Source organism: Pan paniscus, chromosome 10 (assembly GCF_029289425.2).
Source record: "Pan paniscus chromosome 10, NHGRI_mPanPan1-v2.0_pri, whole genome shotgun sequence".
NCBI classification, from domain to species: domain Eukaryota; kingdom Metazoa; phylum Chordata; class Mammalia; order Primates; family Hominidae; genus Pan; species Pan paniscus.
The window spans coordinates 21,777,167-21,847,034 of record NC_073259.2 but is presented as its reverse complement, the minus strand read 5'-3'; the positions used below and the strand labels follow the sequence as shown (position 1 = coordinate 21,847,034).

The window sequence follows — 69,868 nt, the reverse complement described above, 5'->3', positions numbered from 1 at the left end:
AAGAACAGGAATGAAATGACTGCAGAAGAGAAGTGAAGAGCACATCAAAAAGAACTAGCGGCTCAACTCAATGAAGAAGCAAAGAGGCGATTGACTGAACAAAAGGGAGAACAGGAGATTCAGAAAGCTCACAAATCTAATGTGTCCTATAAACACCCATCTCTGATGCCTAAGGAACCACATATTGGGGAAATGAAGATCTACATCGATAAGAAATATGAGACTGTGATAATGCCTGTGTTTGGCATTGCAACACCTTTTCACATTGCCACAATCAAGAATATAAGTATGTCCGTGGAAGGAGATTATACTTACTTGCAAATCAACTTTTATTGCCCAGGCAGTGCTCTGGGCAGGAATGAAGGCAACATCTTTCCTAACCCTGAAGCGACTTTTGTCGAAGAAATTACATACCAAGCGTCATACGATGACCGGGGAACAGACAGTACCAGCCTTGAACCTTGAGAATGCTTTCCAAATTATTAAAGAAGTACAGAAACGTTATAAAACTCGAGAAGCTGAAGAGAAAGAGAAGGAGGGCATTGTAAAACAAGACTCACTGGTGATCAATCTAAACTGGAGTAATTCCAAACTGAAAGATCTATACATTCGCCCAAATATTGCCCAAAAGAGGCTGCAAGGCTCACTGGAGGCCCGTGTCAATGGCTTCCACTTCATATCTGTTCGAGGAGACAAAGTGGATATTTTGTACAATAATATTAAGCATGCTTCATTCCAGCTCTGTGACGGAGTAATGATTATTGTCTTGCATTTTCACCTCAAGAATGCCATCATGTTTGGGAAGAAGTGGCACATGGATGTGCAGTTCTACACAGAAGTGGAAGAGATAACCACGGAATTAGGGAAACATCAACATATGCATGACCGAGATGACCTCTATGCTGAGCAGATGGAACGAGAAATGAGGCACAAACTGAAAACAGCCTTTTAGAATTTCATGGAGAAAGTAGACATTCTAACTAAGGAGGAACTGGAATTTGAAGTACCTTTTAGGGACTTGGGATTTAACGGAGCTCCCTACAGGAGTACCTGCCTCCTTCAGCCCACTAGTAGTGTGCTGGTAAATGCTATGGAATGGCCACCTTTTGTGGTGACATTGGATGAAGTAGAGCTGATTTACTTTGAGCGGTCCAGTTTCACCTGAAGAACTTTGATAGGGTAATTGTCTACAAGGACTACAGCAAGAAAGTGACCATGATCAATGCCATTCTTGTAGCCTCTCTTGATCCATCAAGGAATGGTTGAATTCCTGCAACCTGAAGTACACAGAAGGAGTACAGTCCCTCAACTGGACTAAAGTAATAAAGACCATGTTGATGACCCTGAGGGCTTTTTCGAACAAGGTGTCTTGCTTTTCTGGAGCCTGAGGATGAGAGGAGTGATGCTGAAGAAGGGGATTCAGAGTCTGAAATTGAAGATGAGACTTTTAATCCTTCAGAAGATGACTATGAAGAGGAAGAGGAGGACAGTGATGAAGATTATTCATCAGAAGCAGAAGAGTCAGACTCTTCTAAGGAGTCGTTGGGTAGTGAAGAAGAGAGTGGAAAGGATTGGGATGAACTGGAGGAAGAAGCCCGAAAAGCGGACCAAGAAAGTTCTTATAAGGAAGAAGAAGAACAAAGTCGAAGTATGAGCCGGAAGAGGAAGGCATCTGTGCACAGTTTGGGCCGTGGCTCTAACCGTGGTTCCAACCGTGGTTCCACACACAGCTCTGCACCCCCCAAGAAAAAGAGGAAGTAACTTCTGAACTTTGGCCCTGAGCTCCATTCTTCCTTTAGCCAAACCCTGAAAATTTTACATGACATAGAAACTGTATTTTTCCTTTTGTTTTCATTTGAAGTTTTGCCATTTGTGTTTATGGGTTTCGGGGGCCATTTATGTGGACCAATCTACTCGGAGAATTCCAGGCCCACCAGGACACGTGCCAATGGCCCCATTCAGATGGCAAGGGAGGAGGTGTTCCTGAGGACAGGAGGAGGCTCTTGCTGTTAATAAATATTGTTTCATTCTTCTTTCTTCCTGTCACCTTGTGCCAGGACATCGATGGCTTCTGACATCTTGTTATTTGGTGTCTCAAAGCTGTATTTCCAAGACAGTGGTACAAGGTGACCCTTAATAACCCATATCATGGTTCTTGACCAGCATATTCAATCCTCCAACCTACCCTATTGCCATGACCTTCCTCACATCTCTTTAAGTTTTATCTTTGCAATACTCAAGGTTCTTGGAAATTTGCTGATTGTTGTGATAAACCATACAACTTAAGCCAGTGAGGCAGATTGGGCTGGTGCCTTTGTCCGAGTTTTCCTGCTTTCTTGCCTCATGCAGATTCTGAGGTATATCTGCTGCCTTAGAAGACACAAAAAGCAGTGATATTCCCTGGCTCGGTTATTTTCTCCATACAAATGCACACATGGTACAATGATAGAAAGCAAAATTGCCACTGTCTTCTTTTTTTTCTGATATATCTAAGGAAGAATGGTTGTGCCTCATGTACTGCTTCTAGTGAAATCTAGAGGAAGGCTCAAAGAAGTCAACATTTAGATCTGGAAGGGACAAGTCATGCCTTGGACCTAGAATACCCTGAGGAGTAAAGAGAAGAGGAAGGGAGGCCATATCTACAACACAGCCTCTCAGCACTGCTGCTCCTTATTTTAACTTTGTCTTGCATTGTCCTGTATTTATCACAGTTTCTGTTGAACAGCTTTTCAAGTATTTGGGGAGTTTATCTTGCCATCCTCCCCTTCTGGTTCTCCGCAGCCACCTGTCCCACTGCAGTTCCTTCCATGCTCTGTGACTTTAAGAGAAGTGGGGAGGGGTCCCGGATTTTATGTTTGTTTGTTTTTTCTCCTTAGCAGTAAGACTTGATGTTTTCAATTCTGGAAGAACTAAAAGATGAATAAACTGTGGGATCTCATAAAAAAAAAAAAATCTAACCAAGAATGGAAAAAAAACTCTATAAGAAAAGTAAAATATATGTGAAAGATGTCAGTGCACATGTAAGTAAATGGAGAAATAATTGTGATCATGAATTAGAAGACTCAGCATGTAAAGATATTGACCTATTTATATTTATTGTAATCCTAATCAAAATCTTAATGAGTGTGTATGTTTGGAACTAAATATATACATATTTAGTTTAGTTGACACTAAAATATATATTAAATATTTATTATTAAATTTATATTAAATATTTTAGTTGACACTTAAATATATATAGCGATACAAAAAAAAAAGATACTCTTGATTAAGAAGTTCAGGGTAAAGGAAAATGCCCAAATATATATAAAGACATTTCCCTGATCATTACTGATCATTAGTGATGTTGAGCATTTTTTCAGATGTGTGTTGGCCATTCGTGTATCTTTTATTGAGAATTGTCTATTCATGTCCTTAGCCCACTTTTTGATGGGACTCTTTGTTGTTTGTTTTTTTTTTTGCTATTTTGTTTGAGTTCCTTGTAGACTCTGGATATTAGTTCTTTGTTGGATGGATAGATTGTAAAGGTTTTCTCCCACCCTCTGTGTTGTCTGTTTACTCTGCTGACTGTTCCTTTAGCTGTGCAGAAGTTCTTTAGTTTAATTAAGTCTCACCTATTTATCTTCGCGTGTTGCATTTGCTTTTGGGTTCTTGGTCATAAAGTGTTTGCCTAAGCCAATGTCTAAAGGGGTTTTCCCGATGTTATCTTCTAGAATTTTTATACTTTCAGGTCTTAGATTTAGGTCCTTGATCCATCTTGAGTTGATTTTTCTGTAAGGTGAGAGATGAGGATCCATTTTCATTCTCCTACATGTGGCTTGCCAATTATCCCAGCACCATTTGCTGAATAGGATGTCCTTTCCCCACTTTATGTTTTTGTTTCTTTTGTCAAAGAGCAGTTGGCTTTAAGTATTTGGGTTTACTGGTGGGTTTTCTGTTCCATTCCATTGGTGTATGTGTCTATTTTTATACCAATACCATGCTGTTTTGGTGACTATGGCCTTATAGTATAGTTTGAAATCAGGTAATGTGATGCCTCTAGATTTGTTCTTTTTGCTTAGTCTTGCTTTGGCTAAAATTAATTAATCCTATTAATTTTAGGATTTTTTTTCTAGTTCTGTGAAGAATAATGGTGGTATTTTGATGGGAATTGCATTAAATTTTTAGACTGCTTTTGGCAGTATGGTCATTTTCACAATATTGATTCTACCCATCCAAGAACATGGGATGTATTTCCATTTGTTTGTGTTAGCTATGAATTCTTTCAGCGTTGTTTTGTAGTTTTCCTTGTAGAGGTCTTTCAGTTCCTTGCTTAGATATATTCCTAAGTATTTTTTATTTTTTTGCAGCTATTTTAAGAGGAGTTGAGTTCTTTATTTGATCTCAGCTTGGTTGCTGTTGGTGTGTAGAAGAGCTACTGATTTATGTATATTAATTTTGTGTCCTGAAACTTTGCTGAATTTGTGTATTAGTTCTAGGAGCTGTTTGGAGGAGTCTTTAGGATTTTCTAGGTATACAATCATATCATCAGCAAACAGCTACAGTTTGACTTCCTCTTTACCGATTTGGATACCCTTTATTTCTTTCTCTTGTCTCATTGTTCTGACTAAGACTTCCAGTAATACATTGAATAGAAGTGTTGAGAGTGGGCATCTTTGACTTGTTCCAGTTCTCAGAGGGAATGCTTTCAACTTTTCCCCATTCAGCATTATGTTAGCTGTGGGTTTGTCGTAGATGACTTTTACTACATTGAGGTATGTTCCTTGTATGCCAATTTTGCTGAGGGTTTTAATCATAGAGGGATGCTGGATTTTGTCAAATGCTTTTTCTGCATCTATTGAGATGATCAGGGAAATGCAAATCAAAACCACAATGCAATACCACCCTACTCCTGCAAGGATGGCCATAATAAAAAAATAATAGATGTTGGCGTGGATGCAGTGAAAAGGGAACACTTCTACACTGTGGGTGGGAATATAAACTAGTACAAACACTATGGAAAACAGTGTGGAGATTCCTTAAAGAACTGAAAGTAGAACTACCATTTGATCTAGCAGTTCCACTACTGGGTATCTACCCAGAGGAAAAGAAGTAATTATATGAAAAAAGATACTTGCATGTACATGTTTATAGCAGCACAATTCTCAAGTGCAAAAATATGTAACCAGCCCAGATGCTCATCAATTACTGACTGAATAAAGAAATTGTGGTATATATATATGTATATATATATATATATGTATATATATATATATATGTATATATATATATATATGTATATATGATGGAATACTACTCAGCCATTAAAGGAACAAATTAATGGCATTCACAGAAACCTAGATGGAACTGGAGACTATTATTCTAAGTGAAGTAACTCGGGAATGGAAAACCAAATATTTTATGTTCTCACTCATAAGTAGAAGCTAAGCTGTGGGGATTCAAAGTCATAAAAATGATACAATGGACTTTGGGGACTTGGCGGAAAGTGGGGGAGGGGGTTGATAGATAAAAGACTACAAACTGGGTTCAGTGTATACTGCTCAGGTGATGGGTACACCAAAATCTCACAAATCACCACTAAAGAACTTACTCATGTAACCAAATACCACCTGTTCCCCAAAAACCTATGGAAATAAATTTTTTTAAAAGAAGACTTATCATATAGCTATTTTAATTAAGATACTGCATTACTATGCTGGGTTAACGCATAGATCAATGTAACTAAATGTAGAGAGGTCAGAAAAGTACATGGACATATATGGATACTTCATATATGGCAGAGGTTTATTGCAACTAAGTGAAAAATAATGGACTTTTAAATAAATGGTGATGAGAAAATTGGATCCCTACCTTCTAATATATATATAAAAAATCCTTCCCCAGCATTATGACCTATAGGTGAAAAATAAAATTATAAATACTTTAGAAATTAATGTAAATATTGTTATAAACTAGGAGTATTATTATAAAATTTATTCAGAAAGCACCAACCCAAATATAAAATATATTAAAATTAATTACATTAAAATGAAAACCTTATCAAAAAAATTGTAAAGCACGTGAAAAAACAAGCTGTCCATTGAGAGAATATATTTGCTATACATAAAATTGATAGAGGCTAGTTTTCAGTATATAAAAAAACTATGAATCCATAAGAAAATCATGAATAAGGCCAGGTGCAGTTGTTCACACCTGTAATCCCAGCACTGTGGGAGGCCGAGACAGGTGGATCACATGAGGCTAAGACTTGGAGACCAGCCTGGCTAACATGGTGAAACTATGTCTCTACTAAAAATACAAAAATTAGCCAGGCATGGTGGCAGGCACCTATAGTCCCAGCTACTTGGAGCCTGAGGCACAAGAATTGCTTGAACCCAGGAGGTGGAGGTTGCAGCGCAGTGAGCCAAGATCATGCCACTGCACTCCAGCCTGGGTGACAGAGCAAGACTCTGTTTCAAAAGAAAAGAAAAGAAAAAAGAGAGAGAGAGAGGAGAAAGAAAGAAAGAAAGAAAGAAAGAAAGAAAGAAAGAAAGAAAGAGAAAGAAGGAAAGAAAGAAAGAGAAAGAAAGAAAGAAAGAAAGAAAGAAACAGAAAGAAAGGAAGGAAGGAAGGAAGGGAGGGAAGAAGAGTGAGAAAGAAAGAAAGAGGGAGGGAGGAAGAGAGTGAGAAAGAAAGAAAGAGAGAGAAAGAAAGAAAGAAAGAAAGAGAAAGAAAGAAAATGATTAATAACTAAATAGAAAAAATTGGCAAACAAACTAAATGAACATTTCCAAAAGGCAAAACTCCAATGGCAGAAAAAAAAGAAAAGATACTTGCCACAATAAAAAAATTAATTAATTAAAACTACAATGGGATACTATTAATCATTCACTAATTTGAGAAATATGAAAAGTTCTAACAGCATCAAGTGTTGATAAAGATACGGAGCAACAGGAACTCTCACACTTCTGTGGAAGTGTTCTTTAATGCCATCACTTTGGAAAATAGTTTGTAATTACCTAGTGTAATTGGAAATGTGCATATTCTACAGTCCAGTAGTTAGGCCATATAGGCCAGAGAATAGATTTTATGTTAGCATAAGGACACATGTACCTGAATGTTCGTGCCAGCATTATTTAAATAGCAAAAACTAAAAGCAGCCTAAATGTTCATAAACTGGATAAAGAAATTGTGGTCTAGCAATATAGTAGATTACTAAACAAAATGACAATAAAAGACTATACCATTTGATTCAGATTGGGTTTGAATGGAGTTTAACTGATAGAATATCCTGGTAGTTTAAATACATTCCTGGTGTTTAAGTGTAGCAGATACCTCTGGGCCACTGGTCTAAGGAAGGAAAATCAAAACAGTGTGGGTAACATAATGAGCGCAACAGGCTTAGTGCACTGTTAGAATAATATCTGTGTACTTTCTTTCCTCAAACCCATGTCCCTCAAGATCAGAGGGCATCAAAGGTTTATAACCGTTTTAATTACATCCATCAACTCTGTTACCTGCTGTTTCTCTAGGCCTTGAGTTTGATGAAACAATGTTCCAAATCTGTGGTTTTTCCCTTGCACCTTTGCTGCTACTACTGTCACCACAGTGGCAGTGATCCCAGACTCACTGCTGTTGTGTGAGCAGCCTCTCGTTGCAGGTTTTGCCTGCCCTGAAAGGCTCTGAGAGTGTGGCTATTCCTCCCATAACCTCCTCTTTCACTTTACTCTTTTGGAAATGAGGAAGGAAACTGCAGGAAGCTAAAGCTGCTTCTCTTTCATATGACAGGGTAGGTTTTTCTACTCTTGACATTTTTGGGGAAAACTTTCCTACCACTGTCACCATTCACAGATTTACTGTGAAGCTAAGGAAGCAAAAATATCAGGGTCCCCTTATTTGCACAGGCATCTTCCAAAGGCCTGGCAGGGGCTCTGGCAATGTGTTTATGTGGTCATATGTCTCTAAACAATTTACAAAACTAAAAACAGGAAAGAGTTAAGACCACTGTCTATTTTCATTTTAACTTCCCCCTTATAAAACTTCAACTCATCATGGGTGACATTAGAATGGCCAAGAGCATTTTCTATATATTGTTAAGGGGAACTTGAGCTGGGAGTACATTTCTAAGGTGTTTTAGTGGGATATACATAAATATCTATACCTATCTACCTACTATCTCTCTAGGTCACTCTAGATAGATACAGATACAAGTAATTATATAATAGATATAGACAGTTATATATATACAAAAATGTATATTTCAATCTATCTATATATCTATCATATGTATACAGATATATCTTTGTATATATCCATATAGATATATCTTTGTATATATCCATATAGATATATCTTTGTATATATCTAGATAGATATAGAGACATACAGAGATATAGAGACAGGAAAATAACTTGGCCGTATTCCAAAATGACTAGAAGACTATAAAGCCATATCCCAAAATGACTATAAGACTATAAACAATATCTGTTTTTCTTATTTCTGGAACAAAAGTGAAGGACTGGAGTTGAGATTATGACTTGAACATATATTATTGTGTCAGGCATTCAAACTATGTACATACTGGGAGAAAAATGAAACTGAAATGTATGGAACTACCAGTTAGCCTGGGGAACATTCTTCCAGAAAGTTTACAGATAAAGAAATTTGATAGAAATCTTTCTAAATTTGTCAACAGTCCTAAAAGTTTGCATGATATTACTGAGAAAGTAATAAAACGAAACTTTCTGAAAGTGTCAATGAAATTAACCATGCTAGAGGCTAGTGGAAAGAATTATCTTGTTCTTACTATAGGAAATCAAATTACACAATCATTGTCATGTGAAGAGGCAATCAAAGAAGATGCAACGCAAATATGCAAAAAAGAATTCTAGAGATAAGATTGACAAGTAAAAATATTGCTCTTCAAAGCTGGAAGCTTCACATCACCTGACTTCAAATGATATTACAGGGCTACAGTAATCAAAACAGCATGGTAATGGTACAAAAGAGGCACATAGACCAATGGAACAGAATAGAGAGCCCAGAAGAAAGGCCACACACTTACAACCATTTGGTCTTTGACAAAGCTGACAAAAACTAGCAATGGGAAATAACTCCCTATTTGGTAAATGGGGCTAAGATAACTGGCTATCCATATAAAAAAGATTGAAGCTGGACCCCTTCCTTATGCCATATACAAAAATCAACTCAAGATGGATTAAACACTTAAATGTAAAACCCAAAACTATGAGAACTTTGGAAGACAACCTAGGCAATACCTGTCTGGACATAGGAATGAGCAAAAATTTCATGATGAAGATGCCAAAAGCAATTGCAACAAAAGCAAAAATTGACAAATTGGATCTAATTAAACTTAAGAGCTTCTGCACAGCAAAATAAACTATCAACTGAGTAAACAGACAATGTGCAGAATGGGAGAAAATATTTGCAAACTATGCATCTGACAAAGGTCTAATATCCAGCATCTATAAGTAACTTAAATTTACAAGAGAAAAACAGACAACCCCATTAAGAAGTGGGAAAAGGCATCAATAATACACTGGATAAAGAAAATGTGGCACATATACACTGTGGAATACTATGCAGCCATAAAAAAATGAGTTCAAGTCCTTTGCAGGAACATGGGTGAAGCTGGAAACCATCATTCTCAGCAAACTAACACAGGAACAGAAAACCAAACACTGCATGTTCTCATTCGAAAGTGGGAGTTGAACAATGAGAACACATGGACACAGGGAGGGAAACATCACACACCAGGGCCTGTCGCGGGGTGGGGGGAAAGGGAAAGGGGAGGGAGAGCATTAAGACAAATACATAATGTATGTGGGGCTTAAAACCTAGATGATGGGTTGATAGCTGCAGCAAACCACCATGGTACATGTATACCTACATAACAAACCTGCACGTTCTGCACATGTATCCCAGAACTTAAAGTAAAATTAAAAAAAAAAAAAAGAAGTGGGCAAAGGACATAGACATTTTCCAAAAGAAGACATACATCTGGCCAAGAAGCATATGAAAAAAGTTCGATATCACTGATCATTACAGAAATGCAAATCAAAACCACAATGAGATTTCACCTCACACCAGTCATAATGGCTATTACTAAAAAGTCAAAAAATAAAAGATGCTGGAGAGGTTGTGGAGAAAAGCGAACACTTATGCACTCTTGGTGGGAGTGTAAATAAATTCAACCATTGTGGAAAGAAGTGTGGCGCTTCCTCAAAGAGCTAAAAACAGAAATACCATTTGACCCAGCAATCCTATTATTGGGTCTATACCCAGAACTATATAAATAATTCTACTATAAAGACATACATGTGAATGTTCATTGCAGCACTCTTTACAATAGCAATGACAGGGAATCAACCTAAATGCTCATCAATGACAGATTGGATAAAGAAAATGTGTACAAATACACCATGGAATGATGTACATTATGTAGCCATAAAAAGGAATAAGAACAAGATTGTGTCTTTTATTGGAACATGGATGGAGCTGGAAGCTATTATTCTTAGCAAACTAGCACAGAAACAGAAAACCAAATACTGCATATCCTCACTTATAAGTGGAAGCTAAATGATGAGAACACATGGACACAAAGAAGGGAACGACAGACACTGGGGCCTACTTGAGGGTGGAGGGTGGCAGGAGGGAGAGGAGCAGAAAAGAATAACTATTAGATACCAGGCTTAGTGCCTGGGTGACAAAATAATCTGGACAACAAACCCCCAAGACATGAGTTTGCCTATATAGCAAATATGCATGTTTAGAGTTTAAACAAATACTGTTTTTTTCTATAATTTGTAGCATGTGTTAGCTTTCTAAAGTGGATAATTTTTTAAAAAAATTCTCTACCCAGTTTAATATTTTAAATTGTTCTCTTTTTTTTTTCCCCTGAGGTGCCCTCAAATTACGTAAGGTTTAGGCCCCATAAAACCTGTATATGCCCCTGCCTCTATTACATTTCCCAACCAGAGAAATATGCAAATGTCAGTCTTTGCTAGAGTTATTCTGACAAGATGTATTTAGGGCCTCCCTTTTGGAGCCCTTGCCACATAAATGTGAACATATCAAAATGAGCCTTCGTGTGTGAAATTTCAACCCTGTGACGGATGAAGCTGCAGTCTGTATTGCACTTCAACTCCCTTTTCACAAGAGCATTGCTCTCTTTTTCTCTTTTTCTGCTTACGCAATCCTGCCTCACTCTTCATTACAACTTCCCCTTGGGAGCACCTGATCCAGTGCTTCTGGCTCTCATCACTCTATTTTGCCTCTACCGAGAGATCTCATGCCTCACTCCCAGCCACCTCTGCAAGCTCTTACTATGAAAACTCCAATATTGCTCACTAAACACGTGTTCATACTTCAAACCCCAATGAGTCAGCATCAGCTAATAACACCCTTCTTTCACATTCCAAACTCTCCCTCCATCTGGAATCCTTGCTTCTCTGTAGTCCCCCCTATGAGGTACTCATGTCATATTGCTGCACCTACCAGACCAAGGAAATCCAGGGAAACCCCATTTTTCTACTGGCTGTCCTAAGAAGGGCAGGGAAAACTCAATATTTTAAATTGAAATTTCAAGAGTTTGGAATTTCAAGAGTAAGCAATGTTCCGTGCCGTCAATTTGACCCGACCCATGGAATCACAAAAAAGACAAAAAGAGAGCTTACTTATTTTAGTTCAACTACAGTCTGGTTTAAATGGTCTTCTATAAGCATAACAGGACACTTAACCACTATTCTCAACATTATTTTTAGGCAAGTTGTGCTCTTGCATTACAAATAACTGGCTCAATAAATGACTGTTGAGATACAAACTGTTGATGCATTGAGTAAACAAACTATTTCTTTTCAGTTTGTGAAGCTAAAATTTCCTTCTGTTATTTCTGTAATTGGAGCTGGTTGCTGGGTAAGCCATCACATTATCTATCACCTAGGTGTCACTATGGCTAATTATTAAAACGAATCCAAGTGCAAGGTATTTACCATCCCTATGCCACCTTTATTTGTCTTCAGATACGCAAAGTGGCACTTTACAAGATTAACTTAATTTCCCCAAGAAGGTTCAGAAGCTGAACTTCAAGAAGCATTCCTTCTCTATTGCTGTTGCTTCCTGGGATCATCCATTGTTTTCTGTTTTAAAGTGGCCTTCATCTGAGATTCAGTGTAGTTGCTCAGTGGAAGGTCCAGGCCTGGCCTAGAGCAGGAGTTCTGGAAGGACAGAGTACAGCTCCTGCCACATTACAAGAGTCTCCACTCAAGTCTCCTAAAACTGCCTTAAGCCTCTCCAGCTCCTCGAGGTCCATTAGTTTTAATTTAAGGATGTAGAACTCAGCCTGTGATAATGCCTAGGCTAGTGTCGCTCGAAGGGTAATTAATCCTCAAACCAGTGCTACTCCACTAAGTGTTTCCAGTGTGTCACAAAATAAATACAGAAATTGAGAGTAAGCATTAAAAGGACACTTATAGCCAGCTGACATTGCTGTGACAACCAAGCATATAGTTAATTAACTGGTTTTAATAAACAGGGAATACAGTAGACACCAGTTATCTGCAAGTGTATATTTCAAGAGTCCAGTTGATGCCTGAAACTGTCAATAGTATCAAATCCTACTGGTAACAACTGGCCCCTGCCAGCTAGTGTGAGCCACCTTCAGCTCCGTGACGATGCTGGTGTAAACCAAACCACTGGGTTGCAAGTCATAGAAAAGCAAACAAGTAATATCCTAGGCCTCCACGTTCACTCCCCACTCACTCACTGACACCCACAGCAACTTCCAATCCTGCAAGCTCCATTCGTGATAAATGCCCTATACAAGTATGCCATTTTTAATGTTTTCTACTGTATTTCACTGTACCTTTTCTGTTTAGCTACACAAATACTTACCATTGTGTTACAATTGCCTACAGTATTCAGTACAGTAACATGGTTGGTGCAAAAGTAATTGCGGTTTTTGTCATCACTTTTATGGCAAAAACCGCAATTACTTTTGCACCAACTTAATATGCCTATATACAGTCATGTATTGCTTAACAACAGAGATACATTCTAAGGAATGGATTGGCAGGTGATTTTATCTTTGTGAAAACATCATGGTGTGTACTTCCACAAACCTAGATGGTATGGCCTACCACATACCTAGGCTATATGGTGTAGACTATTGCTCTTAGGCTACAAATCTATGTAGCATGTTACTGTACTGAATACTGTAGACAAATTATAGCACAATGGTAAGTATTTGTGTATCTAAACATAGAAAATGTACGGTGAAATACAGTAGAAAACGGCGGGGCGCGGTGGCTCACGCCTGTAATCCAGCACTTCGGGAGGCCAAGGCGGGCGGATCATGAGGTCAGGAGATCGAGACCATCCTGGTTAACACGGTGAAAACCCGTCTCTACTAAAAATACAAAAAATTAGCCAGGCGTGGTGGCGGACGCCTGTAGTCCCAGCTACTCGGGAGGCTGAGGCAGGAGAATGGCGTGAAGCAGGGAGGCGGAGCTTGCAGTGAGCCAAGATCGCCCCACTGCACTCCAGCCTGGGCAACAGAGCGAGACTCCATCTCAAAAAAAAAAAATGGTATACCTGTATAGGGCATTTATCATGAATGGAGCTTGCAGGATTGGAAGTCACTGTGGGTAAGTCAGTGAGTGAGTGGGCAGTGAATGCGAAGGCCTAGGACATTACTTGTTCGCTTTTCTATGACTTGCAACCCAGTAGGTTGGTTTGCACCAGCATCACCATAAAGAGGGGAGTAATGCTTTGCACTATAATGTTAGGACAGCTATGACATCACTAGGTGATAGAAATTTTCCAGCTGTATTATTATCTTATGGGTCCACAGCCATATATATGCTCCATCATTGACCAAAATGTCATTATGCAATGCATGACTGTGCTGTTTTTTTTCCCATTTATACATGTATGTCATGCACTATGATAAAGTTTAATTTATAAATTAGGCACAATAAAATAAAGATTATAAAGTTTGTAAAGTTTAATTTATAAATTAGGCACAGTAAAAGATTTAACAGCAATAACTAGTAACTAATAATAAAATAGAACAATTATAATATGCCAGCATTACTACTCTTGGAATTTGGGGCCATTATTAAGTAAAATACATGAACACAAACACTGCAATGCCACTACAATCGATCTGATCACCAAGCTGGCTGCTAAGTGACTGATGGGGTGGACAGTGTATATTGTGCAGAGACGCTTGATAAAAAGATAATTCACATCCCAGGCCGGATGGAGTTGGAAGTAGATTTCATCACTCTACTTAGAGTGGCACACAATTTAAAACTTACGAGTTGCTTATTTCTGGAAATTTCCGTTTAATATTTTTGAACTGCAAGTGACCATAGGTAACTGAAATTGCAGAAAGCAAAACTGAGACAAAGGGGGCCTACTGTACGCAGTTTGGGTGTTCGCAAACTCACACAGTGCACGGCATACTCGTCATATACAGTAACATCAGGCATTGGCCTGCAAAAGATCAGAAGTAAAAACATATTTTTTAAAAGCTAGCTCGTAATTCCTCATGACAGATTGTTTTAGAAGCTTTGGTCTCAGTATTGAGAGTAGGCTGGGAGGCAGGAAAAGTTTAATGATGCAAGTTGGAAAGACCCCAGGACCTCTATAGAGATAATCCTGATTTCTGCACAGTCTGAGTAATTTTCGGCATTGCCATACCCTTGCACTCTAAATCCATGTGCTAGGGCTAAGTTGTGCCGAGTCCTAGCTTGGGTGACATGCCGCTATAAACTGCTTCTTCAGAGCCTGCGGAGCACTTTCCTTCTATCCAGCAGAGTAGAAATAACTTGCCGCGTGTACAGCACTGATGTCCAAAAGAAAAGCCACACAGGGACATCTAGTGGCAATGGGAAATCACCGATCTTCTCCAAAAGAGCTCAAGAATTTCCAAACCACAAACTGCTTGGATACGTTGGACTGGTTTATTGACCAGTGCAAACCTCGCAACCTAGCAAATTTGTCACTGCCTCCGAAGGCAAACAGGCATACAGGGAACTGAAATAGAGCTGGGTATCCCTGGCCGAAAGGAGCCCACACCTAACGAGCCACTGTAAGACCAAATGAAGCAAAGAGTGAAGGCAGTAGGCAGATTCTTTAGGCAAGTGTGCTGAGAAGAGGGTAGATAGGAGACTCTCATTTTATGGGCAATTACTTCAATACTCTCTTTCTAGTTGGCTGTCAAATAGACTTGACTCTTGAGAGGTAGAAAAGATGCAAAACTCCAAAAGAAACTGTATGTATTAAAAGCAGCCCTCCAAACTTGCTGATCTATCAATCAGCATTTGCAGAACTCTTAATGAGAGTTACTTGTGAGCTCCACAGTATCGTGCCAAAGACAAATCAAAGTTAGCCACCCAGATTGAGGAAAAAAAAAAAGAAAGCCCTTTGAAAAGAGACGGGCTTCTCCTGGGCTTTGATGGTAGGTCTGAAACTAAAAGAGACACAGTTGCATCAGATTTTCATTGTTTGAAACAGACTCTTTCCCAGGCAGATGTGCAAATAAATTGTTAATAAAATAAGTATAAAATAGCCGGTAAAAATTATAGTGGATTTTACTTGAGAAAAATATTGAAAGCATATAACCACTGATTTTTGCCATTTCTATGTGTAATAAGATCATATATTATATACAATTCATGCACACAAATGTAGTTTTAAAGAAATCATGTGATTGATGTAACCTCAGAGTTCTTCCTTCACTTCCAACCTCCCTCCACCTAATGACAAAAGAAATTTTAGACTTGCCCCATTCACACTGATTACAATGGTCCATTGCAGCAGAATTCATATTGCAGTTCAAACTATTTCTTATTAAAATTTCTCTTTTCAAGATTCTCCTCCTCTCCAAAATAAAATTTGGGCACAATAAGAACTTTATACTGGGGAGGCGATCTTTAGTTCCAAATTATATTTCTTCCCTGGCTTCTGCTTCTCTGAGTTGCAAATAGTTTCTTCTGATCTGTCCTATCTAAATCCATTCCAGCAAGTCCACGGTGGGTGAAATCCATGGGCTGTTTTCTCAGCATATCTAGCACCTGATACTATTTCCCCTTTCCCACCTAACTCCTGTTCCTTCTTTGGCCTCTACCGTTACTCTACAACTCCACCTATAGTCTCTGCTGTAACCCCAGCTAGAGTTATCCCTCACTACAGGGATCCCCGTGATAGGCCTACTGCTTCGCAGCCATCAGCTGCCTTCTGCATCCCACAAGGAGCATGTCAGAACTCCAGGAAGCTGCGTACAAAAGTACGTCAAGAGATACTTAGGGGGTTTCTCTGGAACTCACCCCTGCAAACTACCTGACCAATATTACTATGCTTTTGGGCATCTCCTATTGCACTTAGGTGCCCCGTGACTGGGATTCTTCCCAGAGTTTGGTATAATAAGTGAGATATATTGGTTTTCTAGAGCAATTCATACCAAATTACCACAAACTTAGCGGCTTAAAACATAAATTTATTATCTCCCAGTTCAGGAGGTCAGAAACCTGAAATCAAGTTGTTGGCAGGGTTGGTTCTGTCTGGATTCTCCAGGGCGTCTGTTCCTTGCCTCTCTCCTACCTTCTGGTTGCTTGCAACCCTTGGCATTCCTTGGCATGGGGCTGTGTAACCCCACTCTCTGCGTCTGTCCTCACGTGGACTTCTCTCTGTGTCTCTGCATCTGTTTCCCCTTATCTTCTAATAATTTGCCATTGGATTTAGAGCCCAATCTAATCCAGAATAATCTCATCGAGATAACCTTAACTTAATTATGTCTGCCCAAACCCTTTTTTCCACAAAAGGTCACATTTATAGGTTCCAAGGATTAGAAGTTGGATACATTTTGGGGGGCAGGAGGGCACATTTAAATCAATTACATGGGGCATATCCTTCAATAGGGTGCCTATCTTCTCACAAAGGCCAGAGATGGGTAAGTTCCCTCAGGGGACCCCAGCAGTATCCCAACCCAAGATCCATTCTCTCTGAACGCCCTCTTTTTGTACCAGAGGAATTTCTACTTTTTGTCCCTTTTCAATGAAGAATTCCCCCTGTTGCACCTGTGTTAATTCCTATTTGTGGGCTTCTTGAATAGAAAATGCCTCCTCTCCTCTTCCCTTTGGTAATAAAGTCTCAGGGCATAGTGTTAATGAAAAAAAACGCAACAAAAACCTGTATGGTTTAAGAAAGAGATTATACCATTTGTAATCATATTTTAAAATAATATCTGTATTATACATGTGCAGACACACACAGAATAGTATGTTATATTATGATATTGTCCCCACATGGCAACATCTTAACACAAGCTTTAAGAAAGAAACTCAGGTCCGGGTATGGTGGCTCACGCCTGCAATCCCAGCACTTTGGGAGGCCAAGGCGGATGGATCACCTGAGGTCAGAAGTTTGAGACCAGCCTGACCAGCATTGAGAAACCCCATCTCTACTAAAAATACAAAATTAACCAGGCGTAGTGGCACATACCTGTAATCCCAGCTACTCAAGAGGCTGAGGCAGGAGAATCACTTGAATCCGGGAGGCAGAGGTTGCGGTGAGCTGAGATCATGCCATTGCACTCCATCCTGGACAACAAGAACAAAACTCCGTCTCAAAAAGAAAAAGAAAAAAGAAAAGAAAAGAAAAAGAAAAAGACTTGGAAAAATATATATAAATTTTTACCATGTATAAAAATGTAATCACATGGACCAACTGAAAACAACTCAGAAAAACAAAACTCAGACTTACATATAAAACCTTCCTCTGTGGAGTGCAAAATATTTTAAAAGTATTAGCTCAGAGAGAAGCCAAGATGGCTGAATAGGAACAGCTCCGGTCTACAGCTCCCAGCGTGAGTGAGGCAGAAAACGGGTGATTTCTGCATTTCCAACTGAGGTACCAGGTTCATCTCGCTGGGGAGTGCCAGACAGTAGGCGCAGGTCAGTGGGTGCAGTGCACCGCGCACGAGCCAAAGCAGGGCGAGGCATCGCCTCACCCAGGAAGTGCAAGGCGTCAGGGAATTCCCTTTCCTAGTCAAAGAAAGGGGTGAGAGACGGCACCTGGAAAATCAGGTCTCTCCCACTCTAATACTGTGCTTTTCCAATGGGCTTAAAACAAGGCACACCAGGAGATTATATCTAGCACCTGGCTCGGAGGGTCCTACGCCCACGGAGTCTCGCTCCTTGCTAGCACAGCTGTCCAAGATCAAACTGCAAGGCAGCAGCGAGGCTGGGGGAGGGGCACCCACCATTGCTGAGTTAGTTGTTTGATTAGGTAAACAAAGCGGCTGGGAAGCTGGAACTGGGTGGAGCCCACCACAGCTCAAGGATGCCTGCCTGCCTCTGTAGGCTCCACTTCTGGGGGCAGGGCACAGACAAACAAAAAGACCGCAGTAACCTCTGCAGACTTAAAAGTCCCTGTCTGACAGCTTTGAAGAGAGTAGTGGTTCTCCCAGCACACAGCTTGAGATCTGAGAACGGGCAGACTGCCTCCTCAAGTGGGTCCCTGATCCCCGAGTAGTCTAACTGGGAGGCACCCCCCAGTAGGGGCGGACTGACACCTCACACGGCCAGGTACTCCTCTGAGACAAAACCTCCAGAGGAACGATCAGGCAGCAGCATTTGCGGTTCACCAATACACACTGTTCTACAGCCACTGCTGCTGATACCCGGGCAAACAGTGTCTGGAGTGGACCTCCAGCAAACTCCAACAGACCTGCAGCCGAGGGTCCTGTCTGTTAGAAGGAAAACTAACAAACAGAAAGGACATCCATACCAAAAACCCATCTGTATGTCACCATCATCAAAGACCAAAGGTAGATAAAACCACAAAGATGGGAAAAAAACAGAGCAGAAAAACTGGAAACTCTAAAAATCAGAGCGCCTCTCCTCCTCAAAAGGAATGCAGTTCTTCACCAGCAACGGAACAAAGCTGGACAGAGAATGACTTTGATGAGTTGAGAGAAGAAGGCTTCAGACGATCAAACTACTCCGAGCTACAGGAGGAAATTCGAACCAATGGCAAAGAAGTTAAAAGCTTTGAAAAAAAATTAGATGAATGGATAACTAGAATAACCAATGCAGAGAAGTGCTTAAAGGACCTGATGGAGCTGAAAACCAAGGCACGAGAGCTATGTGAAGAATGCAGAAGCCTCAGTAGCTGATATGATCAACTGGAAGAAAGGGTATCAGTGATGGAAGATGAAATAAATGAAACGAAGCGAGAAGAGAAGTTTAGAGAAAAAAGAATAAAAGAAATGAACAAAGCCTCCAAGAAATATGGGACTATGTGAAAAGACCAAATCTACGTCTGATTGGTGTACCTGAAAGTGATGGGGAGAATGGAACCAAGTTGGAAAACACTCTGCCGGATATTATCCAGGAGAACTTCCCCAATCTAGCAAGGCAGGCCAACATTCAAATTCAGGAAATACAGAGAACGCCACAAAGATACTCCTCGAGAGCAACCCCAAGACACATAATTGTGAGATTCACCAAAGTTGAAATGAAGGAAAAAATGTTAAGAGCAGCCAGAGAGAAAGGTCGGGTTACCCACAAAGGGAAGCCCATCAGACTAATAGCTGATCTCTCGGCAGAAACCCTACAAGCCAGAAGAGAGTGGGGACCAATATTCAACATTCTTAAAGAAAAGAATTTTCAACCCAGAATTTCATATCCAGCCAAACTAAGCTTCATAAGTGAAAGAGAAATAAAATACTTTACAGACAAGCAAATGCTGAGAGATTTTGTCACCACCAGGCCTGCCCTAAAAGAGCTCCTGAAGGAAGCACTAAACGTGGAAAGGAAGAACCGGTACCAGCCACTGCAAAAACATGCCAAATTGTAAAGACTGTCAATGCTAGGAAGAAACTGCATCAACTAACGAGCAAAATAACCAGCTAACATCATAATGACAGGAAAAAATTCACACATAACAATATTAACTTTAAATGTAAATGGGCTAAATGCTCCAATTAAAAGACACAGACCGGCAAATTGGATAAAGAGTCAAGACACATCAGTGTGCTGTATTCAGGTGCATCTCACATGCAGAGACACACATAGGCTCAAAATAAAGGGATGGAGGAAGAGCTACCAAGCGAATGGAAAAGAAAAAAGGCAGGGATTGCAATCCTAGTCTCAGATAAAACAGACTTTAAACCAACAAAGATCAAAAGAGACAAAGAAGGCCATTACATAATGGTAAAGGGATCAATTCAACAAGAAGAGCTAACTATCCTAAATATATATGCACCCAATACAGGAGCACCCAGATTCATAAAGCAAGTCGTTAGTGACCTACAAAGAGACTTAGACTCCCACACAATAATAATGGGAGACTTTAACACCCCACTGTCAACATTAGACAGATCAACAAGACAGAAAGTTAACAAGGATACCCAGGAATTGAACTCAGCTCTGCACCAAGCAGACCTAATAGACATCTACAGAACTCTCCACCCCAAATCAACAGAATATACACTCTTTTCAGCACCACACCCACACCTACTCCAAAATCGACCACATAGTTGGAAGTAAAGCACCCCTCAGCAAATGTAAAAGAACAGAAATTATAACAAACTGTCTCTCAGACCACAGTGCAATCAAACTAGAACTCAGGATTAAAAAAACTCACTCAAAACCGCTCAACCACATGGAAACTGAACAATCTGCTCCTGAATGACTACTGGATAAATAATGAAATGAAGGCAGAAATAAAGATGTTCTTTGAAACCAATGAGAACAAACACACAACATACCAGAATCTCTGGGACACATTCAAAGCAGTGTGTAGAGGGAAATTTAAAGCACTAAATGCCCACAAGAGAAAGCAGGAAAGACCTAAAATGGACACCCTAACATCACAATTAAAAGAACTAGAAAAGCAAGAGCAAACACATTCAAAAGCTAGCAGAAGGCAAGAAATAACTAAGATCAGAGCAGAACTGAAGGAAATAGAGACACAAAAAACCCTTCAAAAATTAATGAATCCAGGAGCTGGTTTTTTGAAAAGATCAACAAAATCGATAGACCGCTAGCAAGACTAATAAAGAAGAAAAAGGAATCAAATAGATGCAATAAAAAATGATAAAGGGGATATCACCACCGATCCCACAGAAATACAAACTACCATCAGAGAATACTACAAACACCTCTATGCAAATAAACTAGACAATCTAGAAGAAATGGATAAATTCCTCTACACATACATCCTCCCAAGACTAAACCAGGAAGAAGTTGAATCTCTGAACAGACCAATAACAGGCTCTGAAATTGAGGCAATAATCAATAGCTTACCAACCAAAAACAGTCCAGGACCAGATGGATTCACAGCCGAATTCTACCAGAGGTACAAAGAGGAGCTGGTACCATTCCTTCTGAAACTATTCCAATCAATAGCAAAAGAGGGAATCCTCCCTAACTCATTTTATGAGGCCAGCATCATCCTGATACCAAAGCCAGGCAGAGACACAACCAAAAAAGAGAATTTTAGACCAGTATCCTTGGTGAACATTGATGCCAAAATCCTCAATAAAATACTGGCAAACAGAATCCAGCAGCACATCAAAAACTTATCCACCATGATCAAGTGGGCTTCATCCCTGGGATGCAAGGCTGGTTCAATATATGCAAATCAATAAATGTAATCCAGCATATAAACAGAACCAAAGACAAAAACCACATGATTATCTCAATAGATGTAGAAAAGGCCTTTGACAAAATTCGACAACTCTTCATGCTAAAAACTCTCAATAAATTAGGTATTGATGGGATGTATCTCAAAATAATAAGAGCTATCTATGATAAACCCACAGCCAATATCATACTGAATGGACAAAAACTGGAAGCATTCCCTTTGAAAACTGGCACAAGACAAGGATGACTTCTCTCACCACTCCTATTCAACATAGTGTTGGAAGTTCTGGCCAGGGCAATCAGGCAGGAAAAGGAAATAAAGGGTATTCAATTAGGAAAAGAGGAAGTCAAATTGTCCCTGTTTGCAGATGACATGATTGTATATCTAGAAAACCCCATTGTCTCAGCCCAAAATTTCCTTAAGCTGATAAGCAACTTCAGCAAAGTCTCAGGATACAAAATCAATGTGCAAAAATCACAAGCATTCTTATACACCAATAACAGACAGAGAGCCAAATCATGAGTGAACTCCCATTCACAATTGCTTCAAAGAGAATAAAACACCTAGGAATCCAACTTACAAGGGATGTGAAGGACCTCTTCAAGGAGAACTACAAACCACTGCTCAAGGAAATAAAAGAGGAGACAAACAAAGGGAAGAACATTCCATGCTCATGGGTAGGAAGAATCAATATCGTGAAAATGGCCATACTGCCCAAGGTAATTTATAGATTCAATGCCATCCCCATCAAGCTACCAATGACTTTCTTCACAGAATTGGAAAAAACTACTTGAAAGTTCATATGGAACCAAAAAAGAGCCTGCATCGCCAAGTCAATCCTAAGCCAAAAGAACAAAGCTGGAGGCATCACGCTACCTGACTTCAAACTATACTACAAGGCTACAGTAACCAAAACAGCATGGTACTGGTACCAAAACAGAAATATAGACCAATGGAACAGAACAGAGCCCTCAGAAATAATGCCACATATCTACAACTATCTGATCTTTGACAAACCTGACAAAAACAAGAAATTGGGAAAGGATTCCCTATTTAATAAATGGTGCTGGGAAAACTGGCTAGCCATATGTAGAAAGCTGAAACTGGATCCCTTCCTTACACCTTATACAAAAATTAATTCAAGATGGATTAAAGACTTACATGTTAGACCTAAAACCATAAAAACCCTAGAAGAAAACCTAGGCAATACCATTCAGGACATAGGCATGGGCAAGGACTTCATGTCTAAAACACCAAAAGCAATGGCAACAAAAGCCAAAATTGACAAATGGGATCTAATTAAATGAAAGAGCTTCTGCACAGCAAAAGAAAATACCATCAGAGTGAACAGGCAACCTACAGAATGGGAGAAAATTTTTGCAACCTACTCATCTGACAAAGGGCTAATATCCAGAATCTACAATGAACTCAAACAAATTTACAAGAAAAAAACAAACAACCCCATCAAAAAGTGGGCGAAGGATATGAACAGACACTTCTCAAAAGAAGACATTTATGCAGCCAAAAAACACATGAAAAAATGCTCATCATCACTGGCCATCAGAGAAATGCAAATCAAAACCACAATGAGATACCATCTCACACCAGTTAGAATGGCGATCATTAAAAAGTCAGGAAACAACAGGTGCTGGAGAGGATGTGGAGAAATAGGAACACTTTTACACTGCTAGTGGGACTGTAAACTAGTTCAACCACTGTGGAAGTCGGTGTGGCGATTCCTCAGGGATCTAGAACTAGAAATGCCATTTGACCCAGCCATCCCATTACTGGGTATATACCCAAAGGATTATAAATCATGCTGCTATAAAGACACATGCACACGTATGTATATAGCAGCACTATTCACAATAGCAAAGACTTGGAACCAACCTAAATGTCCAACAACAATAGACTGGATTAAGAAAATGTGGCACATATACACCGTGGAATACTATGCAGCCATAAAAAATGATGAGTTCACGTCCTTTGTAGGGACATGGATGAAACTGGAAACCATCATTCTCAGCAAACTATTGCAAGGACAAAAAACGAAACACCGTATGTTCTCACTCATAGGTGGGAATTGAACAAGGAGAACACATGGACACAGGAAGGGGAACATCACACACCGGGGACTGTTGAGGGGTGGGGGGAGGGGGGAGGGATAGCACTAGGAGATATACCTAGTGCTAAATGACGAGTTAATGGGTGCAGCACACCAACATGGCACATGTATACATATGTAACAAACCTGCACGTTGTGTACATGTACCCTAAAACTTTAATAATAATAAAATTAAAAAAACACACGCACACAAAAAACTGGAGTATTTGAAAAGTGCAATAAACTGAAGCACACATCATTAAAAAAAAAGTATTAGCTCAACAGTCAGCATCTAATTAATGTAAGTTTTGATAAGCTATATTTAGGTCTTGGAGGAATTTGCTCAACTTTACACTCTATGCTTTAACTTTTAATTTTAGAACATTTCAAACATAAATAAAAGGAATGAGAACAGTATAGTAATTATCCACGTACCTATTGCACAGTGTCAACAATTAACAATTCATGCTAACCTTACTTTATTCTGATGATACTGATATATATAATATCATCTAATATACAGATGATATTATATCATCTGTATTTCAGAGGTATTTCTTTAAAAACAGGCTCTTTTTTACATACTCAATGCCATTATCATATCTGAAAATATTTAACATATTTCATTAATATTAAATATTCTATCATTGTTCACATTTCCCCAATTGTTTACCACTTTCTACTTTGGTTTTTAAATTAGAATTCAAATCACATCCATACATTGCAACTGAGTGCTGACAAATCGCTCAAGTTTCTTTTAATCTCTAGGTTCTCTCTATGTCTCTGTTCTCTCGGTCAGTCAATCTCTACCTGGAAGCTTTTGCGGAAGAAATGGGTTTCTGGTCCTGGAGCATTTTTCTCTGTCTGAATTTTTCTGACTTCATCATGGTCTATTTTAATCCTTTGCATTTTCTTTAAATTTGTATTCAAAATTAGAGATTCGTGGAGATTTTTGTCAGTGTTTTTGTCCACACAGTTTCAAAGATGGTATTGGGTACTTCCCGCAGTAATAACTAATTTCCGATTGTCTTTTTGTGTTGTTAACAGCCGTGGATAATCTTTGCTTGAATCCATTAACTCATTAGATGTTGAAAAGATAAATTGTTTCTTCAATTATTCACTGGTTTGCTTCTACAAGGAAACATTTCTTCTTCATCAGCAATTGGTTATGCCGAGTTAAACTTTATATAGAAGAGGCAAGATAAATGCTCAGGGTTTGTTTGATTCTAAACAATTAAAAAATATAAGATTCTTAATATCCTTCAAAGACTATATACACACACGTGAATACATAAAATACATTTATATATATGTATAAAATCTGTGTGTGTACATATAGGTGTGTGGGTGTTGTGTGTGTATATATCTTATGAGCTCATAGATTTAAACATCTTTCACATCTTGAAATTTATTGGCATGGGAGCGTATTCATTTAGTCTAGAGTCCTTTTGACACAATGCTAGTTGTATTGAATAGCATCATTATTTTCTAACATGGTAAGTCATATTCCAGGTTCATCTCACATTGCCTGCATCTGCTTGCTAATTCCTTTCAGTAGATGTAGATAAAAATAATTATCTTTGTTTTGTTTTAGATAAAACACATCATCAGTTAAAACTAATACTTCTAATTCAAATTCAGTAGTACAGAGTTTCTACTTATTTGATTTTGTATGTGTATCTTCTTTCTGCCATGCCCCAAATCCTAGTTTTCAGTGATGCTGATATAATTACTCATTTGTTTCATGCCACACTATGCAGATTGCAGTCTCAGAATAGTATCAACACTACTACCAATAATAATACTATTACTGAAAAGATTGTTTTCATATTCTGTTGTCCTACCATTTATGTTTAATCAAATTGTTACATTTTAAGACCACTTCGGATAGTTCCTTTGTGGAAGGTTATGCCATCAATAGGATACGCATTGAGGTTTCTTTGTTTCTTTTTACTTTCAATGTTTAGGAACTGCTCTTTGTGTTTAATTAATTTAATCATTATGTAAAATATTTATGTTTTCAAAGTCACATCTTTAAAACAAGATACTTTTAAAAATAGTTTCTATCTCTTTTCATTTTATTCTATTGCCTCCTTCCCTCTATAGTTAACTATTTTTTTCCAAACTTTATGGTTTGTCTTTTCATTGATTTTAAAACATAAGAACAGTCAGGGTGTAGTGGCTCACTCCTTCAATCCCGGCACTTTGGGAGGCCAAGGCAGGAGGAACACTTGAAGCCAAGATTTTGAGACCAGCCTGGGTAACATAGCAAGACCCTATCTCTACAAAAAATTTAAAAATTATCCAGGCATGGTGGTGCATGCCTGTTGTCTAAGCTACTCAAGAGGCTGCAGAGGGAGGATCGCTTGAGCCCAGGAGTTTGAGCTTACAGTGAGCTGTGATTGTCCCACTGCACTTCAGCATGGGCAACAGAGTGAGACTTGTCTCTAAAACAAACCAATACTAAATTAAATAAAACATAAGCACAAATACACACTCACACACATACAAGAGTATATATATATCCTAAAGTTTATTCCACAGTAACCATAGTAACATATAGAGATTTTTCTAATTCTGTTTACAGCTGCATAATAATCTATTGTGTTAATCTTCATAGTTTATTTAACCATTCTCTGTTAGTGAATATTTGAATTATTTGCAATCGCTTGCTATTAAAAATGGTGCTTCAATAAATAACCTGGTTTTCAAGTACTTTCATACATTTATCTAGTGTAACTTTGGGGTAGGTTCCTAAAAATAGTAATCTATGACATTTTTCTTCTTCATATTTTAAAATATAGTTTAAAATGCTAATCAGTATCCTAAACATAATGGCTATTGTTTTTGTTCTGGATAAAGGGATTTGGGGTGATTTTTGGATTTGGGTGGGTTTAAATTTTGTTTGTGTGGCAGAGCAATGAGACACTGTGATGCTCCTGGTGGAACAATATGCTATCTCTCCATAAAACAGCAATAAATTTAAATCCATCAAAGAAACTAGGAGCAATTTTAAAAGCAATAACCATGACTATATTATATGTGTGCAATATAAAATCACCACCGTGAGCATAAATGTCCCAGGAAAAAACAAAGATGTTAAATTAGACATCATCAGCTGTTTCTGAGTTTTCCATTTAGTTTCATTTGGCCATAGCATATTCTGCTCCCTGTTAATGTAAACTACTTGGCATTGGCTATGAAGTGATTAAACATTAATGGTTTTAGCTACCGTTTCTGAGAAGTGAGTGATTTAATGGTGTTACACTGGATGTATCGTGATTTCTGCATATCTACTCCAAACAAAAATACACTTTTCCAACCAAAGGGACTTTAAAACCTCAATTTCCAACACAGTAATGTCAAGAGAACTGATCTCATGGAAAAAAATTCAGCTACCAGGGAAAGCACATACAAGCTCAAAACATGCTGATAAGAAGCTATGTTTTCATAGAAGACAATTAACAATATTTCAATCCTTTAACAACTGAGAAAATTCTTGAAAAATTACTGAGTATCCCATATATACCAAGCCATATAGAATGTAATAATTGTAATAATTTGAAACAAAAATGGATAATTTGGGGCAAATATAAGAGGACCAATGTTGAAATAAAGTGGTGTTCTTAGTCACTTTGATTAAACTCTGGCACCAGTTAGTCAGTGAAAAATAATGAGAGAAATTTCAGTATCCATTTATATGCTTTTTATTCAATTGCATAGATCAGGAGTTGACAAACTTTGTAAAAGGCCAGAGTAAATACTTTATTTTATTTTTCTTTTTAAAAATTTTTATTTATTTTTATTCTTATGGATACGGATACATAACAGTTATCACATGGGATACATATAATATTTTGATACAATCATATTATAATCAAGTTAATTGGGGTATTCATCACCTCAAGTATTTATCATTTCTTTGTGTTAGGAACACTCCAATTGCATTCTTCTAGTTATTTTGAAATATACAATAAATTATTATTAACTATAGTCACCTTATTGTGCTGCCAAACACTAGATCGATTCCTTCCATCCAACCATATTTTCAAACTCATTCCTCAACCCCTCTTTATCCCCCACATCCCTACTATCCTTCCCAACCTCTCTAGTAACCACCATTTTACTCCCTATCTCCAAGAGGTTATTTTTTTAAGCTCCCACATATGAGTGAGAACATGAGATATTTGTCTTTCTGTGCTTGGATTATTTCACTAACATAAAAGCCTCCAGTTCTATCCATGTTGTTTCAAATGACAGAATTTTTTTTATGGCCAAATAATATTTTGTTTTGTATAATATTCCATTATGTAACACATAGTATGTATAATATATGATCATATATTATATAATATATAATATATTATATAATATGTAATATGTAATATATTATATAATATGTAATATGTAATATATAATGTGTAATATATAATATATAATATGTAATTTATAATATAAAATATGTAATATATAATATACTACATAATATGTAATATATAATCTAATACATAATATATGTAACATATATAATGGAATATTATATTATACACACACACATCCCATCTTCTTTATCCATCCACCTGTTGATGGGCACTTAGGCTGATCTTGGCCATTGGTAATAGTGCTGTAATACACGTGAGAGTACAGATATCTCTTTAATATACTGATTTCCGTTCTTTCGAATATACACCCAGCAGTGAGATTGCTGAATCATATGGTAATTCTATTTTTAATTCTTTGAGAAATCTTCATACTGTTTTCCACAAGTGGCTGCACTAATTTACATCCCCACCAACAGTGTAAGAGGGCTCCCCTCTTGCCACATTCTCACTAGAATCTGTTATTCTCTGTCTTGGGTAAAAGCCATTTTAACTGGAGTGAGATGATACTACATTGTGGTTTTGATTTGTATTTTCCTGATGATTAGTGCTGTAGTGTGTTTTTTCATATAATAGTTGGCCATTTGTATGTATTCTTTTGAGAACGTCTATTCAGATCTTTTACCCATTTTTAAGTGGATTACTTGACTTTTGGCTACTGAGTTTTTTGAGCTTCTAATATGTTCTTGTTATTAATCTCTTATCATATGGATATTTGCAAATATTTTCTCTCCCATTTTGTAGGTTGTCTCTTTGCTGATTGTTTCCTCGGCTGTGGAGAAGCTTTTTAACTTGATGTGATACCATTTGTCCATTTCTGCTTTGGTCGCCTGTGTTTTTGAGGCTTTAGTCAAGAAATCTTTGCCAGACCAAAATCCTGGAGTGTTTCCTTAATGTTTTCTTCTTATAATTTCATAGTCTCAGGTCTTAGATTTAAGCTTTTAATCCATTTTGGTTTGATTTTTGTATATGGCAAGAGATAGAGTTCTAGTTTCCTTTTTCTGCACGTGGAGATCCAATTTTCCCAGTAGCATTTATTGAAGAGACTGTTCTTTCCCTAATGCATGTTCTTGGTACCTTTGTTAAAAATGAGTTGACTAAATTCATGGATTTATTTCTGGGTTCTCTATTCTGTCCCATTGATCTATGTGTCTGTTTTTATGCCAGAGTAAATATTTTAGACTTTGTGAGCTAAGAGGCAAAATCAAGTATGTTACATAGGTACTTATAAAACAGGAAGGAAAACAAATTTCCATATTTTTTAACTGATGATCTTCAAAAGATAACAATAATGATGAAGTACCTTTTTTTGTAACAAAGATCTACTAATGAGAAGAATGGAATTTTTATTCAGGGGATTAACATTTTGCTTAATTGGAGTTCAAGGTTAGTGTTTCTAGTCATCAAATTGATTGCAAATGTTCATTAGTAAAAACCATTGATCATTGTTAGCTTCTGGGCCACACAAAAAAAGGTGGCAGGTCAGATTTGGCCCGCAGACCATAGTTGACTGACTTCTGGTATAATATGAGTTCAGTCGTTTCACCATCTTTCTTTCTTTACAAGCCCTAAGTTAAAGAATTTCCTTTGGAATGCAAACTTTTTCACTTTTTCAGTGGTCCTTGTTGTATACCAAGCATCTAGAATAGTGCTGGGCACTATATGAGTCCTTCAATAAATATTTCTTTATGAAGAAATGAATAAACATTTTTCTTTCATTTTACGTGTACACATTTGGACTAGGTAGAACCTAACTAATCTATAGAGTCAAGATTCTGGGAACCCAGAATAATGATTAGACCAAGGAACCCTGTTTCATTTACTTCCAAGCATTCTATTTGTCCCACCATCAACTACTAGCACAAGTTACTGGTCTATTCAAGTGATAGTATGTTCAATGTCTGAAGAAGAATTAATAGAAGAAAATTATTAAATGGAGGTAATTCAATGCATTTATTGAATTTTTTGGAAAACTAACAATCATTTCATTTTGGTGACATCACATTGGTGATTCAGAGAAAATTAAAGATTATTATTCTGAGACATTAAACCCACAAAATGCTATTTAACTCAAATTGAGCTTGATCTCATTAATAAAGGCTATAAGCTTTCTGCTATAATTATTTCCACATCTTGATATTCATATTTTATCACTGGAGAAAGAGTAGACCAACACCTGCCTCCAGAGTAAATAGAATTTTTAGAGTCACAGAATATTTCAAAAATTGTTCTAGTTCAATGTATTCATTTTAAATGTGAAGAAATGAATAGAGCATAAGTAGGTGACTTGCCTGGGTTTCTCATGTGTGTCAGTGGCAAAACTATTATTAGAATCAATTCTAGGATCCAGCCTCTAACTGTATTGTCATGAAAGATGAGTTACAAAGAAAATTATATTCCTTTCACTATCAAGTTATAAATTGGGTAGCTCAAACAAGAACTTAGCACAGCTTTATTTTCATGATTAATATACAACCCATAGAAGATAATATACAATTATTTCAGCAAACACTAACACAAAAATTTTACATTTGGGCCAGCAATATTCTCTGGTCTACATTTAATATGTGAATAATCAGAAACTGATTAAATTTGATGAAACACTTGGTTGGGAGCAGGGTGCATATTATAATTTCAAGAGAACAGACTGGGCACAGTTTGGGAACCAACTTGGTTATAGAGGCGATAAGGCTGTCCAAATATTTGTTCCTTGTCCCATCTGTCTTCCTAAGGCAGCACATTGCAAATGAGAGGGAGAAGGCCAAGTTCACAAACCCTGTATTGTGTTTTTTACTTAGTTTGTAACTATTGCTCTCATACTGAGCATATCACAGATTACCACTAATCTGATAAAATTATGACACATTAGAATAAATGCTGTTTTAATTGCATAATGTCATAAAGTTTATAAAATGCTTTTACATGTGTCTGAATTGAAACTCATACTAGCATAACAAAGCGGACAAGTGCAATAGATTGACTGTATAAGTGGCCTAAATTTTCATCCCTCTGTGCATCCGTGCCCCTGTGCCATGTGACTTTGCAGTTCATCTCCCTGAGGGAGTTGAGTCCATTTCCCAGCACTTTAATTCTGAGGCCAGCCCTGTGACTTTCTCTGGCCAAGGGCATGTTGGTGGATGTAATGACTGCAAACTCTTGAAAGGAGATTTATACAGTTCCATTTCCTGTCTTGCTCCTATGCTGTGATAGCACAGTCAGGCTAACCTACTGGAGCAAGAATCAGAAAACTTTCTGTAAAACACCAGAGAGTAAATATTTTTGGTTTTGTGAGCCGTGTGGTCTCCACTGCAACAATTCAACTACGCCACTCTGCCATTGTGACACAAAAGCAGTTGCAGGAAATATAAAAATAAGTAAGTACTGCTGTGTTCCAATAAAACATTATTTATAAAAACAGCCCATGGGCTGGATTTGGCCCACAGTCCATAGTTTGCTGAGCACTGTAGTACAGGATAAGACACATGGGATAGAGTTGAGTTGCCCAAGTAACCCTAGTTGAGATCTTTCTGAATCAGCCAAGTTTCAGCCAATTTCCAGATTCCTTAGAGAACCCAGACACATATTCAGCAGGACCGCCTGGCTACCCTGTAACTTACAGCAAACACATGAGCAAACCCAGTCAAGATCAGCCCAACCCTACAGAATCATTAGCAAAGCCACTGAGTCATAGGATGACTTATCATGCAGAATTATTGTGGCTATTAATACAGTAGGTAAAGTATTAATTTTGCCACTTTAGAATTAAGGATGGGGCATAAAGCCTCAGTTACTATCTCAGGCAGCCAGAAAGCCTCGAGACTCAAGACATAGATATAGGTGTTTTTCAAATCCAGTATCTATTCACTATACCACACTGCTTCAGTCCTTCACTATTCTCTTTGTTTTGGGTGGTTTTGCTTCTATAAAGATATAGGTATAGATACGAATGACTTAGGCTAAAAGACTAAGAACTTTAGGCAACCTCTAACTCTCCACTGATGTCCCTCTTAGTTTTGGGTCATTAAAAATTATGTCTGGCTTAAAGTTTGGATTATTTGGATTATTTTCTTGAAGTTACTAATACAGATCTCTTCGTGGTATATCAGAGTCTATATTGTCCTGGTTCATGTTTTCCTAAACTTCAGTAAAAGGCAATAACTTAAATGGTCTACTCTTGCACACAGCTCCTATCTCTCCATTTTACGGCTCACATTTTATGCAGGGCTGTCAGGGCTTTCTGAATTAAATGTGACTTAGGGCCTGCGCTTGCTGACTGAGGAGGCTCATAGGTCCTATAGCTCATCCACAATCTTGTACATGAGCTGTCAAGTATGAGAGATTGGTGCCAAATTCAACCCAACACGGCCCCTTCCCAGTAGTCTGCCTTTGACAACTCCTCCTTGTCAAATCCAACAGTTTACATAGAATATATAGTGAATAAAGCACCCTGAAAGGTATGAATGTAGAGGTGCCGCTTTGGCTGATGGCAGGAACACCTATCAGCTTCCCACAGGGCTGACATTTCAGGCTGGCAAAGGGGAGATGATCATAGGATTTTTGTGCTGCTGTTTCTAAATGGATTGTAAAGACTCCCAAGGCAAATTGCCTCACTTCTCACCATCTGCCTCCGTGAAGAATCAGTGTGATGCAACTATGCAACTCAGAAAACTTTCTTTTTGGTTTCTTTATTTATAAAGTAGAGCTCTCAGGTGAATGGTTTATAGAACCCATCAGGATTCCCTAGGACTGGGCCTTACTGCATTAAAATTTAACACTTTGGTTGTCCGAAAATCCATGCCCTTCTCCTCACTGCCTAGCAAAATTTCTGGCCTTAGCATCATTGAATATTAGATCAGGAAGGTGGCAGTCAGCAGTGCTTAGGGGTTTTGAGAGGTCTCCCTAATAACTAGGGATCAGAGATTGTACAATTACCTTTTGATCGTTAACCTCCTAGCTAAACTCAGCATAGACATGCCAAGTCACTTCCTGATTGGTTACATCCAAGAAGTAGCTTCTTTGTGTTTTAATGTAGTGAAAGGGAGAATGTATCAGTCAGAAGAATGATTGGATAGCCCAAGAAACAGGAAAAAGAATACAAAGATAAGCATTGACTATACCTATCCAAGCACCCACAGTGGTGAGGGTCCTGTGTCATCAGACTTGGCCTTGCCAGTCCCAATTGCAGAGTCATTCCAAGTGTAAAGGTGAATTGAATGTGGGGCGCTGTGGCCAATAGACTGTGAGGTTTTAAGTTTCACTGAAGAGAGATCATCTCCATCTTGAAGTGAATGATGGATGTGTCAGATTATCTTAGTCTTAAGCCATTTAATATTTGATTCCTCTAACTCTGTTTGGTTTAAACCCACACTCACCAAACATGCTGTTTGGCCACACAAGCCAACATACAGCAATGTGCAGAACACTGGGACATGGAGTGACTCTGGGATCTTTAGCAGTGATCCCGCAGAGAGAACCAACAGCAGCCTAAGAGAGGCTTCCAGGGCAGCTTGACCAAAGCAGGAGAATGGACTAACCTCTGGGATTCGGACGACCAGGCCATGAGACAGTTACAAGTCTGTTTCCATGCATTTCCTGCCATTCTCATTTCCACTCCAGTCTCATTTACATGTAGGTTCTTCTGAATCTGCCTTTCTGGGCCTAAGATCTCCTGTGCCCTGAAAGAATCATTTTTTCAGTCTTCAAAATAGAAAGACTCGTCTATTCGACATTAATTCAACAAGGATCTCTCAGCCTTGTTTAAACCACAGAGGCTTTCAGTGTACATAAAAATCTCATGACCTACCCCCATCCATCAACATGCCCAAGATGGAGAAAGAGTAGACCAACACCTGCCTCCAGAGTAAATAGAATTTTTAGAGTCACAGAATATTTCAAAAATTGTTCTAATTCAATGTATTCATTTCCATCTTACAGATGTCCCACCTATTAAGAAGATTCTACATCATGTAGTATTATATAAAAATATAAACTTTTGTCCAATATAATACAGATTCAATATCTATATAAATGTACGTTTGCCCTTGCTACAGTAATTCTGGTAAAATCTACCCCTCTCCAATTTCATTTGAGAGTCGCTGAACCCTGCCCCCAAAACTCCCATCATTGCCCTAGATGATGACTCTATAATAGATACAGATAAATGTCTTCCAGTTTCAGTGGACCTTGAACTGCTTGTGATGGAGTTGCCTTAGGACAGGTGAGGACAGAACAAGGCCCGAATGAAGGGAGATGGTGGTGTTTGAAAAAGTAACAATGTTATCTAATTACTAAGCATCCATAATGGTTAGAACCGATGATGGTAGTATGTGTGTGTGTGTGTGTGTGTGTGTGTGTGTGTGTACACAGATATGCATGCAGATACAAAGATAACCACAATCTTTGTTTTCAAATTAAGTAGCAGAAACATGAAAACAAACCCATCCTATTCCTCATAAGTAATAGTGTTAAGGCAAGCTGTACCATTCCACCTGAGTCCTATCACAAGTTAAAGTCACTTAGCACACAGACTTCACTCTAGAGCCAATTCTGTCTTGTAGTCAGGTGGGGAATCCTTGTTGCAGGAGAGACTAGACCAGTAAATAGCTTTCCCCTTCATCCACCTTCCTTCATAAAAGCAGTTTCACTAATAAATCCCCCTGTATCTAAAGCGTCTCTTGGGAGTAAAAGTATAGTTAGAAACTATTCTAAATTGTTTTTACAACTTATACTTAAATTTAGAAACTGAACTGGGTAATCCCTAGACTTTTGCACTTTTCCTTAAGTGTGTTCTGCTCATATACATAGTTCCTATACCTCTGAGAATATAAAATATAAACGTCCTTTTCCCCTAATAATTATCTACTAATGAATATCAAATATTAGTAGCTAAATGGATAACTGCTACAATAACCACAATCCATTCTGCTTCTACTCAGAGAAGCATTACCAAGTGAGAAGAAAATTTGAGAAAACAATGAAAGACGTGATAATGGTTCAACAAAGACCTGACCCAAAACCAGGAGGAACTCGGTTATCTGAATCTTTATGATTGAGAGATGACTGAGATAATTCACACATGGGAAACACTTAATGGCTTAGAATACACTTTTTTCAAATTGCTCCACATACAGAAAAGCATATGACCTTCAAAAAATCTTGTAAAGTTTGAGGAAACTGCAGATCAGACAGCATGAGTCAGTTGCCCAACTCCAGAGGAGGGTGTGTGTGTGTGTGTGTATGTGTGTGTGCGAGCACGTGTGCGTGTTCATGCACGCAGAGCCAACTCATGGGTTTCGGACTTTTCCCTCCTGAGCTCGTGGTCTTTTCTGTCAATTATACCACAAAGAGTTCCTAAGGCCAAGATCCACAGCATGCAAAGCTGCTTTTTAACATTAGGAAAAGAAGTAAAAGGAAACTTGTATGGAATTCTACGTAGTCAATTGTCTAATAGGTTTTGTTTATGGACTTCAGAGTTGCTCAAACTATGAAACCTAAAATACAACACAGTGACTTTTCTCTTGAGTGGCACATCTAAATGAACAATTCACAAATGTCATTAAAAGTACTGTTTGAGAAATACATATTTAAAATTAAAATGCATCAAAAGATATGAAAATCAAAAACTAATATAAATTAGATGGATGGCATATACAAGAAAAAATTGATATTTTAAAAGCTTACCCTTTATTATAGAGACTTAAGTACACATTCCATTTAAGACCAAAAAAAATCTAAATTTGTGATTTACGTGCTACATAGTTATATGTAGAAACCATAGAGCACATCTGGGTGCTAAATCTATTAAGTGAAAGTTTGTGGGGAGACAGGATATGCATACAGTCTCAAATGATCACCCCACATATGATTATAAAAATAAAAGGATCCCTTTAAAATGGACAGATTTGGTTGACACTACCTTACTAAATTCATCAAATTTAATATCACCAGTAACAGGGCAAACTGATATCATATGCCTGTTGATGTTTTATAGTGTGAAGGACACACCACCAAAAATGTTTAATCTGAATCTAAGAATGAGAAAATCATAGATAAAACAAATCCAGATTAAGGGTCATTCTGTAAAACAACTTGTCTATACTCTTCAAAAAATGTCAAGGTTATACAAAAGAGAAAGAAAGTGAAAGAACTCTCTCATTTAAGTGAAACCTAAATAGAAATGATAACAGAAGGCAATGTTTGATCTTTGATTCCTGGATCAAAAATAAAGCAGTTATGAAGACTATTAACTGGGGAAACATGAAAAAATTGGAATAAGGACTCTATATATGAAATATCAGTATATTAATACTAAGTGTCTTGGGTGTAATAATGGTATTGTAGTTATTTGGAGAATGTCTTGTTCATAGGAAAAACATGCTGAAGTATTAAAGAGTGACATGTCATGATATCTGCCACTTACTCTCAGATGTTTCAGAGAAAAAGAAAACAGAGAGAGAAGGAAAGCAAATATGCAAAATGTTAACAACTGGCGAGTCTAAGCAGGGTACAGAGTGGTTCTCTGTACTATTTTTCAACTTTACCCTAGGTTTGAAACTTTTGAAAACAAAATGTTGGGAAAAATAAAACCAAACAAAATCATTCTTTAAATTCTTTATTTCATGTCTGTTTCAGCAGTATTGAAATATAGGTTTCTCATACGTGCAATTCTTTTATAGATTCAAAAGTAAGGTGTTGTGTGAATGTTACAAATCATAACATGATCCAAATTTATAAGAAAGTACTTTAAAAATCAGACAAAAGACTTAAGAATTACTATGTTAAATTTCTAATCCAAATGTAAAACAAGAATACAGGATATTGGCAATGCTAATATTCAAAATGGGTTTACCCCAGTTCATAATTCCTCTGCTCCCCTCCTACCTAAAATCTAAGAAAGTATTCATTATAAATTGGAAGTATAGAATTCTTAAAAAACCAACTGGATGCTGAGTTGTATGATTTTCTTTACAGGTACAATTTACTTTTCAGCAACCTGTAAGCCATGGAAAGAGTAACTCCATATCCAACAAAAAAACTCAAAGCTCTATTTGGCTGGGGAAGGGGTGTCAAATATGCAATGGTGTGGTAGATCCGTGCTCCGACAAATAGTCTGAAGTGCAGGATGGCTGTAGAGGGGTCGGGACCACTCAAGGAATACAGGAGGCCAATTCCAAGAAATGGAATAATATTTTCAAGGTCATTCAGGTGGGCTCTGTGGAAAAAGATAACTATTAAAGACACTAATTTCAAAATACTAGATATGTATCCTTTTTTCTCTCTCTTCTAAAAACTAAATCTGAGTACTAATGGATCCTTAAATTTCAAAGTAAGATTTATTTTTTTTCTCTCAAATTGTCTTGCTTCCTTACCCACTTGACTTTTATTTAGAATCTCTCATTATTTCTGTTTCTTTTTATTTTTAGTGTATCTTTAAATATCACAGAAGGCATTTTGTAGTTCCTAGAATACCAAAACGACATCTATCTAATAGAACTCATTTCATTTTTGTAAATAAAAATACTTTTTTCTTATGAGGTTCATAACAATTAGCAATTCAAGATTCTTTTTATAAAAATTCTTTCTCCCGAAGGAAGAAAACCCTTTTGGTGTTGATTTTTCTTAAGACGCCTCCTTTGCTTCTGCTACTCTACCAAATGATTATTGAGAGAATCTTTGCCAACCCAAACCACTAGGTTGCCAATAATTAATTTACCAATTTAATATCAAGACTCTCATGCTCTTATATCTAAATAACAGAATACATAACTAGCCTTTCAAATATAGTAAAATTTTTGCTAACCTATCTTCCAACTGCCAAATAAATTCGTTAGGAATGATGGTGCAAAACTACAAAGGACACACAAAAAGTAGGATAGGTGAAAGAGAGAAAGAGAGAATTTCCTAAATGTTTTCTTTATAACAGAGCTAGAAGAAAACAAAAAGCATGTTTTAGCCACAGTTTTGCTCCAAACCATGGCACCTTGGGTTTCTCTGGCTAAGACCGAATACAAAACACATCTACTATGGACTTGACATTTTTATTATTATTGTTGTCATTGCTATTGTTGTTTTTAGAGAGGGGGTCTTGCTCTGTTGCTCAGGCTGAAGTGCAGTGGTACAATCATAGCTCACTGCAGCCTCAAACTCCTGAGTCTCAGCCTCATGAGTAGCTGGGACTACAGGCCTCACCACCATGCCTGGCTAATTTTTTAAATTTTCTTTTTAGAGATGGGGTCTTGCTATGTTGCCCAGGCTGGTCTTGAACACCTGGTCTCAAGCAGCCCTCCAGCCTCAGCCTCCCAAAACACTGGGTTTATAGGTGCAAGCCATCATGCCCAGCAACATTTTTAAAAATACTTAATTTTAAAATGTCACGTCCCTTAAGTCTACAGAATTAGAAATTGCTTTAGAATCTAGGCTAGAAATGGAGAATTTGATAGTTTGTCAGCTATTGATGTGTATTTCAAAATGAAAACTATTTCTGCTTTACGTTACTCTCTTCTATAGCAATAAGCATATAATTATTACATATTGCCTGCTCGACGATCGTCACTCTCCTCCTCTCCTTTCCTTTCTCTTGTCTTCCCTAGATTATCTCTAAGCTTGTCTCACAAAGAGGATGACTACATAGAGACATGAAGAGGACAGCAGCAGCCCAGCTAAGCAATGATTTGAAAAGGCTTCAATACAGAATAAAAGCAAAGAGAGGAAGGTGTGAGTGTTCCTGTGCCCTCTCTTTCATGGAGCAATACAAGTACTACTGAGAATGAGATGGGAAAGAAAAGACAGGAATACCATTTTCTATTAAAGAAGGGCCCACTTTGTCAATGACACCTAGAGTATTTGTTTTGCCCCTGTGATTTCTCCCGCAGCATCACGGAGATATCGTCACCTCCAATCTTAGGCACGTTAGTGTTCTCCTTCACAACATGCCAAAAGGACAGACATTTTAAGGTTGAGGAAGAAACTATAAAAAGGAGACTCTCTGGAAAACAATGTCCACTTCTATGCCTGTGTTACGCAGTTGACAAATAGAATGGAATGTTAAAGCAGAGAAGAAAGTCAAGGACAGTAAGAGGACCATGAGGGTAGAGGGAAGGAAGGTCAAGGGGCAGGGGTTCCTTTACCTTTCTAGCTCCTGCATGTTTTTCTAGCCTCATTTTCTCTTTATCTTATTCTCCCTTTTGAGTTCTCTTTCTCTTTCGTCAGCCCTCAAAATGTTCTCAAAGATAACACTCCTCATTATGCTAGTAAGGCCTGTTTTCCACAGACCCTCATACTTATGCCAATTTATGCTGTATTTTGTACTTCTTTTGAGACTCTGTTCCAGGCAAACAGTTCCCCAGCTTTCCCTGTGAGCACCTGCTGCAGTGCGCTATCACCCTTCCGTCCTAACCCTCCCCTCTTCTCCAACGACAGACTCCTTCCTGGAGCGGCAGCTTCCTTCACGTTAGTGCCATTTATGGACAGCTGCCAAAATCTATCACCAGGTGGACATCAGTCTTCCTAAGAGTCCACTTTCTACCTGGGTCTATTACCCTTCTTCCCCATGATTACATTTTCCCATTCTTCTTTCTCCTTTGGACACACATGCCCTGGCATATATTTGCTCTGTGACGGACCTTCCCACCATCTCTGTGCTCTTGAGGCCAGAGCCGCGCCTCCTTCCCTCAGATCAGAATTACTTGGATCCCAGCATCCACCTGACCTGGACTGCCATTGCTACATGCTTCTGGGGATTGTCAGGCTGTGAACAACTGCAAAAGGAGCTGCATAGCAGGCTTTTCCTGATGCCCTCATCTCAGCCAAAGCTCTTCACCCTCAGCACATAGCCAGCCGTGTGTTCACATTCTCACAAAGGAATTTTCCCAAATTGATGAGACTTCTCTCCTCTTCCTCCTTTCAAATCCTAATACTCTTCAAGGTCTTCCTTTATGAAATATTCCATGGAACTAATGGAACATGGCTTCATATCATTCTCCCATTCCTATATGCATGTGGGTCTTTTGGGGGCGGGGAGGGGGGAACACTATAAACCCCTGAGGGTCAGGAACCCAGTTTTAAAGCTCTTTGATAGCATCCCAATACAAGAAATGACAGTGATACATACACAATAATCTCTCCATATATGTGTGTTCATACACTGGGGCCACGAGGGACATCATCCAGTTCAACCCCTAGCCTATGCTCCAGTCTCATGACAGAGTCCCCAGCAACTGTCACTTAGACTCCATGGAACACTCTCAGTGAAGGGTTATTCTCTACCTTTAAAGGGAATATATTCTAAATGTCTCTCCTGTCCCTAAATACCAACTCAAGCCTTTATTTTGTCTTTCGAATGACTCCCTGTATTTCACCAGCTGGCCCGTTTGCCTTTCAACTTTCCTTTTATCTGTTTGTGTTGAATGTATATGGTCTTGAATGCTTCCTAGACAAGCTAAGATGGTATTAAATAAATAAATAAATCTGTCAAGTGCTTTCTAACCATCACTGGTTTCTGTCTGTCCAGAACTCAAATAACTGACTTTAAGTCACATATCTTGGTATTTCAACACATATTACCTCAAGTTTTTAGTTAATTGTTCCTATTAAAGGATGTATTGTATGTGTATGTATTAACTTTCACAATTGTTGCACACGGTAAAGCATACGTTTCACTTCATTTGTAGCCCCATTCTGGCTCTGTCGTTCAAATATGCTAATAGTAACAGCTTTACAATGACTGAAGTAACGAGAGAGGTGAAAAAAAAAAGTCTAACTTAAAAATGGAAAGGGAAGATGCTGGAAACGCTCTCTCTGAAAAGTATCTCCAAAAGTGTGTTATTAGGCACTTTTTCGATGAAACAGGTACTATCTCAAAAAGCATTATACAACTGGAAACTCCGCTCTGTTGGAGACGCTCTTCTCTTAGTATGCGGAAAAGCCAGTGTCTCATCACCAGGGGGCGCTGTGCACACAGTCGCTGCACCTCCTCCAGGACTCGGAACCTTTACAGAACTGGGGTCAATTGTTCTTTCTAACATTCATTTGCAACCTGACTAGCGGATCAATTTAGATAACGTCGTTTTCCTCTAAAAGTACAATCCCATGGGCAGGGAGTAAGGGTGGAAGGTCGGAAAGAATAGTAGGGAGGAATCTAAAATCCCCAAATAAAATACCTTTTGTTACGCTTTCACACAGGAGACTTACTTGGATTTTCATTTCAATCTTACTAATATTACTGAGGGTCTAATTGCTTCTGATCACTTTCCAGTTCTGGGCAATTTTATAAATACAGGGCCATGACTAGCATCATGCAGGTGGCTGCCTGCTCTAAAAGGGGAAGTGCATAAAGGACCAGACAAGGCTTTAGAAGTTTTCATGTCTCTTCAGTGGTTTTGAAAACTTAAGCTTCACTCGCTTTTTTTTATTTTTTTCGTCTAACACATAATTTTTCCTTGATATTGTTCTGCTGTTTGAAATTTCCACAGTGATTCTTTGTCCTGAAACTATTTTATATCCATATTCTTGATACAACCCATTTTCAAGACTCACTGATTTACTCAGCAGGGCTGCTGAATTAAGAAGTATATAACTAAGTGAGATAGAAGGTGAAATTTTGTGCTAAGTATCTGCACAGACTTTTTCTTAGAAGAGAAACATTCTTGCTTGATGAATAGCTTGGGGGTAGAATTGTTTTGCATGAGCAAGAAGGTACTTTTAATTTTAGTGCTGAAAAGGTTGAAGAGTCTGTGGGGCTAGAGGAGAGCCTCAAAAATGGTGTAACACTGGGCATTGCTTGCGTGAAGGAGGTACAGGTATGGGGCATATTCCCCAAAGAGAGGATGCTGAAGGCCATTGTCTGACAGAGAAATAACATACAACTTAAAATGTTTGTGTTGCCACAGTGTAAACGCCTCTGCACTTCCACTTACTCAAGTCTATTTTTAGCTACATTTTTTTTAGTTCATTTTTGAAGGGAACTGATGAAAGGGCTGGATTAACATCCAGCATAACCAACTGCAGAATATGAAAACATGCATAGAGGCAGGAACCCAGATCCAGAGTTAACCTGGAGATGATATGTCATAAGGGAATCTGCAGAAATCTTGGGAGGGGCTTCAGACTTTCACAGAGAATCAAAAAAGGGCTAATGCAACCTAGGTGTCCATCAATATGAATTGGATAAAGACGATGTGGTACGTATACACCGTGGAATACTACACAGCTGTAAAAAAAAAAAAAAAAAAAAAAAAAAAAGAATGAAATTGGGCCAGGTCCGGTGGCTCATGCCTGTAATCCCAGCACTTTGGGAGGCCAAGGTGGGTGGATCACCTGAGGTCAGGAGTTCGAAACCAACCTGGCCAACATGGTGAAACCCAGCCTCTACTGAAAAAACAAAAAATTAGCTGGGCGTGGTGGCACATGCCTGTAGTCCCAGCTACTCAGGAGGCTGAGGCAGGAGAATGGTTTGAACCCAGGAGAAGAAGGTTGCAGTGAGCCGAGATCACGCCATTGCACTCCAGCCTAGGTGACAGAGTGAGACTCCATCTCAAAAAAAAAAAAAAAAAGAATGAAATCATGTCCTTTGCAGCAACATGGATGCAGCTGTAGGCAAGTACCCTAAATGAATTAACACAGGAAAAGAAAAACAAATGCCACAAATTCTCACCTATAAGTGGGAACTAAACACTGGGTACATAAACACAAAGATAGCAACAATAGATTTTGGGGACTATTAGAGGGGGTACAGAAGGGGAGACAAAGGTTGAAAAACTAACGGGTACTATGCTCACTACCTGGGTGATAGGAACAATCACACCCCAGTCGTATCTTGGCTTATTGCTTTTCATTGCTCATTGAATTCCCAGTACATTAAAACATAATATCTAAAAAGAGATGGCAGTGGGGAGAGGGACAGAGAAAGAGGTTCCTACGCCTCCAGAGTGTCAACATTCTTATTTTGAATCTTACGCAAAAATACCTAATTCTTCAACCTTTTACATGAGTTGACAGTCTCACCCATGGAGGAAGATGATAAAACTCCAAGAATCTACTGTTCCCGTTTTACCTCCTCCCTGCCATTACTTTTGATACATCCCTACATAAAGCAACGTCATTAACCCCAAGAAAGTACAGATAAAAGTACAGTATTGCAAAATTGGCAACACATACAAGTGCAGTGATACTTGGACTTTCAGATGTCCAGTTTTCTGTAATTGTCATGTGGAGTAGGTAAGAGGTCTCACTTTTTTTCCTCAGTCTCCAAGACCCTGAGACATCACCAACTCCTTGACCAAAATTGTTTCATAAAGTAAGTAATTTCAAGAGACACTGGTTTACCTGCGTACACGTTCTACTCTGTCATCTGTTCGAAGATACTTCTTGGCATTTTCTCCTTTGCCAAATGCTACACAGTCTTCTGGATTGGCAAAAACCTATCCAAATACCAAGAAAAAAAACTTATTTCAAATACTGGCCAGGAGCAATAGCTCACACCTGTAATTCCAGCACTTTGTGAGGCTGAGGCAGGATTGCTTGAGCCCAAGAATTCAAGACCAGCCTGGGCAACATAGGGAGTCCCCATATCTACAAATTTTTAAAAAAAAAATTTTGCATGGTAGTGGGCCACATGCATGCCTGTGGTCCTAGCTACTCAGGAGGGTGAGGTTGGAGGATCACCTGAGCCTGAGAGGTTGAGGCTGCAGTGAGCTGTGATTGCACCACTACAATCTAGTCTGGGTGACAGAGCAAGACCCTGCCTCAAAAAAAAGAAAACAAACAAACCAACAAATAACATGGGGATATTCCACCTAGTAAGTTATTTGCATTTTAGTGGAAGAAATATAGACATCCAGGTTGGCCCATTTGGAGCAATAAATCAAACACAAGAGGAGAAGAAGGCATCTATAGTTAAAACTGAATTTTTATTAACAATGCAAAGTTGTAAAAAGGAAGCATAAATAAGAACGTGAACAAAAACCAGTGAGTAAAAATAGTGAAAAGGAAGCAAATATGGGGAAAGGCATAATTCTAAGTCATTGACTATTAGTATGGTTCACTAGTATCTTTTTCACAGTGATGTTGACATACCTTCCCTCAAGTGTATTAACATTTCCAAGCAATTGGCTCATCTGAAAGTAATATGTTTACCTGCCAAAGGTTTTAGAGAACAGGCAAGAAGCATAAAAGAGTAAGGGATGGGAAAGGTGTCTTGTACTTTGTCAGAACATGTGTATCTCTTTTCTTTTTCTAAATCAGATAAAACTTTGGGTTGAAGAATACTGTATAATGAAATTTGAGAAGCTGAACTGCATTCCTAGGAATAAGAAGTACACATTCATGTATTCCTTCCTGCAATTATTATGCTCTTTGAAATAGCTTCCCCGTCCCTTGAAACTTGAAATCTGCATTTAAAAAATATTTAAGCATGTGCTACTATTTAATAATTTATGGCAGAGAAAAACACAAACTGCAAAATTAATCTCATTTGTTTTCTATTTTTTCTTAATATGATATGAACGTTATATTAGAGATAAAGATGTTGAAGAGAACCGATGCACAGGGCTGGGATACTGCCCATCAGTTTTCCTCAACATCTTTATCTGGAATAAATATTCCAGATAAAGTTCCTAAGGTCAGGCCTGTCTGTCTTGTTCATCGTAGTGCTCCCCTAAATAAGTGCCTGGCACACACTAGATGTCCAATAAATATATGTTGAATAAAGAAATAAATGTATTACAATGGAAAGGGCATTAGATTGGGTTTAATGCAATTTCAGTTTGAATCTCAGTTTCACTCTTTATTTGTATGTAACCTTGGATAAGCTACTGCTAAGGACTGAATGTTTGTGGCCCCCTAAAACTTGTATGTTAAAGCCTAATCTTCAATGTGATAGTATCTGGGATATGAGGCCTTTGGGAGGTAATTAGGTGAAGAGAGTGGAGTCCTCATGAATGAGATTAAAGTCTTTATAAGAAGAGAAAGGAAAGAGTTTGCTTCCTTCTCTCTCTCTCTCTCTCTGTGCTCTGCCAATGTGAGGATACAATGAGAAGATGGCCATCTGCAAGTCAGGAACTGGGCCCTCACTGAACACCAGATCTGCTGGCATCTTGATTTTAGACTTACCAGACTCCAGAACTGTGAGACAAATGTTTGTTGCTTAAGCCACCCAGTCTATGGCATTTTGTAAGAGCAGCCCAAAGGGACTCAGACAGCTACTTAACCTCTAAGTTCCCCCTCTATATAAAATGGAAAGATGAATCCTCATTTCACCTGACAATGCTAACAAGTGTGTAAAATGACTGCATGACCAAGCACACATAAAAAGCGTGTGGCTCCCGGCACTCTCCAAATTTGAATTCCCTTCATCTTTTCTTGTAAGACAGGGTACATTTCCTTGGTGACATTCTGTGTCTAGAAGTCAGTGTGGACCTGGAAGCAGACAGCCACTTTGTTGCCCTGATGCTGCCACACATCAGCGCATGAGAGGTGTGCCCTCCATTAAACTGCAAACATCCTTCCATTATACCTCAAAATAGTAGGCCAGGCCCACGCCTGTAATCCCAGCACTTTGGAAGGCCAAGGTGGGTGATCACCTGAGGTCAGGAGTTTGAGACCACCCTGGCCAACATGGCAAAACCCCATCTCTACTAAAAACACAAAAATTAGCTGGGCCTGGTGGTGCGTGCCTATAATCTCAGCTACTCGGGACGCTGAGGCATGAGAAGCACTTGAACCCAGGAGGCAGAGGTTGCAGTGAGCCGAGATCCTGCCACTGCACTCCAGCCTGGGCAACAGAGTGAGACTCCATCTCACAAAAAAAAAAAAAAGGAACAAGGAAACACCTTAGCGAAGACCGTGACCTATAGATAAAATCAAGGCTCTAGAGGACAAAACTCAGGACAGGTCCTAAGAGAGAAACAGATGGTCTCCAGGAAGAAGTTGCTGAATGAGCACAGGGACTACCCCCATGAAAATATTTTAACTTTGTAAAGGGAGCCTCACTCTGCGCACTTCAAGCATGTATAAACCCTGCTTGAATATAGAATATGTGCTTCAGAATCTGTCTACCACCCTCCCCACATCTGCACTTAAAAAAAAAAAAAGTCATTCTTATAATGCTGGGTAGAAATAGTATCCACTTAAAAAGTCAGAAGTACACAAAATTCAAAAGGCTCATATCATATGAGGCTCACTTTGAAAGTAAGACTTTAATTCTCAGCCTTTTTCTTCTTTTTCTTTCTTCTTTTTTTTTCTATTTTTTTTAACCAAAATCATACCCTTGACCCGCACTAGAGCTGAAAATACCAGTTAACTGTCTAGAAAATGATTGTTTTCTAAACCCTCATTGGCAAAATTAATTCCAAAATGAAAGAAAGTTTCTGTGAAAACTTTGATATTCCAGAATATCTCATCTGCTTAGCAGAATGATAAAAAGGTAAAAGCCATAATGAAAAAACCATTTACTAGTTTCTAGGAGAAAGCAACTGTTCCATAAATACATCAGATCCATCTGTGCCAAACGATTGCATACTTCACTTACAGCATAAAACAGTGTGCTATTGGGCTTTACCAAAAATAAAAAAAGAAAATTAAGAAAACTGCTCTCCAGAATTCCAACTCTTAAAAGTAAGAAAATATTACCTCCAAATTTCTTACCTTTCTTGTCAATCTATAGAATGCAGTTGCAGTACTCATAAGCATCATTTTTGAAAGAATAATTGTTGCATAGGACGCAAAAGCCATGAATACTTCATCATCCATTACCTGGGTGAGGTCAACCATTTTTTCAATTTTGGTCTGGAATCTTAAAAAGATTTAAATAAAATGGGAAAAAGCAGACATAAATACCCAAAATAACTGGAAGATCATTTGATGTTCTTACATTGCAGCATTAATTATACTGTTCTTAAAAATATCTTGGACTATTTGCAGAAGAAATGATTGTTTAGTTTCTAAAATGTCAAAGTAAATAGGGGCTGAACGCAGTGGCTTATACCTGTTAATCCCAGCACTTTGGGAGGCCGAGGCTGGTGGATCACTTGAGATCGGGAGTTTGAGACCAGCCAGCCCAACATGGTGAAACCCCATCTCTACTAAAAATACAAAAATTAGCCAGACGCAGTGGCGTGTGCCTGCAATCCCAGCTACTCGTGAGACTGAGGCAGGAGAATTGCTTAAATCCGGGAGGCGGAGGTTGCAATGAGCCAAGATTGCGCCACTGCACTGTAGCCTGGGCGACAGAGAGAGACTCTATCTCAAAAAAAAAAAAAAAGTATACAATATTATATTTTATCTAGTTCTATATTATTTAGCTTGAAGACATCAAGCAAGCACTACTTGAAAAAAAAGGGTGCAGTATAAGCAAAAATAAATAGCAAAAATGCCCTAAACATAGACTAACATCACATACTAGCACTGAGATTAACTATAAGTAGGTTGAAAGCAAAAGACCAGAGGTCATAGACTGATCTCTTTGGAAACATCAAGCTATGTACCTAGCAGCAGCACTGAACTTAGGAAGGCCTCAGTTCTTATGTATCCTGCTTTGGAGACCCAACTTACAACTTGTCATTTCAGTAGTATTCAAAACTGTAGGCTTTAGGACTTGAATTCCAGTCCCACAATTTAGCTGTTAACCTTGCTTGAGGGATTCAGTCTCTGAGACTAAATTTCTTCATTCTTAAAATCGAAACAGTAGGCCTGGTGTGGTGGCTCACGCCTGTAGTCCCAGCACTTTGGGAGGCCGAGGCGGGTGGATCACGAGGTCAAGAGATCAAGTCCATCCTGGCTAACACAGTGAAACCCCGTCTCTACTAAAAATACAAAAAATTAGCCGGGTGTGGTGGCAGGCGCCTGTAGTCCCGGCTGCTTGGGAGGCTGAAGCAGGAGAATAGCATGAACCCAGGAGGCAGAGCTTGCAGTGAGCCAAGATGGCACCACTGCACTGTAGCCTGGGTGACAGAGTGAGACTCTGTCTCCCCCCCCAAAAAAAAAAAATTGAAATAGTAATAGCTTCTAACTTAATGGGTTGTTGTCTAATGTAACGGAGATAAAATATGGACTGGCCCAAGAAAAACCCTCAATAAATTTATAATATCCTTATCACAATTGTCATCATGATCACCGTCATCATCAATTCGAAGACAGGTAAAGAAGGAGAAGCAGGATAATGGAAACATCAAAAAAACAGGCTTGCAAATGCAAGGTAAGGAATTACCATATATGGTACTTTCATGGGTGTAATAGGGAAGGAGAATTAGCTTTACATGATCCTTGAGTCATTTCACATTCCAAAGTTACATTCAACTAAAAGCCGTTGAGTAGAGGAATGTAGTTATCTGTGTCTGGAATTGGAAGTATAATTGGGAATGTGCTGAAGAGGAAGGCCAAGACACACTGGTGATACTGAAGTCAAAACAGGTAGGAACTTAGGGTAAAGCTTAAAATGTAAATTTCCAGTCCTCTGCCATTATTCTTTGTAACCTCCTCTTGTTCTTTTATCAGCCCTGCTATCTACTTCTCTCTCTTCCACAGAAACACACAACTTTTCTCAGACCCAAGCTTAGAGGCTATTTATCCTGCTTGGCATGTAGTACTGTCTCTTCTAGATGATGTTCATTCCTGCCTTTAAAGCTCAACCCCTGCACGTGTCCTTATTAGCCTGACATCTATCAGCTGCAATCTTTCTATCCATCTTACCAGTAATCTATACATTTATATGTATCATTATTGGTCATATAGCCATCTTTGTGTTGCTGGTGAATGTGATTAAAAACCACATACATATATACTTAGCTTTATTAGAGCTTGCTATGTGTTCAACTATACTATGTACATTATGTACACTACTTTCATCACCTTTGTTAATCTATTACAATTGTCATAACTATACCCATTTCACAAAAGAAGAAAAAGGGAATTAGAGTTGTTAAGCTGCCAAGCTGGGACACGAACACCCCATACGGTTACTACACTATACTCTCTCTTTCAAGAGGCTTGATTAATTCTGCTCTCAACTCTTTAATTCTGCTTAATTCTAATTCAATTGACATTAAGTGAATGCCTACTCTGTGGCTGGCACAAGTAGGCACCCCTTATATCTGTCATCTTTCTTTTTCCAGTTATGTGGTGAGGTATTAAAATTCCCATTTTGCAGATAAAGAAATCAAAGCTACCTAAGTAACCCCTATTTTTGTTTCCTTTTCTTTTCTTTTTTTGAGATGGAGTCTCACTCTGTCGCCCAGGCTGCAGTGCAGTGGTGCAATCTTGGCTCACTGCAACCTCTGCCTCCTGGGTTCAAGCCATTCTCCTGCCTCAGCCTCCCGAGTAGCTGGGATTACAGGTGCCCGCCACCACACCTGGCTAATTTTTGTATTTTTAGTAAAGACGGGGTTTCACCATATTTGTCAGGCTGGTCTTAAACTCCTGACCTCAGGTGATCCACCCGCCTCAGCCTCCCAAACTGCTAGGATTACAGGCATGAGCCACCATGCCTGGCCCCCCTATTTTTGTTTTCTTAGGCTAAAAATATACAGCTTGGATTTAGGCAAACAGAAACTACATGCGCAAGGAAAAATCCCCTAGATAGCAAATTAATCAACCTCCATAAGTCTCTAGTCTTGAAAGCACAGTATGTTAGATTAGCTCTCAGTGCAATATAATATTTTCGGTAACATTTAATGTGTCTGCTTTTGTTCTAGTATTGAATGGGTGAAAGTCATGAATAAACTGCACTATCCTTCAGAGTATAGGTAAAGTAATTAGCTTAAGAAAGGATCCCTAAGTCCCAGGTCTCTGTACAAAGATGTGAAGAAATACAGCAAGCGTGTGAAGTTTTTTAAAATTAAGGTAAGTTTATCAAATAGAAAGTTGCTACTTAACAATAATTTTAAAACTAAAACATTCTCTATAGGCCTCTACTAATGTTCCCAGAATGAAATTTATGTATTGATGGAAAATCAGTATTGAAAGAGTAGAGAAAAAAATGGCAGCCTCCCAGGACTGTTGGTAGGAAAGTACACAAAGAAGTCAGTGGCTGGGAAAAAGGGCAATGGGAGGCCTTTTCTTTAAAAATGAACAACACACTGTGCACTTCACACAGAGTTTCTCAATCACGAAGAATGTGGCTTAACTCCTCAAGTCTGTGGGTTTGGGAGACTGGCCAGCACCAAGCCTCTGACACACACCTGATGAGTCAATGAACCATCTCTCCAGGGTAACATCTTCCCCTTCACAGGTACCCAAGAGCCAGGTAATGAGCAGTTAAGGTAAGAACATTAAGAAAGAGTAGTTGTTTATAGCATGGATTAAGGCAATGCTGTTGTAAACTTTTTTTCCCCCAAAGCTGATTTATCAATCAATTGCCATGAGTTTGCTGCACAAAACTGCAGCCATTATCATGGTTGGCTCTGCAGCCACAACAAAATTACTGAAAGCCTTTTACCAGGAAAGGTTGTCAGGAGGGAGAAGAGTGGTCCTGTATAATAATAAATAACAGGATGAAATGTTAAGTGGTTTGAGGATTCAAGGAATGAAGGAGAAATAATCTAAGAAAAGTAAGCAGAGAAAAACACTAATTTGGTTATGAATTATAGAAAATATTTACAATGATGAATCATGTTTGCACAGTGGTTTGTTTGCTCATTATATTCTCCATTCATTGGCCAGCATGGTAATAAGTATCTCAACCTCTCTTGCCAGAGGCCAGAGCTCTGTCCCCTAATGTGGAGGTGACTTCTTCATAAGAGGACATGGGGTAGAGTGTCAAGTATTCAAAACCCTGGAACTAGATTGGCATTCGGGTGGATCTCGACCCTGCCACTTAGTAAGTGTAACTTAACTTTTCTGGGACCTCTTCACCTTACCTGTGAAAGGAGTTGAATAAGAACTCCCATTTCACCGGATTCTTGTGAGCCTTAGCTGAATAAAGTTAGAAAAGCGGAGGCCGAGCGCGGTGGCTCATGCCTGTAATCCCAGCACTTTGGGAGCCGGAGGCGGGCAGATCACGAGGTCAGGAGATCGAGACCATCCTGGCTAACATGGTGAGACCCCGTCTCTACTAAAAATACAAAAAATTAGCCGGGCGTGGTGGCGGGCGCCTGTAGTCCCAGCTACTCGGGAGGCTGAGGCAGGAGAATGGCGTGAACCTGGGTAGCGGAGCTTGCAGTGAGCCGAGATGGCGCCACTGCACTCCCGCCTGGGTGACAGAGCAAGACTCCGTCTCAAAAAAAAAAAAAAAAAAGCTCTGGGACCTGTTAAATGCTGTGTGTTTGGTAAATAAAAAACTTCCGACTTTGGCGCTGTTCTAGGCACTGAGGATTTTAGAATTTTCAAAAAGCTTTTGCATATTTTATCTCGCTTGACCTGAAAAACCCTGAGGTAGAGCAAATAATATTTTTTTCTACCTTCAGTATATAAGGAAATTAAAGCCCAGAAAAGTAGTGAGTAATATGACCCAAATTCACAGTGGAGAGACCAAGACTGCAACTTAGTTTTCTCAAGTGTTTACCTCTGGGCTACCCACCATCAAGGCTAAGAATTCTCAACAGTTCTGGTCTTCTGGAGGCCTTTCCTTGCCAAATCTCATTCCTGTTTTCTACCCCTCCCCCAAACCCCCTGTACTATCTAGCAGAGAAGAATCTTCACTTCTCAGTTGAGGAACTCCCTTTCCCTTTACAGGCTTTTGGCCAAAATGAGCAAAGTTCTCTTCTCAGGATAAGGTGGCCGGCCTTTCTGCATCAATATTGTGAAACACATGAATAATCTGGGCACGCATCCCCAGGGCCATGACTCTGCAATTTTGTACCTTCTAAAACTAACAAACACTACACATGAGATAAAGAAAAAAGATAATTCGGTGGCCATGTTGCGGATACGTTAATCTGGAACTCTAGATGAATTCTAGCATTTCCTGAAGGCATCGTGGTGGCTGCAGACTCAGCCCACTATGTGGTCTCATGCAAAGTGGGGTTCAGAGCCCAGAGGCTGCAGGTGAAACGCTGGTGCCTCTCGGGAGAGTGGTGGGGTAAGGCCTTTCTCTGTGCTGACCTCCTTTTCCAATCTCAGGGATTCATAGACACCACTCTAAAACAAACCCGTAGAAAAATTTTACTTGTCTGCCAGAGAGGGTAATATCCAAATTTGGACTGATTTGCCTTTTTTTTTTTTAATTACCAAAGATAATCGCACACATAGCCCTCTTATTTTGGAAACAGCAGAGGACAACAAAGTCCAGTACTATCCTAAGGCCAAGAAAAGCATATGCAAAAGGTAGGTGTAGGCTGGGACTCACAGCAGGCTGGGACCCCAGGAAAACTGGGCTTTAAGGATTGCTCACTGGAGGCCTGGGTGCCATACAGCAATGCTTGCGGGCACCCACTCAGCACTCACTGGGTAAGCAATTAGGGAGAAGAAATAGGGGAATATAAACGTGGAGCTCAGACTGCCACATTTCAAGAGAAGCAGAGAGACTAGAAGATTTACATGCACTCCTCTCTCCTCTGTCCCAAGCCAGCTAGAGCAATATATGAGACCTTAATTTCCGAAAAAGAGAGTTCCTTTCTCCTTTTCTCCTTCCACATGGCTTCCTCCTCTAGACTGGGGAAGTGGGGCACAGGTGAGAACCCTCCAAAGGGGTTCACCCTTAGCTCTCTTGTCACTGGCTATAATATCACACAAAAATATTATCATCTAACCCACATCCTCATGTTTCGATAGCTAGCATTATTAGCAGTAGTATTATTTAGTATTATTTTAAAACTTGCTGATGTTTCTCCTATCAAAGTGAACTCAGAAGAGCAAATCCTGCCTTACAATAGGCATAAAGGCCACTATGCCCATGAAACCTGAGACACCGCAGGCTTTTGCACTCTTGGGGAGCACAGCAGTCGTTCAAACTACAGGCATTTCCTCCATTACTACAACTTGCACGTGCCTTTTCCTCCTTCCCCAGAGTTCAAGGGACCCTTTCAAACAGGAGGCTACTTTGGCTTGAAAAGGCAAAGTTTGGAAATCATCACTCAAGCATGAAAAGACTGACTCTCTCGTTTCATTCTTGGAGTTTGAGAAATGGGAAAACTTACCCACACGGGGACAGAAATACAATTCCCTTTCAAAAGCGATCGATTGAAAAGCTAAGTTTAGCTGCTAAGTGGAGCCAAGCACTTCCAGCTGGCAGAGACCCCCCCAAGTCTTCCATCTGCCACCCACCCTGGCCCTCCCTGCCTGCCACCCTCTGCATGCCGTCCCCTTCTCCCCTCCCAGTACGCACGGTGAGGCCGAGGAGGAGGAAGCAGCAAGCCTGTCCCGCCGCCGGGTCGCGCGCAATGCAGGGACTGTGGCCGCGCGGGCCGGACGCAGGCACCGCCCCTCTCCAGTTAATCTCCTGTTAATTAGCCCTCCCACGTTTAAAGCCCGACCCCAACCTCGCCAAACCCCTCCTCTAAATCACCTGATTTACCCGCCCAGAGTAACCATCGCCTGCTGATTCCCTTTGAGCCCTTCTATTTGGCGCCCTTAGAAACTCTGGTTCCTGAAATGCCAACTCCCCTAATCAGTGGGAAGGGGGACAGTAGCCATTGTCTAGGAACTCTGAATCCTCGAACATTTCAGGATTGGGAGAGGGGAAGGAAGGGGAAGGCGGTTAACTTTGAGTTACCTGCAAACGATGAAAAAGATCACGCAGAGTTTTGGAAGTCGTTTTTAAAAACTTCGTAGAAAGTTAAAATCTCCAGGGTAGAACTAATTAGCAGGCATTGACAATATTACCTTCCCTTAGACTTCACCTCCCCCGCGCTGGTGGCAAGGCCTCCTTAAAAGGCTGACAATGACAGAATGTAACCCTCAGTAAAGATCACTTACGGTGTTCCAAATTCATGATACCAGACAATTTGCTTTGTCACGGTGTCCCCTCCTGTTCAGGGTCCAGAATGAAATTGGAGGCAATTGTACTGGATCAGCTCATTACACAATCAGCTTAGTGTGTTTTTTTACAGGGAGGTTTAGAGGAATGTTTAGGGAAGCCGTAGAGATTTAGCCTACCATCAATATCTAGATTAGGGATACTTCCAAGCTTCCTAGTCCTCATAGTCCCCACAATATTTATGGATCTATCTTTCATGGGTTTATACGAGAAATGTTTAAGGATTTCTGTTTTCAATCTATATTATTTCTCTCCTAGTGCTATATCTCAGACACTCACCACCTGTTGCAAGGTCTACTTCCTTTTTTTGCTCTTAATTTACTCCTTTAGGCTTTAAAGGATATCCCTAGGACTAACTTTCTAGGATTTGATGACAAGTTCATGTTCTATTAAAGAAAGAATTAACTACCAGTTTGCTCTAGAACAGAAATTAATCCAAGGAAGGTCTGAGAATGATTTCTATATAAGCATAACAGTAGGAGTTTTGGAAAATCTAGCATCAGAAGGCATCTGTTCTTCACTTTTATGTCTGTATCTTTTCAAAACTCTACTTATTCACCTATCTTTGTAAAGTATACTAGAATCTGTCTGTAACATTAACTGGAATAGGATAGAATTTGAGATGACATAAATCTATTCTGAATTCTCTCCAAAGGAGTTTGGTATTATAAGAAATTAAGAGTCTCTTCATTTATTATAAGGTGATACAGGCCAAATCTTATGGATAACATGGCAGAAAAAGGAAGAGGAGAGCTGTTGTTTAGATAATTTGGTCTACAGAATGCTAGTTGAATGGTTCTAACTTTTTTTTTTTTTGAGACAGAGTCTGCCTGTGTAGCCCAGGCTGGAGTGCAGTGGCGCGATCTCAGCTCACTGCAAGCTCCGCCTCCCGGGTTCACACCATTCTCCTGCCTCAGCATCCCAAGTAGCTGGGATTACAGGCGCCTGCCATCACGCCTGGCTAATTTTTTGTATTTTTAGTAGAGACGGGGTTTCTCTGTGTTAGCCAGGATGGTCTTGATCTCCTGACCTCGTGATCCACCTGCCTCAGCCTCCCAAAGTGTTGGGATTACAGGCGTGAGCCACTGCGTCCAGCTGGTTCTAACATTTTTTTAAAAAAGAAAGTAGCACTTGACTCATCTAATGCTCTAAATATAGAATGTGTTCAAACTATTAATTGATCAATGAATAAATACTGAGTTCCTACTATCACTAAATCATGAACAATTATTGCCTGTTACATACATATATATGTGTGTGTGTGTGTTTGTGTGTATCAGGCAATATTATATATATACATACAGATATATATATGACACTGTATTGGGTAGAATATCAGCACTTGGTTTAATTGAATAAACATTTATTAAATGAATGCAATGTACTTGGTTTGATGCTAAAATCTAAAACTAAGATAAATAACGTCAAAGAGTTGTCCTCCAGGATTTTACAATCTAGTAAACACAAAGGCCAAAAAGGTAAAAAGTTGCCATTAAGCGTGTGGAAGGAAAGTTTCCATTTAGAAATAAGAATGACAGTTGGGGTGTGAACTAGGGCGGTAACAGGTAAAAGTTGTAAAATAATTGACACTTTTTATTCATCTTTGTTATAAGCTCTTAAATGATTGAGAAAGAGAAAGAGTTGTTATTCAGCTTAGTTTTGTCTGGGTAAAAGCATGGATTCAGCTTTTCAACCCTTCCTCTCACCACCATTTAAATTCTAGAATACCATCTTTTAGAGAAACTCAATCCAAGCCTCAGAACAAGTAATTCCCTAGTAAATATTAAAACGGTTTAAAAGGTCATTGATTTGGGGTGAGGAGAGCAAAGGTCATTCATCTGAAAAAGGAATTACCACAGTAAAGAAAAAAAAAAAAAGCAGACTGTTCAGGGGATCGAATTAGAAATATCTGGAAGAGCAAAGCATTGGAAGTCCAGTAATACCTTTGTCTGTTTTTAAAACAGACAAAGTAAAAATGTCAGAAAGAATTGCCATCACCCTCTGTGAAGGCTTGCTGTAAATAGGAAGAAAACAGGTGCCTATCACTCCCCTCAGTTATATTGGGGCCTTTGTTTTTCCCTAAATCCACAGAACAGGTGCCCTGCCACAGTCTGAAACTTACTGGGGGATTTCAGTAAACTTGCATAAGAATATGTTTTAAGGTCAAGAGAACAAAAACTGAAACAAAAATAAGCAATATTCTGAACACTTAAGGATTATTTTAGAGTTATAATACATTTTAAACATGTATACTAGATTGTTTATTTCTCCCAATAACCCTATAAGGGAGTTCTTATTTTTCCTATTTTTTAGACAGACACTCTGAGATACACAGCAGCTTGAAAGCTGTGCTAACTTCTGAAATAAACTCTTAAGCTAATATCGTCAAGAGGCAAAAGTAGCCACGATGAAAGGAACAGAACTAAAAAATGATAAAAATTATTGAAGCTAATCAAGAGAGTATAGTAAGGGTATAAGGATAGACAAATAGGTCAAAAGAATAGAATAGAATCCAGAAATAGAACTATATTTAATTGGTCAATTGATTTTCAACAAGGTGCCAAGACAATTCACTGAAGAAAGGAAAGCTTTCAACAAAAGGGGCTGGAACCACTGAATAGCCACATGGTAAAAAAATTGAACTTTGACCCTTAACTGACATCATACACAAAAATTAATTCAAGCTGAATCACAGACCTCAAGGCTAATACTATAAAGCCTCTGGAAGAAAACCTCGATTATCTTCATGACCTTGGGGTCGGTAAAGATGTTTTAGGCAGGAAACAAAAAATTATCTATAAAACAAAAAAAAAACTGATAAATTGAACTTCATCAAAAGACATTATTAAGAAAATAAATAGGAAAGCCAGAGACTGAGAGACAATATTCCCAATACCATGTATCTGGCAAAGAACTTGTATGCAAAAGAACACCTATGACAATAATGAGACAAAAGTAGAAAATTAAAAATAGAAAATATTCAAAATATTTGAACACTCACAAAAGAAGATATATGAATGACTAAGAAGCACATGAAAAGGTATTCAATGTCATTAGTCTTCACAGATAGGCAAATCAAAACCACAACGATTTGCTTCTTCCCAAAAATTGCAAAGGCAAGAATTAAAGACAAACAAAATCAAACACTGGCAAAGCTGTGGAGCAAATGAAACCATCATACATTGCCAGTGAGGGTATAAAATGGAATCAAATAGTAAAACTGTCTCATAGTTTCTTATGAAATAAACATAGAACTGTTCTATAATCCAACAATTCTGCTTCTAAATACAGTATTCACCCAAGAGAAATGAAAGCATATGGCCACCAAAAAGATTGTTCAAGAATGACTTTAATAGCTTTATTCATACTTACCAAAAACTGGAAAAACCATAATGTTCATCAGCAGAAGAGTGCAAAGACAAGTTGTGGTATATTCATACAAGGAAATGCTAACTACGTCACATAAAAAAGTAAGAAACTACTGATACACACAAAAATATCTCACTAAATTTCAACATTACACCAAGCAAAAGAAACCAGACCCAAAAGAGTATGATTTCATTTACATTAAATTAAAAAATAAACAAAACTAATGTATAATAATCAAAATGATAATAGTGGTTGTTTCTAATGGGGTGGGGGCAGTGATTAGCTGGAAAGGAGCATGGCTTAGTTTGCTCAGGCTGCTATAACAAAATACCTTAGACTGGGTAATTTATAAACAACAGAAAATTTATTTCTCCCAGTTCAGCAGGCTGGGAAGTCCAAGATCAAGGCACCAGCAGATTTGGTGTGTGCCAGGGCTGCTCTTTGCTTGTAAGATTGCTCCTTCCTGCTGCTTCCTCACATGATGGAGGGGGCAGGGGAGCTCCCTTCAACCTCTTTTATCAAGGTATTAATCCCATTCACGACAGCTCCACCTTCATGACTTAATCACTCCCCAGTAACTATACTTATATCAGATAAAATAGACTGCAAATTAAAAACAAACAGAGACAAAGAGGTCACTGTAAATTGATAAAGGGGTCAATTCAGCAAGATAAAACAATTATAAATATCTATGCACCCAACACTGGCACTCCTAAGCATATAAAACAAACATTAATAGATATAAATGGAGAGATAGACTGCAATGCAATAATAGTAGGGATTTCAACACCTGACTGTCATTAATGGACAGATCTTCCAGACAGAAAATCGACAGAGAAACATCAAAGTTAAACTATACTCTAGACTAAGTAGGTCTAACTGACATTTACAGAACATTTCACCCAACTGCTGCAGAATACAGTCTTTTCATCAGCACATGAGTTCTCTAGAATAGACCATTTCTTAGACCACAAAACAAGTCTCAACAAATTCAAACAAGTAGAAATCATTCCTAGTATCTTTTCTGATCACAATGGAATAAAACTAGAAATCAATAACAAGAGGAACCTCAGAAAATACACAAACACATGAAACTTAAACAACATGTTCCTGGATGACCAATGGGTCATTGAAGTAATTGAGAAGGAAACAACAATTTCTTAAAACAAAGAAAATGGAAATACAACATAACAAAATCTATAGCATACAACAAAAGCAGAATGAAGAAAAAAGGTTTATAGCAATAAACATGTATATCAAAAAAGTAGAAAGACTTTAAATAACTTAATGATGCACCTCAAGGAACTAGAAAAGAAAACAAACCAAACCTCAATATAAGTAGAAGGAAAGAAATCATAAAGATCAGAGCTGAAATTCGCATGAAATTGAGACTAAAAAAAACACAGAAGATCAATACAATAAAAAGTTGGTTTTTTGAAAAGATAATCAACAAATCTTTAGCTAGACTAGGAAAAACAGAGAGAAGACTCAAATAAATGAAATCAGAAACAAGTAGCGCATGCCTGTAATCCCGCCACTGGGAAGACTGAAGTGGGAGGATCACTTGAGGCCAAGAGTTCAAGATCAGTCTGGGCAACATAGGGAGACCTCATCTCTACAAAAATAATAATAATAATAATAATATTAGCCAGGTGTGATGATGCTACATGGAGGGTGCTATTTGGAAGATCACAGGAGCCTAGGAGTTTTTGGCTACAGTGAGCTATGATTGTGCCACTGCACTCCAGCCTGGGTGACAAGGTGAGACCCTGTGTCTGAAAAAAAAAAAAAAAAAAGAAAGAAACAAAAAGGAGACACAACAACTGAGACTATGGAAATATAATGAATCACTAGAGACTATTATGAACAACTACATGCCAACAAATTGGAAAATCTAGAAGAAATGGGATAAATTCCTGGGCACACATAGCCTGTCACCATTGAGCCAGGAAGAAATAGAAAACTTCAACAAACCCCTAACGAGTAACAAGATTGATGCTATAATAAAAAGTCTCCCATCAAAGGGAAACCCAAGGCCTAATGGCTTCACTACTGAATGCTACCTGAACATTTAGAGAAGAACCAATTCTACTCAAATTCTTCAAAAATAAATAAATAAATACATAAATAAATAAGAGGGAACACTTTCAAACTAATTCCATGAGGCCAGGATTTCCCTGATACCAAAAGCAGACAAGGAGACAAGAAAAGAAAACTACAGGCCAATATCACTGATGAACATAGAGGCAAAAATCTTCAACAAAATACTAGCAAACTAAATTCAACAACACACTAAAAAAGATAATTTGTCACAATCAAGTGGGATTCATCCCAGGGATGCAAGAATGGTTCAACATACACAAATCAATAAACATGACATATCATATTGATAGAACCAAGAATAAAAAAACGTGATCATTTCAATAGATACTGGAAAAAACATTCAATAAAATTCAACATTACTTTATTTTATATACATATGTGTATATATGTATACACATATATGTATACATATATATTTTATATATACACATATGTGTATACATATATACATGTATGTACACATATGTGTACATGTGTATATGTACACATATGTGTACATACATGTATATATGTATATATGTATATATGTATACATGTATATATGTATACATGTATACATATATATATATAAAACCCTTAGACAAGTGTGTGGTGGCACATGCCTATAGTCTCAACTACTCAGGAGGCTGGGGTATGAGGATCCCTTGAGCACAGGGGTTCGAGGCACCAGCCTGGGCAATATAGTGAGACCCCCATCTCTAAAAAGCAAAACAAAGCAAACCCCTCAACAAACTGGGTATAGAAGGAACATACATCAAAATAATAAAGCCCATATAAGATAAACCCACAGCTAGTATCATACTGAGCAGGGAAAAATTAAAATCCTTTCTTCTAAGATCTGGAACAAGACAAGGATGCCCACTATCACCACTTTTATTCCACATAATACTAGAAGTCCTGACCAGAGCAATTAGGCAAGAGAAAGAAAGAAAGAGCATCCAAACTGATTTCATCTTTACAAATTAATGAATGTATTAAATTATCACATATACCCCAAAAATATGGACATTTATTGTGTATCATTGAAAAGTAACTTTTTTTTTTTTTTGACAGAGTCTCGCTCTATCGCCCAGGCTGGAGTGCAGTGGCGTGATCTCGGCTCACTGCAACCTCCACCTCCCGGGTTCATGCCATTCTCCTGCCTCAGCCTCCCGAGTAGCTGGGACTACAGGCGCCCGCCACCACGCCCAGCTAGTTTTTTTGTATTTTTAGTACAGACGGGGTTTCACCGTGTTAGCCAGGATGGTCTCGATCTCCTGACCTCGTGATCCGCCCGCCTCAGCCTCCCAAAGTTCTGGGATTACAGGCATGAGCCACCGTGCCAGGCCAAAAAAAAGTAACATTTTTTAAAAATAAAAAAATTTTATAAACTTCATTGAAGTTGACAATAAAAGAATAATAAGATAATTACATAACTACCACAAGTAGTTCCACTTTAATATTAGATTGAAAATGTTGAAGGTAAATATGTCATAAAGGGAGTCTGTGAAATTCTAATTTATTTCTGTGTTTTTGTCTCTTCCAGGGAAACAATCAGGATATTGTTTGTTTCCTTGTTTTTCCCAGAAGGGGGATAGTCTTAGATGCAATTGTGTACCAAGGATTAAGAAGGAGGTTATCCTTTTCGCTCAAGCAGTCAAGCAGCAATCTTCCCAGAATTCCCTGGCAAATGTTTCAGGCAACATGGAGACTAAATTATTTATTTGTTGGATTAATATTGATTTTTCCAGGATATACAATTACACTGATTCATGGAGCTTATCAAAGGTCCAGGGAGGGCATCCTGCCACTCTAGTTCCAAAACTGTAGCTCTTTAAGTTGATTTAATCAATCTCTTTAGTATAGGTGATGTATTGCTGGCTTTAAATACCAAATTCGCAGAAGCAAACTTGAAGATATGATTTCAAGTCAAGAAAATAAACACTATACACTATTTGCTAACATCTTCACAACTGCTTTCATTCTTTTGAACTCACATAAGCTTCCTGACAACAATTACCAGAATGGATTAATAAAAGTTATCATTTCTATCAGGGAGTTTCTTTTAGAAAGTTTAGAGCCTTCCATGTGCTGCAAGACATCACTTGGTAAATCTTGTAGAATCTATTTTTTTCTTCCAAATCTGTTTAAAATTCTTCTTTTTCTCCATTTTGATTTAGTGCCTTTAGATCTCTGCATTATGTTGTGTTTTGCAGGGAGCTATTGACTTCAGCTAAGGAACCGTGAACAGTAATTATTTTGCATGACTAAGGTCTGGTACACCATTGTCAGACAGGCACTTTACAGTACCACTAGTTTCAAAATTTAGAACAGAGCTGTCAAACAAGCAAATGCCTACACCAAAGACTTCTATTTTCAAGCTACAGGCATGAGTTCTATGATGTGCAATAATAGTGTGAATCTTTGTGTTCTTGGGAAAACTTCTGATTTGACAGTCCTGGAAACGAAAGCCTGTTACTTTCTAGAACAGATACATCAGTGGTAGCAACAGTACAAATTTTCAAGCAAGGCTAAAGTATGGCATAAGTGCTGGAAAGGCACACTGAGATTATTAAGTGGTAAAGAGAATTGTTTTTATGATGAGCAGGGGACAACCTACCCCAAACTGAGAAATTCTGATTTGACTCACCTCAATTGGACATTTTTCCAACCACTTGCGAAAACTTTTATGGAGTTACCAATTTATAGTCAATTACAATTTTTATCCTAGAAACATTATATATCTAATACCAGTGTTTCCCAACGTTTCACAAAGCCCAAGAGTGGAACACTCACACATTATTAATAGGCAGGGACATACATTTTATATGTTAAATGCCTTTTGTCTTTTCAGCACAGCCATGTATGACCCACTCAGAAACACAAGGACAAACAATTTCTGTTTACAAAGTTGACCTCTTATCCCTTTACATTCTTATAACACTTCAATTTTTTTTCTAGTGTCCTCTCTTCTACTGATAATTCAATTCTCAAAATAACACTTTAGGATAAGTATTATCTTCCTTTCGTAGATAGGAAACTGAAGAACAGACGAAACGACCTTAAAATGTTATACGGCAATTAAGAAACAAAGGGAGGGTGGGAAGGCTGAAATTCTGAGCCTTCACAGATGTCTCTGTCTTTAAGTGTGAAAAAATTTTAAATATTTCCTTTTTATTGGCCTATGCAAGTCTTCAGAATGACTTCATAGTCATATATTTATTATTGCTGAATTATAAATTAGAATTCCAATTTAATCGGTAAAAAGAGAAGTTTTGTCTTTCTGCTCATCAGCTACTTAGTCTGCTTTATGAGGTACTCCCTTCTTAGGTGGAAACCCAAATAAGAAATAGCAAATTGTCCAGAGTGAAAGTAATGCTTTTTCCAGGCTATGGTAGAATTAGGATAATTATCTCAGGTTTTTATCAGAGGACACCTTCTGAGTGACCATAGAAATATTACTATAGTTTCCTAACTGGATTCTGTAGTTTTAGCCTCTCTTTCTTCACCCTCCATTTCCACAGAGCCTCCCCAGGACTGTCTGTTTGGACTTTCTGAAGCACAGCTCTGAATAAGCCACTCCTCCACTAGAAACCCTTAGTGGCTCCCCTTGTCCGGAATTTAAGCAATTTAATGATTTCTGCCTAGTCTACCATTCCAATCTTATTTCTAGAAAATGCCATGTTGCAATAAAATTGAAGTATTCGTGAAATGGAATGGGCCTTCTACCTAGTTTGACAATGTCTGGGATGTCAAGATTTTGACTGTAAGAGCCGGGTAAGATTCACCTGCACTCAGTGTTAACAGTACCTGTTATGTCACTCAAGCTTCCCTCTTTGAAGAGAATGTGAAATATTTGTTGAGAATCACTAAGCAGACATCTTGAAAATAAACATTATTTCTTAGAATACATAAGGAAAATTCAAAATTTCTACCTACGAAAATCAGTAATTTGCAATCCCTGGCACCCTCAAAAGAAAATGGCTACTGAAAATGAGAGAGTTTAGCCAGGTCTAGATAAGAGAGAAGGGAGATATAAAGAGGAGATGGTTGCTGGAACAGAAACCTGGTGAGGCAGAGCCAGTGAGACTTCAGGAGCAGTTGGGGAAAGGGTTGAGACAGCGATGAGGTAGCCGGGGAGTAAGATGATCTTCAGAGGCAGAACAGATGTGACATCAGAAGAAGAACAGATGTGACTAAAGGAAGGAAGGTTTCTTTGCACAAATTTATGAGGTATATGTAAAATTTTGTTAAATGTATATAATGCATAGTGATCAAAGCAGGGTATTTAAGGTGCCCATATCCCACGCACAATATATTTAACTATGGTCACCCTATTCTGCTATCAAACACTGAATTTATATGTATGTTTGTACCCTTTAACTCACTTCTCTTTGTCCTCCCCACTCACACCTCCCAGCCTCTCTTTTCTAACGGAGATTTTTATTAAGTTTTTAGACATAATGTCTAATATAAGCCTCCTCTCCTTTCCCCATACTGTCTTTAGTAAAGTATTCCACTCTCTGTAAAGTCTTAGGGAATTGATTTTCTTTTTATTGACCTAGGCAAGTCTAGTCTATTGGCCTAGGCGAATCATCAGAGTGTGGAGCTGGACTTCAACAGATGGGTTGAGAAGAGAGGGGTCCCTCAAGCACAGCCACATCTTGGTTAAACAACTCATGTACAATCAACATATAGCAGGTTTCGATCACAGTTCCAGTTTCTCCTTAGGAAGAAACTGGCAATCATTTGATTCAATAACTCAATAACTGGCAATAACTTGAGTCCAAGTGGATTTTTCTTCTGTGTGTTCTACTCTTTTTATGCCAACAAAACCTATGCTACATCTTACTACAGAACCAGTATTGGGAAGTCTCAATCTTTAATTGGAGATTTGCTCATAGAGCAGTCTGTTTATGGAAGTCTATATGTGACTTATATAGAAATGTTTTTCTTTTCAATATCATCTTTAAATGCTGACTGACTGTGAAAAATTATGCCCTCCCTGTCTGCCATCTTTTTGTAAGAGCAAAATCCTTTTCTTCTGTTCTCTTATTCAAAGAGGATTGGAAATATAAGGATAGACTTTAAAGCTCCTATCCTGATTTTTTAAAAAATGAATTGCTTCTTGCTTCAAATGAGATCTGTAAATAGGGTGTGCCATGTTAACAGTGACGGGACTTTTCCTGTGAACACCATGAAGACTTGCTCCTTCACAATCCCTGTGAACAAGGGCTTAAGAAGGACAAAATAGGTATTATGGGGCCAGTAGAAAAATTATTGCTTTCTTGACTGTATATGAAATTCATGATGAGACAGAGAAAGTAGAATAGGTTGAGAGAATAAATGTGTGGAGATAGTTAATTTACACGTTCCACCTACTCCCATTGCCATACCTGTCCTCTGTCCTGGCCGAGAGTGTCTTCCTTCTTACATCAGTCTCTCTAAAATCCAGACAGCTTAACCCAGCTCCTACTGCTTCTTAATTCTCAAGCTCTCACTCAGTTAAAGGTGATGTCATTCTCTGCTGAAATTTTGTAGCAAATTATATTTACCTATTTTATGACATGTTTACTTTATCTTGTAATTTGATTACTTTTGTAATTTTAACACTCCTACTAGACCATCCTAACTCACTCTTGAATATAAACCATGGCCCTAAGTTTGCTGAAAAACTAAACATACGCACACACACATATACATACATACATGAATATGTGTATATTTATGTATCCATATTCTTCCTTATCTCTATTTTTGAAAATGTTCATTATGATATGTATTATTTATATATGCAATGCAATAATAAATATATGTGATCAGAAATACAAATATTGTATTATGTCCTTTACCAACAGTACTTTAAGCCCTTTACTCCCAAGATCCTCTCAAGTGGTAACAACAAAACTTACAAATCTCTTACCACCAACAATTACTTGCTAGAAGAGATATCTCAATCCTCATATTCTTATCACTGAAACACATTCTGCTAGTATTAGATCAAGGGGTTTTCAAACTATATTTTCCCATAGGATTCTGTGTTCAAATAAAATCTTAAAGATAACCTTAATATTTAAAATAATTTATAGTAATATGCAAGTCTTTCGGATGGTCTAAAATATTTAATGATTGGAGAAAATGAGTAATTCTTTGGTTAGGAAATCCCAGAAGCATCTCCATGAAATCTTGGGGTTCATCTAGTCCAGCTCCCTCTTTTAACTGGAGAGGAAATTGAAGCATAGAGAGGCTATTGTAACCTGTCCTACATTACTCAGCTAGTAACGAGAACTTACATGTTCTTAGTCTAAGGATCTGCCTATTGTATCACCCTCCTAATTCTTCTTTGTGATTATTTTAGAGCATTGCATTTCTTGGACCTAATTTCAGATTGTGACATATGTCCCATTTGAATCCTAGAGCTCCTACACTCTGCTTACACCTAGTCTTCAAAGTCTAGGGTCTTGCTTCATTCCAGATCCCAAGAAAGGCTTTCCTACCAAGAACCCCTGTCACTCAATGGCTATGCTCCGGACCTCCTCAGGGCTTGTCCTCAATGTCTGGCCTGTTGTTCAGCCATCTTCTCATCACCTATATTGCTTCTCCTTTGACAGATAGTGAAGATTTATTTGAACCTGAAGATCCTTACATCTTTCCTGACTATTCCACATTTGGCCTGATTTTGCAGTGGAAAGCACTCCAGCCTCCACATGTCTGTGTCTGAATTTACCACTCTCAGGCTAAGCAACAAACCTAGACTCTCCCCCGATTTTTCTGTTTTCTCTGTCTTGCTCAATGTACAGGGAATAGAGCTTGAGTTCATTCCATCTTGGTCCTCTAAGAATCAGGTGGGGTGATACCTCTCTCTTGCTTTCTCCTCTACACACACACAACTGTACAAGGTACTAAGACAACAAATAACTACATGCTCATAAGTAGAACAGGTAATATCAACTTCAGTGGCTTAGAAAAAGGAAAGATCAACATTGGTGAAAATAAACAAAAAAAAAATGCTTTTGAAGAACATCTCTTCCCAGTACCACTGCATAGAAAGTCAGGGGAAGGGAGCCATATCAGGGACAATATGAGCAAAAGAATCATCAGAAATACGGAGATTGACGTGGACTGAGAAAAAAAGTGAAACGTTTATATAGGGGATTCTTTCAAGATTATTTTTTGTTGGAGTCTGCAATTAATGATTTTGTAGAGTCTATTACTACAACTTTGATAATAAATCCTTCAAGATTTCTGGTTTTGATTTAGTTGATTATGATCACATCCTTCTGCTAACTTGTTAGTCATTAGGCGGGTCCTAGGCAAAACCATGAAGTAGGCAATAATTCATCTGCCAGCAAAGGTCAACCAGACTTTTCTCTGCACATAGAAAAACAAGAAAATGTCTGCAATGCCATCCTGGATCCATCTAATAGTCAGCTGCCATGGTCCGAATATGAAAGACCATGGTAACTACCTGCATCCTGAAGCTGATCTCAAAGACGTTGGGATCTTTCCCTGCCTGACTTCTCTCTGTATATTTGTTAAAACATTCTATATTGCAGGTATGAGAATACCCAATACAAATTCAACTAAAATGGATTTATTGACTCATATAATTAGGTGGCCCACAGGTATATCTAATTTCTTTAAGGGCTTGAATCAAGTGTCATAAAATGAAATTAGGATCTCTCCCCATTTCTCTGCCCTGCTTCCTTGGTGTTGACTGCATTCCAGGCAAACTCTCTGCTCATGTTTGGAAGATATGTCTGACTCTAACAGCATACTAAGTCACAGAATTAAACCTTCTTGACCCTAATTTGTCTTAATTGGATCTGATATCTATCACTGAAATTAGATGAAATGCACTGAATGTCTTACACTAGATGAGCCTACCTGGAGAGGCAGGGATGGAAGTGAATCTTAGTCACCTATCAATTGGGAAACTTGGGAAGAGTTTTAAGAATGGGGTAGAGACGCTTGTATTCTAAAGGCATGAACAAATGTCCACTAAGAAATAGCAATTTTCTATGACTCTCTGTTCCTCTGCTTCCTTTTATTATTTATTTCTAAAACCAGGTGGTTGACTGGGGTTGAATTTCAGTTCTACCACATATTCAGAACTGCCATATTCAGTTCGGCTTCATTCTTGAAGTCAGCGAGACCAAGAACCCACCGGAAGGAACCAATGCAGTTCAATAGTTAGTGGAAGAAGCTGGCTATCAACAGAAGTCAGTGTGAGATGACCTGAGGTAGGTTATTTAACTCCACTAGGTCCCAGTTTCCTCATCTCTAAGGAAGAAATAATAATCCCTACCGAATAAAATTATTGAGTATTAAATGAAATGAGATAGATGGCATATATCACACACACACACACACACACACACACACGTCCTTCAATAAGTTATTTTACCTCTGTATACCACATTTTTCCCTTCTGTAAACTAGAGATAATCATTGTACCTACCTCATGGGGATTTTTGTCATGATTAAATAAATAAATAGTGCTTAAAACAGGGCCTGGTGAGAGGTGAAGCCAGCTGGACTTCCTGGGTCGAGTGGGGACTTGGAGAACTTTTCCACCTAGCTAAAGGATTGTAAACACACCCTTCAGCGCTCTGTGTCTAGCTAAAGGTTTGTAAACGCACCAATCAGCACTCTGCAAAAACAGACCAATCAGCACTCTGTAAAATGGACCAATCAGTTCTCTGTAAGCAGGACGTGGGTGGGGCCAAAAAAGGGAATAAAAGCTGGCCACGGGAGCCAGCAGGGGCAATCCACTCGGCTCCTCTTCCACGCTGTGGAAGCTTTGTTCTTTCCTTCTTCACAATAAATCTTGCTGCTGCTCACTCTGTGGGTCCGCACTACGTTTATGAGCTGTAACACTCACTGCGAAGGTCTGCAGCTTCACTCCTGAAGTCAGCAAGACCACGAACCCACCAGAAGGAAAAAACAACTCCAGACGCACCACCTTTAAGAGCTATAACACTCACTGCGAAGGTCTGCGGCTTCACTCCTGAAGTCAAGCGAACCCACTGGAAGGAAGAAACTCCGGAACATCTGAAGGAACAAGCTCCGGACACACCATCTTTAAGAACTGTAACACTCACCACGAGGGTCCGTGACTTCATTCTTGAAGTCAGCGAGACCAAGAACCCACTGGAAGGAACAATTCCGGACACACTGGTACATACAAAGTATTCTCTTGTATTTGTTATTATTATTTGATTATATCAATAGTCTGTGATCCTGACTTCTTCTTTCTCATTTGTTGAGTTCCCACTTCCTTCAAATTGCCTTACTCAGGGTTCCCAACAGAACTAGTTTCTTGGTCCAGTTTTTCCAGTCTTCTCTGGCTTCTTTATCAGAATTTACCTATGTCAATAAGATTTTTATCAGTGCATTCTTTCTGTGATTTACAAAGCTGACCAGAAACCCTACAATCATACATTTATAGAACTTGTAGGAACCATGGAAGCCATCTATTCTAGTAGTCTCCAAAGTAGGGTGCATAGGAATCTTGATCCATTGCAGTCAAGGGGAAAATCTAGTAAAATTTATAGGTCTGTGTATATTGTTAGTGTAAAATTTGAAAGAAATAATTCTTAAATGAATGCATTCAAAATGCTACATATTTATTATTTAAAATAGTCAATATATTAAAGGGCACATGCTCAATTTTTTTCTTTTTTACTAATAAAATGGTACAATCACAAAAGTTGGAAGATGAGTGATTTCATCTACTCCTCTTACATCACAGAAAAGGCAAGTGACACACAGAAGGAAAGCAACTTATCCAAGATCTCAATTGTTAGTGGAAGAAGCTGGCTGTCAACCGAAGTCAGAGTGAGATGACCTCAGGTAGGTTATTTAACTCCATTAGGTCCCAGTTTCCTCATCTCTAAGGAAGAAATAATAAGCCCTACCGAATAAAATTACCATGAGTATTAAATTAAATGAGAGAATATTTAAAGAGGGTAATGCAGTGCTTGATTGGCACAATCAAAGGTTCAATTAATGTTAGTTCCCTTTCTTTCCTCAGGGTAAATGTCTTCTTCATCGAATGACATTGCTTTTCAAAAACTAGAATAAATAAAATAGTACTTCACTATTTCATGGTGATAAGGTTATATGTTACTAAGATCTTTGCAATTTAAAACAGATTTTAAAGGCTGCAGACATAAGAATAAAACCAACAAATTCAAGCGTCACAGTAGGCTGGTGGCTGAGAGACGTAGGGGTAAGAGGCTTCTTTGCCACCTTTGGACCAATACTAGTGTTGGTCCCAGAATTCTCTGTTGGAGAAATTTAGGGGCAGTGCTGTTTGGGAAGGGGAATCAGGAACTTATCCTAAAGCTGGTTGCAAATATACCATTTACTTAG

General features: G+C 38.6%; 1 protein-coding gene and 1 pseudogene across 9 annotated transcripts; one reads left to right on the top strand and one right to left on the bottom strand.

Annotated features, from left to right (window-relative positions):
- Positions 1-1,961, top strand: part of LOC100981980 (FACT complex subunit SPT16-like) — a 3,344-nt pseudogene extending 1,383 nt beyond the window's left edge.
- A 21,950-nt stretch (positions 1,962-23,911) lies between these two features.
- MGST1 (microsomal glutathione S-transferase 1) lies at positions 23,912-53,546 on the bottom strand. Of its 9 annotated transcripts, XM_057299388.1 has the most exons (5): positions 53,390-53,546; positions 46,777-46,924; positions 43,459-43,553; positions 33,672-33,812; positions 23,912-24,984 (listed from the first exon to the last, which is right to left on the bottom strand). In XM_057299388.1, the coding sequence occupies exons 2-5, from the start codon at positions 46,900-46,902 to the stop codon at positions 24,942-24,944; spliced, it is 405 nt and encodes a 134-aa protein (XP_057155371.1). In that variant the 5' UTR covers positions 46,903-46,924; positions 53,390-53,546; the 3' UTR covers positions 23,912-24,941. The 9 variants fall into 9 exon arrangements, with proteins under 9 accessions (XP_057155371.1, XP_057155372.1, XP_057155370.1 ...); XM_057299389.1 differs by lacking the exon at positions 33,672-33,812; XM_057299387.1 differs by lacking the exon at positions 23,912-24,984 and having other exon boundaries at positions 33,572-33,812.
- Positions 53,547-69,868: the final 16,322 nt, after the last annotated feature.

What these genes read in the sequence shown, in the direction of transcription:
- MGST1 (XM_055095437.2), bottom strand. Translation starts at nt 47,208, where the DNA reads ATGGGGTTTCACCATGTTGGGCTGGCTGGTCTCAAACTCCCGATCTCA. An exon ending in CAAAGTGCTGGGATTAACAG is followed by an intron (nt 46,925 to 47,116) that starts GTATAAGCCACT and finishes AATCTTTTTAAG; the next exon opens with ATTCCAGACCAAAATTGAAA. An exon ending in AGAGTAGAACGTGTACGCAG is followed by an intron (nt 33,813 to 43,458) that starts GTAAACCAGTGT and finishes TGATTCTTTCAG; the next exon opens with GGCACAGGAGATCTTAGGCC.